This window comes from Salmo salar, chromosome 09 (genome assembly GCF_965601325.2).
Source record: "Salmo salar chromosome 09, fSalSal1, whole genome shotgun sequence".
Classification (NCBI taxonomy): Eukaryota; Metazoa; Chordata; class Actinopteri; order Salmoniformes; family Salmonidae; genus Salmo; species Salmo salar.
The window spans coordinates 22,287,523-22,358,651 of NC_138299.1; the positions used below are offsets into that span (position 1 = coordinate 22,287,523).

The 71,129-nt window shown below is 43.4% G+C and overlaps 4 protein-coding genes and 1 pseudogene across 7 annotated transcripts; 4 read left to right on the top strand and 1 right to left on the bottom strand.

Moving 5' to 3' along the window:
* Positions 1-819: 819 nt before the first annotated feature.
* On the top strand, positions 820-3,374 carry LOC106611098 (olfactomedin-4). The gene is made up of 4 exons (XM_082955663.1): positions 820-926; positions 1,013-1,783; positions 1,929-2,073; positions 2,410-3,374. The coding sequence occupies exons 2-4, from the start codon at positions 1,643-1,645 to the stop codon at positions 3,234-3,236; spliced, it is 1,113 nt and encodes a 370-aa protein (XP_082811789.1). The 5' UTR covers positions 820-926; positions 1,013-1,642; the 3' UTR covers positions 3,237-3,374.
* A 3,005-nt stretch (positions 3,375-6,379) lies between these two features.
* Positions 6,380-8,000, top strand: LOC106610926 (olfactomedin-4-like; annotated as a pseudogene).
* Positions 8,001-8,419: 419 nt separating this feature from the next.
* Positions 8,420-17,590, top strand: LOC106611054 (ribosomal protein S6 kinase-like 1). Of its 3 annotated transcripts, XM_014210895.3 has the most exons (12): positions 8,421-8,839; positions 10,970-11,093; positions 11,626-11,808; positions 12,223-12,347; positions 12,912-13,004; positions 13,279-13,326; positions 14,345-14,477; positions 14,741-16,189; positions 16,300-16,389; positions 16,539-16,621; positions 16,822-16,917; positions 17,044-17,590. In XM_014210895.3, the coding sequence occupies exons 3-12, from the start codon at positions 11,673-11,675 to the stop codon at positions 17,152-17,154; spliced, it is 2,364 nt and encodes a 787-aa protein (XP_014066370.3). In that variant the 5' UTR covers positions 8,421-8,839; positions 10,970-11,093; positions 11,626-11,672; the 3' UTR covers positions 17,155-17,590. The 3 variants fall into 3 exon arrangements, with proteins under 3 accessions (XP_082811790.1, XP_014066370.3, XP_014066374.3); XM_082955664.1 differs by lacking the exon at positions 16,539-16,621 and having other exon boundaries at positions 8,420-8,839; XM_014210899.3 differs by lacking the exons at positions 8,421-8,839; positions 10,970-11,093 and having other exon boundaries at positions 11,197-11,735.
* Positions 17,591-18,081: 491 nt separating this feature from the next.
* On the bottom strand, positions 18,082-30,044 carry LOC106611056 (dihydrolipoyllysine-residue succinyltransferase component of 2-oxoglutarate dehydrogenase complex, mitochondrial). 2 transcript variants are annotated; one of them, XM_014210901.3, is made up of 15 exons: positions 29,890-30,044; positions 28,717-28,750; positions 26,910-26,949; positions 26,733-26,794; positions 26,548-26,622; positions 26,382-26,437; positions 26,119-26,227; positions 25,755-25,922; positions 25,481-25,566; positions 25,162-25,259; positions 22,150-22,280; positions 21,281-21,354; positions 20,579-20,662; positions 20,336-20,503; positions 18,082-18,729 (listed from the first exon to the last, which is right to left on the bottom strand). In XM_014210901.3, the coding sequence occupies exons 1-15, from the start codon at positions 29,950-29,952 to the stop codon at positions 18,595-18,597; spliced, it is 1,383 nt and encodes a 460-aa protein (XP_014066376.1). In that variant the 5' UTR covers positions 29,953-30,044; the 3' UTR covers positions 18,082-18,594. The 2 variants fall into 2 exon arrangements, with proteins under 2 accessions (XP_014066376.1, XP_014066377.1); XM_014210902.3 differs by having other exon boundaries at positions 29,705-29,947.
* Positions 30,045-30,706: 662 nt separating this feature from the next.
* Positions 30,707-47,162, top strand: LOC106611053 (prospero homeobox protein 1). The gene is made up of 5 exons (XM_045723470.2): positions 30,707-30,764; positions 34,272-35,927; positions 37,622-37,731; positions 39,230-39,424; positions 46,228-47,162. Exons 2-5 carry the CDS (start codon positions 34,367-34,369, stop codon positions 46,393-46,395), a joined length of 2,034 nt encoding a protein of 677 aa, XP_045579426.1. The 5' UTR covers positions 30,707-30,764; positions 34,272-34,366; the 3' UTR covers positions 46,396-47,162.
* The last annotated feature ends 23,967 nt before the right edge of the window (positions 47,163-71,129 follow it).

The following is a 71,129-nucleotide window of genomic DNA, read 5'->3' on the forward strand; positions in this document are numbered from 1 at the left end:
AGAGCAAGCGCATCCTGAAGCCCTTCCAGAGTACCGTGAAGGCCAACACCCCCCACAGCTCATGGTCATGTCCCCGGGGGGCACCAAGGAGGACTCCAGTGGCCCCCAGCACTTCTCTGCCACCCCACTGAACTCCTGGCACCACATCATCATGTCCAACAGCAGCAGCTACTCCGTCACCAACCTGAGCAGAGAGCGCATCCACCTTCCTATGCTCGGGGGCAGGACCCACCACAGGCCCACAAGCTCCCCCACCATGTGCTCCTACTCCCAGCACAAGCTGAAGGAAGACTCTCCACGCTAGCCCCAATCTAAGCCCTGTTATGTAATTTTACAGAGAAATCACTGGCTTCTACATACAGTCCATGTATTACACATATAACCATAAAAATATATATTCTTCCAGTATACATAGCCACATTTCATGCCAAATGTATTTTCACCCAGTTAAATTAGATGGGATGATGATATTTAAATGAATGTGCCTTAGCTCAATAGCATGACCTCTGTTATTTAAGATATACAGTATCATTTAGGGCCAGGCTTGGCAAAGATCCTGCTCAGACCATAGCTCTTTTCATAATGTCTGGGAAAGTTCCCAGATGTAGATGCACACCCATGAGTCAACTGGGGAAATGATAATACCACACCATTATGACATCCCTGCACTAAAAATATCCTAGCAGTTAGAATCTGCTTCTCAAAGATAACTGACGTCTCACAGTTGTAAAAGGTGTCTAGATACTCTGTGACGTGTATCTTTAATGGTGTGGGTGTGAAGGACACAGGTGCTGATTTCCTCTGAGATATGACAGGCTTTATAAGTCTGCGGACCAACAAGTCTGAACCATAACCACCTCGACCACTCCAGAATGATTTCCACTCTGTTTGTCTTAGCTCTCCTGAGAACCACCTTGGCCTTTGGGGTACGTGTGATGTGATTATGGTGCATCTCTCTCATTATACTAACTGATGCCTATAGAAGTGACTTGTTTATTTTCCTTGTTCTCAGCCTGTAGGCCTGTGGAGTGAGAGGAATGGGACGGAGGATGGAGGGGGGAAGTGCTCCTGTGAGGCCTTCCTGCCCGGCTCCACCTTCCCAGTGGGAGAGCTGGTCCTCCTGGAAGAGACGGCTGTGCAGATCAACCACAAGCTGGAGATGGAAATGAGCAAGATACACCAGTATGGAGTCACATAGATGGTTATAATGGCCTATCACTCTCTGACACACTATACACCATACATCCTATCATCAAATCACATTTTATTTGTCACATGCACGGAATACAACAGGTAGACTTTACCGTGAAATGCTTACTTATGAGCCCTTTCCCAACAATGCAGTTTTAAAAAGTAAGAACAATTTGCAAAAAAGGAAATGGTAACACAATAAAAGAACAATAAGGAGATTATATACAAGGACTACATTCATTGAACTATAGCTAAGCTATAAAGATTGAGCAATAAGCACGGGTTCTGATGACCTACTCTTTCCTTAACAGTAGCTCAGTTTGCCTACTATAATATGACTTCTACGGTAATTTGTATATAAAATATCGCTCCCGTCCAGTTCGAGACATATGAGAGCAAGCTGACAGTGTATGCAGAGAGGATAGTGAACCTGACAGTACTGGTGGAGCTGATGGAGAAGAACCCGAATGCGTACAGTGAGGCCTACATGCAGGAGGTGAAGGTGCAGATCAAACAGTTGGAGGCTCTGGTACAGGAGCTCCTGGGCTCCATACAAACCTCCACTACCGTCTTTGAGTCTCTGCACCAGCAGGTAACTACCCGAAGACTGTCCCCAACAACTCATCTGGCCACGATACAGCTATAAACAATGACCATGTCTACTTTTCACTTCAGACATGTATCTTTTGAAGGACTTAAACTTCTGGTCTTATGGTTGTTTATCTGTGTTCTCACAGATCTCCTCCATGGTGGTGGTCGTGACCAAGCTGGAGAGATATGATAAGAACCTGGTGTTGGTGACCCGTCGTGAGTACATCAACATACAGCTCAAACTGGAGGAGTGTGAGAAGCGCCACAATGAGATCTTCAACCCCAACATCGGTAAGTCTAAGACTACTTTTATGGTCTCCTTTATGGTCTATCTATGCACAGTCACTTCACCCCTACCTACATGTACAAACTACCTCAACTAACCTGTACCCCCGCACACTGACTCGGTACCGGTACCCCCTGTATATAGCCTTGTTATTGTTATGTTATTGTGTTACTTTCTATCATTTGCATTTCACGGTAAGGTCTACACTTGTTGTATTCGGCGCATGTGACAAATAAAGTTTGATTCGATTTTGAATTGATGGTGATACAAACCCGCCTCATGCCAAAACATTTGTAGACCATTGCATCTTTGATGTCACTGACTTTACCCTCTTTTCTCAGGGTCCTGTGAGCACGGAGGTATAACCAGAATCAGCAAGCCCATTGTCAGTCAACTGAATGCCCACTTGAATGCTGGCTTCAAATGGGGAGGCTGGGGGAAAGATTCTAAGCCTGTGCATGGTTCTGAATCTCAATACTGGTACTCTGGGTATAGTGGTGCCTCAATTGTTGACATGAGATTTTACAGTAGCTACAAAAATCTTATTTTGAGAACTCCATTTAAACACCAAAGCTTGACAAGTAGCTGGTATGGAACTGGTAACAACTTCATTGTTCGTGATAACACCCTGTATTATCAATTCAACAACCCATTTAGCATGGCCAAACTGAATTTTACTACTATGAAATATGAGTACAGGGTCATTGCAAAAGCTAGCACCAGATTCTCGTACAGTCACTCACCCAATCAGAACCTAGACTTTGCTGCTGATGAGAATGGGCTGTGGGTGACCTATGCCACAGAGGAATCCAAGGGTAAAATGGTCATTGCTAAAATTCATGAGCCATCATTTGGTATAGAGGAGTTGTGGGAAACCAGTGTGTACAAACCATCTGTGAGCAATGCCTTCATGGTGTGTGGGGTCTTCTATGCTGTCAGAACAGTTGACATTCACTATGAGGAAATATTTTATACTTATGACACCAAGATAAAACAAGAGAGCTACATGAGTATTCCATTTGAGCGTTTCCAGGACAAGTATGTCAACCTGGACTACAACCCCACGGATCAGAAACTCTACATGTACAACGATGGCTACTATGTCAATTATCATCTCTGGTTTGACAACCATGCCACTGTAAACACAACACACCCCTTGGTCAGATAAAAGGCTTATTGTGGCATCTCTCATATTGAAATTCGTTATACTCAAATCAGATTGAATCTCTTTTGTAGTTGCTCTGATTATATAGAATATCCGGTTTCATGCTCATCGTGTTGATTTTAAATAAATATCTTAAGCATTCTCGTTGTATTCAAGTGTTTACTTTTGAAATTCCATCTGAAATAGTACTGTCTTCATTGTATTAAAGTATTATGATTCCTTCAGTCTACATCAGCATCTGTATAATGAGGTGTATACTAGACCCTAGAGTCAGCCAAATGAAGTTCAGTTGTGGCTAATAAGCATGATACAGTGTATCTCATATAAAATACTTTAAATGAGTCCCTTATGCTGATAACAAATTCGGTGCCAAACATAAAGTCAGATGCCAATACATTTTCTGTCTCTACACTGTCTTGTTAATCTTCATGTAGGCCTACTGTAGGTACTAAACAGTCTCACTCACCAACATCACAGAGGGGTTTGTGATGCTGTTTTAGAGGAGAATCTCTCTCAATATGCAGCACATTGTTAGGAATTAATGAACAGTAACACACTTCATTCCTGAGAATACTTAGTCTGCTCATTATTGATATCTAAACATATAGAAAATAAAACTTGTACAATATAATGTGACATTTTTCAAGGATTCGCTACTGTAAAATCTTGAAAGAGCAACATTTGTCTGTTCCTTGTCTTATCTAAAAAATACTATGGTAAAACCATGTTGAACACAGACCCAATCCTCTTTTGGCCTCTTTGGCCATTTATTTTGTTAGCAATACAGTATGAATTCGAACTATGGAAAGTGGCTTAAGTGTTAACTATTTAAACGTAGTTCGCGTACAGGCGCGCGATTCAGTCTGTATCGCCGAAGCATCGCGGATGATCCGCATTCCGATTGAGCCGATATATGCAGCCCGTGAATGCATTCTCCGCGACAGCAGAAACATTGCCTTTATTAATTGTCAATCACATTATAACGCAGATCTTCAGACATTTACATTTACATTTAAGTCATTTAGCAGACGCTCTTATCCAGAGCGACTTACAAATTGGTGCATTCACCTTATAATATCCAGTGGAACAACCACTTTACAATAGTGCATCTAAATATTTTAAGGGGGGGGTTAGAAGGATTACTTTATCCTATCCCAGGTATTCCTTGAAGAGGTGGGGTTTCAGGTGTCTCCGGAAGGTGGTGATTGACTCCGCTGTCCTGGCGTCGTGAGGGAGCTTGTTCCACCATTGGGGTGCCAGAGCAGCGAACAGTTTTGACTGGGCTGAGCGGGAACTGTGCTTCCTCAGAGGTAGGGAGGCGAGCAGGCCAGAGGTGGATGAACGGAGTGCCCTTGTTTGGGTGTAGGGCCTGATCAGAGCCTGAAGGTACGGAGGTGCCGTTCCCCTCACAGCTCCGTAGGCAAGCACCATGGTCTTGTAGCGGATGCGAGCTTCGACTGGAAGCCAGTGGAGAGAGCGGAGGAGCGGGGTGACGTGAGAGAACTTGGGAAGGTTGAACACCAGACGGGCTGCGGCGTTCTGGATGAGTTGTAGGGGTTTAATGGCACAGGCAGGGAGCCCAGCCAGCAGCGAGTTGCAATAATCCAGACGGGAGATGACAAGTGCCTGGATTAGGACCTGCGCCGCTTCCTGTGTGAGGCAGGGTCGTACTCTGCGAATGTTGTAGAGCATGAACCTACAGGATCGGGTCACCGCCTTGATGTTGGTGGAGAACGACAGGGTGTTGTCCAGGGTCACGCCAAGGCTCTTAGCACTCTGGGAGGAGGACACAAGGGAGTTGTCAACCGTGATGGCGAGATCATGGAACGGGCAGTCCTTCCCCGGGAGGAAGAGCAGCTCCGTCTTGCCGAGGTTCAGCTTGAGGTGGTGATCCGTCATCCACACTGATATGTCTGCCAGACATGCAGAGATGCGATTCGCCACCTGGTTGTCAGAAGGGGGAAAGGAGAAGATTAATTGTGTGTCATCTGCATAGCAATGATATGAGAGACCATGTGAGGATATGACAGAGCCAAGTGACTTGGTGTATAGCGAGAATAGGAGTGGGCCAAGAACAGAGCCCTGGGGGACACCAGTGGTGAGAGCACGTGGTGCGCAGACAGATTCTCGCCACGCCACCTGGTAGGAGCGACCTGTCAGGTAGGACGCAATCCAAGCGTGGGCGGCGCCGGAGATGCCCAGCTCGGAGAGGGTGGAGAGGAGGATCTGATGGTTCACGGTATCAAAGGCAGCAGATAGGTCTAGAAGGATGAGAGCAGAGGAGAGAGAGTTAGCTTTAGCAGTGCGGAGAGCCTCCGTGACACAGAGAAGAGCAGTCTCAGTTGAATGCCCAGTCTTGAAACCTGACTGATTAGGATCAAGAAGGTCAGTAGTAGCCTAAGGTTCAGCACCTATACTTCTTACCAGCATAATCTAAAGTCTCAGGTGGAGAAAAAAAGTTAGCATAGTACTTGTGGAATTATGTGATGGAACTTGCTAGGCTATATCATTGGAATAAGGATGAAAATACTTTATTATACTATGCTTATCTCAACATATAATATTCTGCCACATTGTTGATGACTAATAGTAAGATGACTAATAGTAAGATCCAGTTATGTAGTTGATAATATCAGGTGCCATCTACCATATGCCATCAATAACATGTCTTCATAACTGAAAAAACTGTCCATATGCCCTGTTTCTCATGCACTCCATGTCCACCAAATTATTGTGATCAATAAAATGATGAGACAGATTTCAAAAAGTGTACTTGAGAATTTTATTACAAGCAAACAAGGATATCTGCATATAATTCCTCAAGAATTGAAGGTAGTCTCTTAAGAAACAGCAGTAATTATGGGAAGAAGCATGATGTTTCTTATTAGCTGATAGGAGCAGGTCTTTAAAAACCCAGAACAGACGGACAAGGAGCCACACCAGAACAACACTGGATACAATATGGTTCCATTTCTAGTGCTCCTGCCTCTCCTTTGCCCTGGAGGGGCTTGGCTGTTAAGGGCCTCTCATTTTCTCCTTCCACTAAACCTTGACAGTTAGAGATACTTCCAAAAAGAGCGCTAGTTTACTACTTGTGTGAGCTACCACTGTGAAGTTCAGTCCAAACTTGTATTTTCCTCCAGCCAATGGAGGACTGGGACTCTGGAAATGTGACTGCGTCTGTAGGTGAGTTGGGGCAATGTCTTTGTCATGTGTTTCTACCTGACATCACCTTCCCTGCCGACCATGTGGAACACATGCAGCAAGTCACCAAGGATCTAATGCTGGAAGTGGGAATCCAGATAAAATAATGTACTGTTGTATTGTAATGAACACCATGAGGTTTGAGCCCCCTGAACAGGATTGAATCCATATTGCATTTGCACGCCAGGTGATGTTAATAGTAGCCTACTCCAGTTTATGGAACACGTCTTGTAAACCTTGGAGGAGATGCTTGTGTATATTTAACTGAGACCTCATTCACAGTATACCCTACTAGATATCTTACACCAGGACAACTACCTGTGTCTCTCTTGCAGCTGGACAGTTACAAGGGCAGGCTTGTGATCTATTCGGCTGAGTTAAGCAACCTGACTATCCGAGAGGAGATTTTGGAGAGCGGCCCTGATAAGTACATCCGACTGGATTTCGAGCTTCTCAGGATCGAGCTGAGAGAGTTTGAATCGTTGGTGACACAGCTGAAGGAATCCCTCAACTCCTCCTCACCTATGTTCGACAGCCTGTACACTGAGGTAAATGGGTGATAGGTAGACAGACATAGCAGAATGACTATTAATGACTGGCATTGGCATTATAAATAAGTGACAGCTAATATCATGCGGAAGAAAGAGGAATGTTGCTATATGGAACAAATGACCTATTTGTCCTTTGTACACATGCATCCATAGATTCACAACATGAGCCTGATTGTGAACCAGCTGGAGAGCTATGACAAGAGTAACCTGGAAGTGATCCGTATTGAGTTTGAAAAACTGCAGAAGAAGCTGGAGGAGTGCCAGAAGAACCAAGAGAAGGGGACAAACCCAGATATTGGTAAGAAGCCTCTGTGATGGTAGCATTGTTAACATATTGTATCATTATTTCAAAGCCAGTAGTTTGTGGATTTGTTTGTCTTATATATTATTAATAGCTATTTATGTTTTCCCCCGGGCTCCTGCAACCATAAAGGCATTGCCAGTGTAGGGAAGCCAGTGAACAGCCAACTGAATGCGAACTTGAATGCGGGCTACAGATTTGGGGGGTGATGGAAAAGGCTCAAAACCCAATCGTGGCTTTGAATCAATGTATTGGTATGGTGCCTATAGCAGTGCCTCAGTGCATGACTTTGATCTTTACTCCGACTATCAAAATCTGGTTTTAAGGAATTAATTTAAACAACATAACTTGCCAAATGGATTGCAGGGTACCGGCAACAATTATATTGTTCATGGTAACACCCTGTATTACCAGAAAAACAGCAGTATCCCACCCCTTATTTTTCAGTAGAATATAAGTCACTCCGTATAACTAGTACCACAATATGACTCATCCCCAGCATGATATCAGACCCCTCCCACCCTAGCTTTGGGCTGGGCTGTGGTTTACTCTCTCACACGTCTCCTCTCATTTCCCCCTCCCCTTCCCAGCTCTCCTCCTTGGGCTCAGGCTGGGGCTTCCGCCTTGCTCCTCTGTAAGCAAGCCCTCCCCTGGGGTTGTTCTTTGTGCTCCAGCGAGAGTCTGGGTCCAACTGAGAGCAGATTAGACTAAGCAGGCAGGGTGAGGCCACATAGCATCCATTCACTGCATGTACAACAACGAACCATGCACATTGTTTTATTCTTACGGTTTCAGGTCATTGTTGTACAAACTCCATTGACTAATTCAAATGTGGATACAACATTATACTGTAATAAATTGCCAAATCTATCTGAAATAGAAAAACGGTCTGGAGACAACAGCAAGACAAAAACAGAACCGAATATTTTTTATAACTAAACCAAGATAGACCACAGCCTGTCGTTTTCAAGGGGAACAAATGAGCCATAGTGGGCAGAACACGCAGGGAGGGGGCAGAGCCAAGCACGAGTTAGCGAGATCCCATTGGTGCGTTTCAGCATCATCTGCATATTTCCGTTAAGGAACGCCTACTCTCTAAAGTGCGCGTGTGCAATAACTCAAAAGTGTACAAACCTTAGTCCACTCTGTTCATAACATATTGTAGTTTTGCGAAAGAAAACTGTATTGATATCAAATGTTTCATCGATGAGAAAATGAGCAGAATGTCGGCCAAAATCCATCTCGTTCCATCTTCTCCCACTGCGCGCCAGTGGGTTTCCCCTCAGTGGAAACGCCAAGCGGATGCTTCACATTTATACATCCAGTAAAATATCTGTCTCATTGTTCTATCTGACAGCTCCGTCTCTTTAAATATTACATCTGTCAGGATGAGACGGGGGAAGTTAAGGCATCGTGGCTAATGGTACCACCGTACATCATTTCAAGCCAATAGGCAGCCTCGCTGAACTCTCCTCCTTTTTCTGATATCTGTGCAGACGGAGGCTGCTGAGGACGAAGGCTGATGCTGGGGCATGCTCTGATCATTTCAGGTAGGATATATGTGTGCATGTGCTGTCTGTCTGTCGTGTGGCGACCAAGATGTATGTATGATGCAAGCATGTCTATCCATTGCAGACAAAGAAATGGGATTATTATATTGTTAATCTTGTGTATTCTAGTTTGTCTCTACGCTGACATAATGTTTGTCGTTAGTATCAAGGATATTGGTGCATGTAACATGGAAATACTGCAGGAGGCTGACTGATTCTCAACAACAGACACACTATGACTTCCCCTCATTAGACTGTATGAGAAATGATAAAGGGTGTATGTGAGTGGGATACAAAACTAACCCCATGTCACATTGATACTGTAGTAAGGCATCAGCACATTTTCATTGTGCACTTTTGTGGTATGCTAAGAGCTACTATGATTGCAATACATTAGCATTTATAAAACCTCTGACAGGGATCTGCCCACAGCTTTCGTACAGTAATATGTACCCACAGGGCAAAGACGGCGTCATTTCAACGTCTAGTTTTGATTTACATTTGGTTCAGTAGTCAACTAACGTAAATTCAATGTGAAATCAACAACAAAAACAGATTTTCTTTTAGATTAAAGAAAAAAATGTAATTTTTTGCAAATGTATTAAAAAACAGAAATACCTTATTTACATAAGTATTCAGACCCTTTGCTATGAGACTCAAAATTGAGCTCAGGTCCATCCTGTTTCCATTGATCATCCTTGAGGTGTTTCGACAACTTGATTTGAGTCCACCTGTGGTGAATTCAATTGATTGGTCATGATTTGGAAAGACACACACCTGTCTATATAAGGTCCCACAGTTGACAGTTTATGTCAGAGCAAAAACCAAGCCATGAGGCTGAAGGAATTATCTGTAGAGTTCTGAGACAGGATTGTGTTGAGGCACAGATCTGGGGAAGGGTTTCAAAACATTTCTGCAGCATTGAAGGTCCCCAAGAACACAGTTGCCTCCATCATTTTTAAATAGAAAAAGTTTGGAACCACCAAGACTCTTGCTAGGGCTGGCCACCCGGCCAAACTGAGCAATCAGGGGATAAAGGCTTTGGTCAGGGAGGTGACCAAGAACCCGATGGTCACTCTGACAGAGCTCCAGAATCTTCCAGAAGGACAACCATCTCTGCAGCACTCCACCAATCAAGCCTTATGGTAGAGTGGCCAGACGGAAGCCACTCCTCAGTAAAAGGCACATGACAGCCCGCTTGGAGTTTGCCAAAAGGCGCGTAAAGACTCTCAGACCATGTTAAACAAGATTGGCTTGAATGCCAAGCATCACGTCTGGAGGAAACCTGGCACCATCCCTACAATGAAGCATGGTGGTGGCAGCATCATGCTGTGGGTATGTTTTTCAGTGGCAGGGACTGGGAGACTAGTCAGGATCGAGGCAAAGATGAACGGAGCAAAGTACAGAGAGATCCTTGATGAAAACTTGCTCCAGAGTGCTCAGGACCTCACTCTGGGGCGAAGGTTCACCTTCCAACAGGACAACGACCCTAAGCACACAGTCAAGACAACACAGGAGTGGCTTTGGGACAAGTCTCTGAATGTCCTTAAGTGGCCCAGCCAGAGCCTGGACATGAACCCGATCTAATGTCTCTGGAGAGACCTGAAAATAGCTGTGCAGCAATGCTCCCCATCCAACCTGACAGAGCTTAAGAGGATCTGCAGAGAAGAATGAGAGAAACTCCTCAAATACAGGTGTACCAAGCTTGTAGCATCATACCCAAGAAGACTCAATGCTGTAATCGCTGCCAAAGGTGCTTCAACAAAGTACTCAGTAAAGGGCCTGAATACTTATGTAAATGCTATTTTGTTTCTTTTATTTGTATAAATTAGCAAACATTTCTTAAATCCTGTTTTTGCTTTTGTCATTATAGGGTGTTGTGTGTAAATTGATGAGAAAAAAAACAATTTAATACATTTTCGAATAAGGCTGCAAAGTAACAAAATGTGGAAAAAGTCAAGGGGTCTGAATACTTTCCGAAGGCAGTGTAAGTACTTTGAGTCATCCTTCCTCCTCACCGCCCCTGCAGCACTGACAGTGTTTATTCATCAGCAATGGTACTGGAGCTGCACACTCATACTCACTTCCTGTGCTCTACTGAAGTAAAAACTGAACTCTCTGATGACCCAGGTTCGTATCATCATGCTTGAAAACAAAGACTTTAACCTTCAAGTGGAGGAGGATAACCCCCCCAGTGAGCCGACTAACTGCTACCAGAGATGAGTCCCACTGCTGATCGGACCAGGGAGTAAAGGTGAGACACTCCACATGCTTATGATCTGACGAGGAGGCTGGTGTAAATGTTATGGCTCATAATAGTGGCTGGAATGGGGCGACTGGAATGGTATCAAACACATGGTTAACAATGTTTGACCCCATTCCATTTTTTCCTTTCCAGCCATTACTATGAGCCTGACTAGCTTTCCCCCTTTCTCTTCCTTCCTCCCCAATGACGGTGCCACCAGCTGCCTGTAAGGGGAGAGGAACAGAAACAGTCTATTATTGGTCACATTACTTTCACTTTACTCTCAGTTTCATGCTTTGCCGTCATGTTTTTCTCAGACAAGTGACTAGTTAAGGGATTTACTGTAGCCCTGGGGAAATCTTGGCTTTTGGTAGTTAACCATCTCTGGAAGATTTGATCAATTATTCACTGCCATCATAAGGATTATTCTTAGGAACTTCCCTTAAAGAGAGCGGTAGCTGGTCGTGTTATGACTCCTCCTAGGACATACAGGTCAGTGTGATTACATATAGTACGGTACACTCTGTTGTGTGGTTGCTAGGCCCGTCTGGACCTCCACAGTGCCGAGCCAGGACAGCCAGGACAGCCATGGCCAAGAGAGACTACCTGGTGGAGGCAGCCAAGCAGATCCACATGGCTCTGGACAGGGAGGTCAGTGAAGACTATGAAGCTGCCTTCAGCTACTACAAGAATGGGGTTGACCTGCTGCTCAATGGAGTTCAAGGTACAGTGGTAAATCTACTGTACTCTAGAGTATTCTGTCAACATGCAGGGTTCTGGTTAGGGTGATATTGAATAGAGCAGGTTAAGGCGCTACAGACTTTAGCTACTCAACACAGTGAGAACAAGTCATGCGGCATGAAACAGGGACATGTGGATTCATCTGCTCATGACTCATCCATTGTAAAGCAGAATTAAATAATTCCTATGAAAAACAGGAAGTCAGAAAGCCAGGGTCAGAGAAAGATTTCCATACTGGTAAAGCATGCCGGATATTCTCTCTCTGCTGTGCTAGTGAAGTATGTCAGCTATATTCAAACAGAAGCGTTTGAATGAGGATGTTATTTCAGTTTAGTGGAGTGAGGTTTCTCCATTGTGTGAGAGAACTGAGGTCTGATGTAGTTGGTCTGCCTTCCAGTGGATCCTAACAAGGAGCGCCGGGAGGCAGTGAAGAGGAAGACTACTCAGTATCTGAAGAGGGCCGAGGAAATCTTTATCTCCCACCTGCAGGACAACCTGGGGAAGGGGAACTCTCACTTAGGGGTAAGAAGATGACCTTTGAACCCTCATTTTGACAAGATGAACATTCCATAATACTGTGCAAATCTTATTGATGGAAATCAACCCACTCTGATCATCCATGTTACTCAGGGAAACTGGACACTCATTTTCCAGCTTTTCACTCCTGTGTTGATTTATATGTCTAGTCTGTTATTGAAGAGGTGGTTAAGTGCTATTCATGTTAGCACCTCTCTGAATCATTTCCTTCTGGGAAAGCCTGAGTCACATCCTCAAAGCAACCAGCATGTGCTGCTTACAGCCTCTCTCTGGAGATGGGCTACAGAACAGCACAACAACCCCATCTCCCTCTGTTACACTACACCCGACCCGGGCGAGAAGATCGCATTATATCTGCCAGGATGCCTCGCACTGGCCGGCTGGGCGCTCTCTCTCCCCCTCTCTTATGCAACATGCTAATATCTGTTCTAAGATTGTAACTAATCCTTGAGTAGAAGCAACATTTCAGATCTGAATCAAACACAAAGACACGTGTCCACATCGCTGTTATCTGTCCTGTACTGATCTGTAATCTCTTTTTATCACCAGGGTTACAGTAGTCTGAGATTCCGGCCAATCAGACACCTGAGCTGCCCAGTGGAGGATCTGGAGATGTGTAAAGTGGTGGGGATCATCGATAAGGTAAGGACGTTTTTACACTCACTGCTCTCAACCAGACATGGGTACTATAACGTTTTGTTAGACTGATGATAATCTCTTGAACAGACATCCTGGCTGTAGTTAACCCTTTGTTAACCAAATCAAATCACATTTAATTGGTCACATACACCATGTGTTATAGATCCAGTGACAACCACGGTGCTTACCTATGCAAATAGTACCTTGTCCTAAAATGTCACAACCATCTAATAACATACTATTTAAAATCAACTAAAATGTATGTCTTCTCCCCAAGGTCCTGATTGTCCAAAGCCTGATTACAAAGGAGAAATGTGTTGTTAAAGTAAGTACTTACGTCTGAACTGAACACTACCAATACAGTATGTCAGAGGAGAGAGTGGCAGACATGTAGTAGAAACATGTAGTAGAAACAGTGCAGCTGTCTATCTGTGTAGATGCATATCCAGGGCACAGATGGCTGTTGTACTGTCTGGACCCCTGCCAGCCATTCTGTGGCAGCCCAGTCAATGGGAATACTCTCAGTCTCCCTGAGTATCCTTCACCATTGATTTGGCTAAAAGCCCTCCACTCTGACCCTCTTAGTGGAAATGCACCTCTGATTTCCGTAACCAGAGAGTTGTTATTGGAAAATACTGTAGGAGGGTCTCTAAGGCGCAGGTCTCAGTAGTCTCGTTTACACCTGGCACTATCATGCATCATATGTCTTGATCTTGTCCACATTCTGATTGTGCCCAGATCTTGAGAAATGTGTCTACATATGGTATTAAAATGTATCTTTTTATACGACCACTGTGTCCACGTTGTGACCAGATTTCCTGGTCTCTCCCTGTATATAAATGATTTGATGGATATTCTTTCAAAATAATATTTATTTATTTTAAGACACATATTGATGCCATAAGTCAGTAGTGCCACCTGTCAATGATTTTACAGGACAGGATAATGAGGATTTAAATGGTTTCACTATCCAGACCTGTTTACACTAACGATATCTAGACACAATGCATGCCTGACTACCTCCGTAAGTGGTCAGGAAGATCTGATCACAATCGGATCACAATGTGTCTTTTAATCGTCTACACCTGTCTTAACAATCAGAATGTGGACAAGATCAGGACAAAGGACGCGTGTTAGAACCAGGTATATAAACAGTGCTAGAGAAGAGCCAGCTTTTGTAGAGATGAGATTTTAGATTTCTGTTTTTATCAATTAACTATAGACACAGACTAAGACTAGACAAGAGAACAATGTGTATTACAGTAGAGAAGTTGCATTTTGACCAAGGTAATAGTAACAGCATATTAATAAATGTATTGTTCTATTGCGCTGTGTCCTCTCAGAGCCTGCCCAAGTCGAGCTGGGCGAGCCGGGACCAGCCCACTATCATCCCCCAGGGTGTCCCCTATATGGTGAAGCTGCTGAGGTACTATGTCAGTGAGGACGCTGTGTACCTGCATCTGGAGCATGTTCAAGGTGAGCTGAACACCGGCTCTGCCTGCCAGCCCTGCAGTATGGGAGATGTAGCTGATGCTCTTACCTAGCCTATCGCCATGCAAAGGGAGATTTATGTCCATGGCATATCAGTGGACCTACAGTTTACATTTTTTGTTGTTGATGGTTGCACTCTTCAGCCATTTTGGGTCAAGGATGCCAAGGAGATTAGAAAAGATAGCTGAATTAAAATGAAGAAAAACGACTATTGTTTTATGATGTATTGACTTTTCTATGCTCTGTAGGTGGGAAGCTTTTCTCCAAACTGTCCAAGGTGAGGAACGACCGAGCCAAGGAGCACCCAGAATGCTACATTCCCAGCCAGCACAGGATCAAACTGAAGAACAGCTACACCTCCTCTACCATCAGCTCAGACTACCATCAGAATGACAGAGGGACAACCCCTCTCCTGGAGAGGGAGAACGAGGAGAGCCCAGACACAGACTCCCCTGCATCTTGGCATGAGGCTCAGCATCGTCTGGAAGGCTGTAGGACCCACTCCTACTGCGAGGAGACAGGCTGCCTGCAGAACTCCAGATCTACAGCGCCACAGCCCACTTTATCTGGGCCAATGAGGACAGACATCAGTCCCCATATCCATCCAGCAGGCCACAGTCAGTGTTTGCACTCTGAAACTCAGGACAAGCCTGCTCTTCCTAGTCATCTGTGCATCGATCAGGTTCCTGATGTCACCTCTGAGCCTTCTGGGAAGGCCACTGGAACAGCAAAAATAGAATCCAGTTTGGATTTTGACGTGGTGTGGAAGGCTGCTGATCCGACACAGAATTGTGAGAGTAACTCCGATATAGCTGCAGGTAAACCTGTACTTCGAACAACTCAGACCTCTTCTGGTGGGACAGGGTCAACACTGAACTTGAAGAATCATTCTATCAGTTTGTATTCACAGAAAAGTTATGTTCCCAATACATTGAAATTACCCCTCCATAATCAAAGCCAAGCTAGTGAGATGGCAACTTTGACCTCCTATGGCTCTCACCAAGGCAGTGTTTCAGGTGGAGACCTTGAGAACACTGTGGGTGTGGAGATATCCACACACCAGGAGAGAGGGCAGGAAGAGCAGGTAAACCACCACACTACTGAAAAGAGCATTGTAAACTTAGTAAGCAGGGACACAGAGACTTCCCAGCCTGGCAGAGCTGTTTATCCATCTACAGTAGACAAGCTGAAGGTCATGAGGACATCCTCAGGGATCTCTCACCGCCCTTCCGTCCCTCGCTGTCTCAGTGCTGGGACACAGCAGGGGAACCAGGCAGGCATCTCCCTGGCCATCACAGGGGCAAAGTATCATGTGGGGTCTCCTTGCAGAGAGCCAGGGGAGGAGGGCTGGGAGCTGAGCCCTGTGAGTAAGGACATCCCCCAAGGGAAAGGATCACTGTGTGACCCCAACACCCCTGGCCCCACAGGGGCCTCCCCACAGTGTCAGAAGGAGGACATGAATGCTTTCCTGAAGTCAAATGGATCAGATGGACAGGGTCAGGATCAGATCATTGAGGTGGAGTTCCCAGCCAAGGCCTCCAGAGGGAGAGACGGGGTCAGGCAGGGCTGTTGGGGGCTGCCTGAGGCAGAGGTGTGTCTGTTGGGAGCTCAGATCCTCCTGGCCCTGGAGAGTCTTCACCAGCAAGGTGTCATGTGCCGTGACCTCAACCCAAAGAACATCCTGCTTACCAGCATTGGTTAGTCACCGAAATCACTTTAACTCCGTAAGGTCTCAGTTTTTGGCATGAGTTGAGTCTTGAAAACTCAACAAACTTTGATTGTGACATATTGTCATGTTTCTCAACAGGAAAGGTCTGCCTGACATTCTTTGGCCAGTGGAGTGAAGTTCAGTCAGAAACCAACTCTGAAGCTATGGACCAGATGTACTGTGCCCCAGGTGAAAACATTGTTTATTCAATAAACCTGTCACAACAGTTCCACATATGGCTGTTACCCTAAAGTGCCTTCCAGTGGTGAGAATCAGACATTTAGTTTGATCCAACAAGAAACCTGTGAATAACAGTTCTGTTTGTTGTTGGCCAATAGAGATTGGAGGTGTGTCTAAAATCACAGAGGCTTGTGATTGGTGGAGTCTGGGGGCATTGCTATTTGAACTTCTTACAGGAATGGTAAATAACATTTGTATTGAATAATCCTTTGAAAAAAAAGAGGTCAGAATCTTGCCCGCTGCCATAGTAAAGTTTATTCAATCCAAACATGTGTATGTATATTGATTAGAGTGCTGCCAAGTGATCTGTTGGTAGTGTATCTGTGTTGGTACTGTTATCAAGGCCTTGTTGAAAGTGTAAGCCTGTTCCTGTGCCTCCAGCCCCTGTGGCAGTTCCACCCAGCCGGGGTACATTCTCACACCCAGCTTCTGATCCCAGACCAGCTGAGTACTGCAGCTGCCTCCCTGCTCACTGAGGTAAGGCCTGAGTCCCATTACACACATGACTGGTAGTATAAATACCGTAGACATATACACACACAGCCACACACATTGTACAAACTCAAATTGGCTTTCTGAATGAGTGACTATTGTGTTCCACAGCTTCTGCAGTTTGACGCTGGTTATCGTTTGGGCTCTGGAGGCGGTGGAGTGAGTGACATCAAGTGTCACCCCTTCTTTAATGGTGTCTCCTGGAAGGCACTGAGCAGTTAGCAGGTCAACACTGTCTGTCGCCTGAAGTTGGGCAGCCACTGCCCCCTTGTGGCTAAAATAATTGAAGTCCCAGCTCTGGAGTTACTTACTGAGTATCTTGTTCTTCCCAAAGAATGATAGATTAGAAGGGTAATTCAGAGCAGCAGGCACACAACCAAACTCTGCCTGCAGTGTTCTCTTTGTAACCTCCATGTTTGAATAATAGACGCTAGTGTAAACATAGAGTAGGGCAAAATGTACTCCTGGGTGACTTTTGGGGTATTTCTTTTATACAAATGACATGCAATGCTACTGTTAACATATCCATGCATATCATCACCAAGTATGGAAACGGAAGTTTTTCATTGTCAAACACTTACTACACAAATACTTTTTGGTCAGCTAATGGCTGTGATAAACAGCGTTGACAATAAGGTTAGTAAAATGAAGCAATGCATCTGTGCTGTGTGTCTTTAATACACACTCATGGTCAGCCTTTTTTCTGGTCATCTGTACAAAGCCTATATCAGGGTTTCTCAAACTCGGTCCTGGGGCCCTACCTGGGTGCACGTTTTGGTTTCTGCCCTAGCACTACACAGCTGGTTCAAATAATCAAAGCTTGATCAGTTGGTTATTTGAATCAGTTGTGTAGTGCTAGGGCAGAAACCAAAATGTGCACCCAGGTAGGGCCCCAGGACCGAGTTTGTTTAACCCTGGTCTATGACTATATTTCTACCACAGCTCAGACAGTCACTTCCTGACTTGTAAGTGATGTGGCGTCTTCTCAGTCTCTTAAATGTCTCCATTTCTTTTAAAGCCTGGCAATATCTATTTTACACTACACACCAGCCACTTGGTTTCTGAATTGTTCTTATCATCAGTCATTGAGAGCATTCTGTAAAAAAGGGAAGTGTCTGTGTAAACAGAAAACAAAAAGCATAGTTAAGATTAAGGTTTAAAAACTGTCTTTAAATAGTTGTTTTTTTACACAGCATAAACAGATTTTAAGAGTGTGCGTGAATGAGATGTCAGGACCCAGTCAGTTCATCAGTGTAACAAAGCATCAATAACCTGTACATCTTAGGATATAGTGTTTTCACAGTCCATCTTGTGATAGGTTACAATTGTTATCTCAGAAAAGGCCAGTGAAAATACTTAATGCAACTTTTTGCCATTTATATTCCAATTATTTGACAAATATTTATTGTAGTTAGAAAATAGCAAATGGTGCTTTGAGATGTACAACACCCTCTCCCTGCCCCAGACACACAACATTTAGCATCAATTATTTCAACATTTCAGCCCATGCAATAAGTCCAATGCACCTTTTGGTCTATTCAAGTATCCCTTTGCCTAGTTAACCAACACAAAACGTCTGCAGTTTAGGTTAATCAGGCAGGTATAGCTGCTGCGTGTGAAGGGCAGTAGGTTGGTTTGTTTAGCCATTCTGGGGAGGCTGGCTCACATGTCCAGTAGCAGCACTCTGGGATCTTCTACCACAGTCTTGATCTTACGCAGGAAGGTGACCGCCTCTCTGCCGTCGATGAGGCGATGGTCGTACGTCAGAGCCACGTACATCATGGGGCGGCTCTCCACCTGCAGCAGAGGAAGAGGAGCTTCAGAGAGACAAATACTGCTTCCTGTCTCTATTCCACATAAACTCAGCAAAAAAAGAAACGTCCTCTCACGGTCAACTGCATTTATTTTCAGCAAACTTAACGTGTAAATATTTGTATGAACAAAAGATTCAACAACTGAGACAAACTGAACAAGTTCCACAGACATGTGACTAACAGAAATGGAATAATGTGTCCCTGAACAAAGGGGGGGGGGGGGGGGGGGGTCAAAATCAAAACTTACAGTCAGTATCTGGTGTGGCCACCAGCTGCATTAAATACTGCAGTGCATCTCCTCATGGACTGCACCAGATTTGCCAGTTCTTGCTGTGAGATGTTACCCCACTGTTCCACCAAGGCACCTGCAAGTTCCCGCACATTTCTGGGGGGGCGGAATGGCCCTAGGCCTCACCCTCCGATCCAACAGGTCTCAGACGTGCTCACTGGGATTGAGATCCGGGCTCTTCCCTGGCTATGACAGAACACTGACATCCCTGTCTTGCAGGAAATCACACACAGAACGAGCAGTATAGCTGGTGGCATTGTCATGCTGGAGGGTCATGTCAGGATGAGCCTGCAGGAAGGGTACCACATGAGAGAGGAGAATGTCTTCCCTGTAATGCACAGCGTTGAGATTGCCTGCAATGACAACAAGCTCAGTCCAATGACGGACCCTCCACCTCCAAATCGATCCCGCTGCAGAGTACAGGCCTCGGTGTAACGCTTATTCCTTCGACAATAAACGTGAATCAGACCATCACCCCTGGTGAGACAAAACAGCGACTTATCAGTGAATAGCACTTTTTGCCAGTCCTGTCTGGTCCAGCGACGGTGATTTGTGCCCATAGGCGACGTTGTTGCCGGTGATGTCTGGTGAGGACCTGCCTTACAACAGACCTACAAGCCCTCAGTCCAGCCTCTCTCAGCCTATTGCGGACAGTCTGAGCACTGATGGAGGGATTGTGTGTTCCTGGTGTAACTCGGGCCGTTGTTGTTGCTATCCTGTACCTATCCCGCAGGTGTGATGTTCGGATGTTCCGATTCTGTGCAGGTGTTGTTACACGTGGTCTGCCACTGCGAGGACGATCAGCTGTCCATCCTGTAGCGCTGTCTTAGGCGTCTCACAGTACGGACATTGCAATTTATTTCCCTGGCCACATCTGCAGTCCTCATGCCTCCTTGCAGCATGCCTAAGGCTCGTTCACGCAGATGAGAAGGGACCCTGGGCATCTTTCTTTTGGTGTTTTTCAGAGTCAGTAGAAAGGCCTCTGTAGTGTCCTTAAGTTTTCATACCTGTGACCTTAATTGCCTACCGTCTGTAAGCTGTTAGTGTCTTAACGACCGTTCCACAGGTGCATGTTCATTAATTGTTTATGGTTCATTGAAAAAGCATGGGAAACAGTGTTTAAACCCTTTACAATGAAGATCTGTGAAATTATTTGGATTTTTATGAATTATCATCTTTGAAAGACAGGGTCCTGAAAAAGGGACGTTTCTTTTTTTGCTGAGTTTATGATAAGGGGTTCTCCTGAGATATGAATCTACAATATATGGAGTAAAATCAAAGTCTACAGAACAGAGCCAACCTTGCCCCCGATGGCCACTGGTCTCTCGAAGATACCGTGCATTCCCAGGATGGCAGACTGCGGAGGGTTGATGATGGGCGTGCCAAACATGGATCCAAACACGCCACCGTTGCTGATGGTGAAGGTTCCTCCATCCATGTCCTCCACAGCCAGCTCATTCTTACGGGCCTGCAATCAACATCATCAACTTAGAGAATGCACAAAGTCCAAACATAAAGTACAGCGAAATCCATGTTATCCTACCTTCTCCCCCAGCTCGTTGATGGTCTTCTCAATGTCAGCGAAGTTCATTCTCTCCACTCCACGGATAACAGGCACCACCAAGCCCTGGGAGACAGGACACATTAGATATTCAGAGTTTTGGTTCATGTACAGTACCAGTCAAATTTGGACACACCTACTCATTCAAGGGTTTTTCTTAATTTTTACAATTTTCTACATTGTAGAATAATAGTGAAGACATCAACACTATGAAATAACACATATGGAATCATGTAGTAAACAAAAACAGGTGTTAAACAAATTAAAATATATTTTATATTTGAGATTCTTCAATGTAGCCACCTTTAGCCTTGATGACAGCTTTGCACATTCTTAGCATTCTCTCAACCACCTTCATGAGAAATGCTTTTTCAACAGTATTGAAGGAGGTCCCACATATGCTGAGCACTTGTTGGCTGGGTTGAGGTCGGGGGATTGTGGAGGTCAGGTCATCTGATGCAGCATTCCATATTTTGATTTGTTTAACAGTTTTATGGTTACTACATGATTCCAAATGTGTTATTTCATAGTTTTGATGTCTTCACTATAATTCAACAATGTAGAAAATAGTCAAAATAAAGAAAAACCCTTGAATGAGTAGGTGGTGTCCAAACTTTTGACTGGTACTGTATATTAGCCCTGTTGTAAAAGTGTTCAATGTGAGTAGCCAACCATCGGCATTACCTTTGGTGTTGCAACAGCCACACTGATGTCCACGTAGTCCCTGTACACAATCTCTTTGGTGGTGTCTTCAATGACTAAAAAGAGAAACGGTATGAAAGGGATTTGAACATTTTAAATACTGTATTAACTAATAAACTTTAAATCAAATCTAATTTTATTTGTCACATGCGTCGAATACAACAGGTGAAATGCTTATTTACAAGCCCTTGACCAACAATGAGGTTCAAGAAATAGAGTTAAGAAAATATTTACGAAATAAACTAAAGTCATTTTTAAAAATAAAAAGTAACACAATAAAACAACAATGAGGCTATATACAGGGGATACCGGTACCGAGTCAATGTGCGGGGCTACAGGTTAGTCGAGGTAATTTGTACATGTGGGTAGAGGTAAAGTGACTATGCATAGATAATAAAACAGTGAGTAGGAGCAGTGTAAAAACAAAGGGGGGGGGGGGCATTTGATTAACTGTTCAGCAGTCTTATGGCTTGGGGGTCGAAGCTGTTAAGGAGGCTATTGGACCTAGACCTGGCTCTCCGGTATCACTTGCCGGGTGGCCATTTGAGAGAACAGTCTGCTTTGGCTTCTATGATTCACTTCCTTGAAGCATACAGCGTTTTTGTGTCTGTGGGGAGGGGGCCCACAGACAATTTTATGAGTGAAGATGAACCACTTCTTGACTGTGGCTAGTTTAAAAATTGGCCAGAGAGGCATTAGTGGAGTACACACTAAGTACGGTTGTCTATGTAAATCTCGTTCTTGTTCTTAACCAACTTAACCACATACGCCTGATACCAGTGGATACAAAATGTGTGTTGCCTTATTCAGACTGATATGACAAGTAAAGCAGCTTCTGGGAAAGAGCCCACCTCCGTTGACGGCAGGCTGTTCCATCAGAGCGTATGCTGAAGCCTTCACAAAGGCAGACATGAAGCCCAGCTTGATGTTGTGTTTCTTCAGGAAAGCGTCTTTGTAGGCCTTTCTCATCTCACTGATGTTGCTGTGGAGAGAATTAGGCTCTCATATTGATCGCAAACATGCATTACACTCAATCTTTTCAACCAAACTTAAAAAAAAAACGATACTAATTTTTTCAGTAAAAGTTCAGCTTCTCCAGGTCATGGTGATTGAGTGCTATTGACACTGGGTTAATGTTTCACCATCGCTCACTTCTCTGTATGATGAAGGAAAAAGGAAACCGCACACTGCTCTTGATATTATCACTGATATTTAATAAGCTTACGTATCGTCAGAGCTTTTGTGAATTTTTTTCAATCAGCACCTCTATGTAGACCTAGCCCCACCCACATCCGTTCCACGCATGGAAAGGGGTTGGAGGCAAAGGAAAAAGAAATAAGTGCTACCAAACATAACAATATGCATTTCACAAACACTACAAAAGTGTATAAATAAGACGCATTAAACACGTCCATAAAACCACAATGAGGACCTGCAAAAAGATTGCTCAGATGTGCGAGTGCCTTTTGAATTTCCTCTGTATGATGAAAAAGGCCTCTTGTATCTCTTTTTATTTGTTTGTTTTCCTGTCTCTAACCTGGTTTAAACACTAACGTTTCTTCGCTAACGGCATTAGCCTCTCCCAAGACACTGAGAAAGGAGGGAAGAAGCGATAAAAATCTTCACTTTCAAAAACCCTCTAAATCTTATTGGCCTGTCATAAAAACCCATATCAGTTGAAGCAGCTCGTCCACTCAGAGCGCAGGTCTCTGTGGGCCCCAGTAGACGCTCTGGTCTCGTCCACTCAGAGCGCAGGTCTCTGTGGGCCACAGTAGACGCTCTGGTCTCGTCCACTCAGAGCGCAGGTCTCTGTGGGCCCCAGGAAACGCTCTGGTCTCCTGGTCTGACTGCTCCTTCGGCTATAGATGAGCCCAGGCCTGGAGGTTTTCCTCCAGACCATCAATGCCAATTCAATCAGGATGCAGAGAAACCCCTGAATAGCTGAAAGCTGACACCCCACATTTGCACGGAAAATAAATCTTCAAAGTGTAATCTTTAGCACAGGGGTCATTTCCTTGTAAATTAATAAAGCCCCTGTTTTAAGAAATCTTATCTTTGTTTTCACCAATATTAGGACCAAATATTTACATTCCATCGTTTAAGAGGAGATCTGGCTTCAAAAAGCATTTCCTATTGAGCAGATTCCAATCTATAACCATCGTCTGTATGGCCTCAGCTTGAATAGCATTTCTTTACTTCTGACCTTACTTTATCTAGACACCTTCATTTTAGACAGGACACATAATCCCTAATATAAATGTATACATTTATATGAGTGAATCTGTTGTACTGAAAGTGTAGTGGTAATGTTTAATATGTTCTGGATGAGTAATCAGCTCCCTTAACTTAACCTGTTAGGGCTAGGGGGCAGCATTTGCACGTCTGGATAAAAAAAATGTACCCGATTTAATCTGGTTACTAATCCTACCCAGTAACTAGAATATGCATATACTTATTATATATGGATAGAAAACACTCTAAAGTTTCTAAAACTGTTTGAATGGTGTCTGTGAGTATAACAGAACTCATTTGGCAGGCAAAACCCTGAGACATTTTCAGACAGGAAGTGGATACCTGATGTGTTGTATTACCTTTAAACCTATCCCATTGAAAAACACAGGGGCTGAGGAATATTTTGGCACTTCCTATTGCTTCCACTAGATGTCACCAGCCTTTACAAAGTGTTTTGAGTCTTCTGGAGGGAGATCTGACCGAACAAGAGCCATGGAACGATGATGTCCCATTAGACACCTGGCGCGCGAGTTCATGTTGGGTACCCTCGTTCCAATACGTTATAAAAGAGTATGCATTCGTCCACCTTGAATATTATTCATGTTCTGGTTAAAAAAGGCCCTAATGATTTATGCTATACAACGTTTGACATGTTTGAACGAACGTAAATATATTTTTTCCCCTCGTTCATGACGAGAAGTCCGGCTGGCTTAGATCATGTGCTAACAAGACGGAGATTTTTGGACATAAATGATGAGCTTTTTTGAACAAAACTACATTCGTTATGGACCTGTGATACCTGGAAGTGACATCTGATGAAGAGAATCAAAGGTAATGGATTATTTACATAGTATTTTCGATTTTAGATCTCCCCAACATGACGTCTAGTCTGTATCGCAACGCGTATTTTTCTGGGCGCAGTGCTCAGATTATTGCAAAGTGTGATTTCCCAGTAAGGTTATTTTTAAATCTGGCAAGTTGATTGCGTTCAAGAGATGTAAATCTATAATTCTTTAAATGACAATATAATATTTTACCAATGTTTTCTAATTTTAATTATTTAATTTGTGACGCTGACTTGACTGCCGGTTATTGGAGGGAAACGATTTCCTCAACATCAATGCCATAGTAAAACGCTGTTTTTGGATATAAATATGAACTTGATAGAACTAAAAATGCATGCATTGTCTAACATAATGTCCTAGGAGTGTCATCTGATGGAGATTGTAAAAGGTTAGTGCATCATTTTAGCTGGTTTTATGGTTTTGGTGACCCTGTCTTTGACTTGACAAAACATTACACACAACTCTTATAAATGTACTGTCCTAACATACTCTAAATTTATGCTTTCGCCGTAAAACCTTTTTGAAATCGTAAAACGTGGTTAGATTAAGGAGATGTTTATCTTTCAAAGGGTGTAAAATAGTTGTATGTTTGAAAAATTTGAATTTTGACATTTATTTGGATTCAAATTTGCCGCTCTTGAAATGCACCTGCTGTTGATGGAGTGCACCACGGGTGGCACGCTAGCGTCCCACCTAGCCCATAGAGGTTAAGACCCATTTCCTATCTAATAATGTTACTAGAGATAGGGCTTGATAATGTAGGACAACTATTCTGTTATTGCCTACCTCATGTCGACCTCATTAAATGTTGTCAACATAGCGCAGGTGTTCTGGGCTTCCTTCAGTCTCTGGGAGATTCTCAGACGCATACGGTTCATCTTCACCTGAGACAGAAAATAGGAGAAACAAAACAACAACCCAAAAAAAAACACTATTTTAAGAATTTTCACAGAAATATTTGACCTTAAGAGAAAATATCACAACAGCTATGCATTCTATCAGACAGCGTTTTTGTATACTCTACCAACACTATGGTCTGAGCCATTGTGAATATTAAGAATAATGTGGTTCCTTTACTGCAGTATTCCTGATTATGATGCCTCACCCTGTGCTCTGTCCTGACTGGTTTACCCTCTCCATCTGTGACAGCGGCTGGGGCAGCAGGAGCAGCAGTGGGTTTGATGGCTGAAACTGTACCGGACAGACAGGTGTACAGGAGTTGTTAGTGCCACGCCACCTCTTCTTAGCCATTACCAAGTGTCACTGTCAACAGGCAAGGGCCAAGTCATTTATCCTATTTCCATAATCAACAGTGCACACTGGACTGGCTAAATACTTCTCACTTGACATTGAGTTCATTGAGTGGCTGACAGACTAACCTGGTGTGGCAGAGATCGCAGCTCCTGGGATGGGTGGCACTGGGGGCATAGTGGTAGGGATGGGGCCCACTGCAGAGGGAGCAGGAGAGGAAGTTGTGGCAGCAGCATGGGGGGGTGGAGGAGCTGCTACTGCTGCTGCTGGGGCCTCTGCAGCTTGGGCAGCAACAGCTGAGGAGAGAAAGGTATAAGAATACATTAGGCAAAATGAATACTAGACAATAGCAATGTGTTTACTTTGTAAGTAAGTATAATGTGCAAGTATAATCTAATAGCTCGGTAAACACAACATCTCCCATGCGTCTTGAATTTAGAAGATTTTCTTATGTGGTCCTACCATAGACATGGTAAACTCAGTGGTACTGACCTCCTTTCCGGAGTTTGAAGAGAGCCTGTCCTCCCTCGACCTTCTCCCCATCAGGGACCAGCAGCTCCTCAATCACCCCAGCAGCAGGAGACGGCACCTGCACAGATGTCTGTGGAGCGAGACAAAACATCAAGGACCATGCATGATACATCAAACTTTCCGCGGGTCTGTTATTCTAACCATCTACAGTCAACTGTTAGTTTACTAGATAAAGCTGTTGTGAAAATGGCAGTTCAAAAGGTGATTCAGCGACCATTAAATACCTTGTCCGTCTCAATTTCGCAAACCACCTCATCCTCTTTGACAGAATCACCAACCGCTGTAAAGAGAGAGTTGCATTAAGCGGGGCAAACAGAAATATCTACCTGGCTGCAACCAACATCTGAATGAGCGCAAGAAACACAGAGACAAACATGTAAGTTGCTGTACCTTTCTCCCACCTCACATCCCCCTCTGTGACAGACTCTGCAAATGCAGGTGTCTTTACTGTGATGACTTCATTCCCTAAAAGACAGAGAAAGGTTAATACAACTCTTGTAGTGTTACACAGAATCACATTACTGCTTAGATCACAAAGGTCGAATAAACGGATGGGAGTCCAGGCTAATACATACTGCAAGCTACAGATGTCTTGAAGTATCTGATTTGGAAGACACTGGACCTGGCTTCACATTTCCTACAAATAAAAAACAGTCAATAGAGAAAGTAGAACTGCATAATACAAGGCTAAAACACAGCTAAAGCAATGTTCCAATGAGAAGACAGGTCAATGGTGTAGCTATAATACTTACGTAGGGTTGTTGACAGTGACACTACAGCTAGCTGACGATCCTGCAGGACAGATGACAACAGTACTCAGTTCTAGTGCAGAATCTCAAATGTCACTGAACAAAAATATAAAAAGGCAACATGCAACAATTTCAAATGTTTTACTGAGCTACAGTTCATATAGGACTCCCGAGTGGTGCGGCAGTCTAAGGCACTGCATCTCAGTGCAAGAGGCGTCACTAGACACCCTGGTTCGAATCCAGGCTGTATCACAACCGGCCCTGATTGGGAGTCCCGTAGGGCGGCGCACAATTGGCCCAGCATCGTTCAGGTTTGGCCGGTGTAGACCATCATTGTAAATAAGAATTGAGCATGTTGTTCTTAACTGGACTTGCCTAGTTAAATTAAAGGTTACATTTAAAAATACAAATTAATTTAAATAAGGAAATCAGTCAAATTCATTTGGCTATGGATTTCACATGACTGGTGATACAGATATGCATCAGTTGGTCAAAGATACCTTAAAAAAGGTAGGGGCGTGGATCAGAAAACCAGTCAGTATCTGGTGTGACCACCATTTGCCTCACACACTGTGACACATCTGCATTACATAGAGTTGATCAAGCTGTTGATTGTGGCCTGTGGAATGTTGTCCCAATCTTCTTCAATGGCTGTGCAAAGTTGCTGGATATTGGCGGAAACTGGAAAACGCTGTTGTACATGTCGATCCAGAGCATCCCAAACATGCTCAACGGGTGACATGTTTGGTGAGTATGCAGGCCATGGAAGAACTGGGAAATTTTCAGCTTCCAAGAAGTTTTGTACAGATCTTTGTGACATGGATCTGTGCAGGTAAGGTGATGACGGCAGATGAATGGCACGATAATAGGCCTCTGAACCTCGTCATGTATTTCTGTGCATCCAAACTGACATCGATAAAATGCAATTGTGTTCATTGTCCGTAGCTTATGCCTGCCCATACCTTAACCCCACCGCCACCATGGCACAACTTTGAAATCAGCAAACCACTCGTCCACACGATGTCATACGTCTGCCCTGTACAGTTGAAACTGGGATTCATCAGTGAAGAGCACACTTCTCCAGCGTGCCAGCGGCCATCGAAGGTGAGTATTTACAACACCGAACTGCAGTCTGGTCAAGACCCTGGTGAGGATGACGAGCATGCAGATGAGCTTCCCTGTGACGGTTTCTGACAGTTGTTTTATTGTGCAAACCCACATTTTCATCAGCTGTCCGGGTGGCTGGTCTCAGATGATCCCGCAGGTGAAAAAGCCGGATGTGGAGGTCCTGGGCTGGCGTGGTTACATGTGGTCTGCTGTTGTGAGGCCGATTGGACGTACTGCCAAATTCGCTAAAACGACGTATAGTAACAAAAAAAAAAGAACATTACATGATCTGACAAAAGCTCTGCTGGACATTCCTATTGTCAGCATGCCTATTGTGCTCTCCCTCAAAATATGAGACATCTGTGGCATTGTGTTGTATGACAAAACTACACATTTTAGAGTGGCCTTTTATTCTCCAGCACAAGGTGCACCTGTGTAACGATCATGCTGTTTATTCAGCTTCTTGATATGCCACACCTGTAAGGTGGATGGTGCATCTTGGAAAAGGAGAAATGCTAACTGACAGGGATGTAAACAAATTTGTGCACAAAATTCTAAAGAAATAAGCTTTCTGTGCATATGGAACATTTCTGGTATATTTTATTTCAGCTCATGGGACCAACACTTTACATGTTGCATTTATATTTTTGTTCAGTATAAAGAGTTGGGTACTGTAATTAACATGCAGTTTCAAAACACTCACCTGGCACAGCCCGCCGTGCAGACACATTGATTCCCTGTCAAAGAGAACAGTAACCTGTTTGCTATCAATATAAAGTGGTCATTAAACAACTCAAAATATATATCATATGCATATGTTATATCCCCCCTTCTAAAACGAGGGAGTGAAAATGCATAAAATCAACAACAGGTGTTTGTTACCAAGGACCATGTTTACAATGTTCACATAAACAGTCTGACAGACAGACTTTGACATACTGTACCTCACCAGTCAAAGGTCAGTACTGGTGGTCGGGGAGGGCTACTGCCACGTTGAAAAAAACTGGGGAACTCGGAACTCTCCGACTTCCGAGCGTTCAAGTCAACTGGGAACTAGGAGAAAAACTCGGAAAAATTGTTTTGATTGGTCATCCAACTCGGAATTCCATGTCGGAAACTTGGGCATCTTTCTAGAACTCAGACCTGAGACCTGAAAATCCCCGAGGTCATGATTTGACCTCGTTTTCTTTCTTTTTTTTTACCGAGTTCACAGTTGTCTTGAAAGCGCCATTAATGTATGCGTGTTGTACCAATCGGTGACTTCAACACATGGAAACAATGTAGGCATACACTATTATACAAACAGACTGCTAGGGGATAACTAGCTACTATGACTAAATATATAACCAAGTGAAAATAGATTGATAGAGAGCTGTCTTATCTGTGTATTTGAGAGTTCGACTGGTTTGTTTAATCCAGTTATGCAAAGATTGGACAGTCAATATGATGTCAAATCTGAATAAAAAAAGAACATAGCTTGTTCAAAATATAGCTAGCTAACTAGGCAAAATACAACAGTCTATCATCACAAAAATAGCTGTGTACTAGCCAAAACTCTCAAATGACCTCAACATATCGTAGCTTGATAGCGAAATAAACCACTGGTTGACTAACTAGCCAACTTCGTGAAACCAAATATAATGTTAGCTATAATGAAATGATATGGGAGATACTGCTTTAGAATTCAATACCGGGTTGAACCAATGTCTTGCCGGGGAATCGGGTGTCATGCTGTCCTTGGCTTGCAATGTGAAGGCCTACCGCGGCCTACTGCTCAACGGGCGGCGCTTCTACACCTCTCGCTAACCTAGACCTCAACGTTGGCCGCAGCATGATGAGGCTCCGCGTGAAAGTTTTCCATTTATCTAATGCCTACCTGACGAATGACAGAGAGAGAACGACCGAAATTCCGGGTGAGACACCGGGAGTAGGATAACATGGTATCTGTAGTGACAGCAACCTGTTGTCGGCGGGAGGGAATCTCCTCTCCTGTAGTAAGCCAAAAGCTGCTAAAGGCGGAAGCAGTGTGGGAGGAACCAAGAGCCCCAACTGAAGAGGGGATTGATCAAAGGGCTGTCCCAAAAAGGATTCACTGTGGAAAAGCTAGTGGCCCAGAGAGTGAAAATTACTTACAATATATTTGCATAATGCATGTTTGATTTTTCCTCATCTGTCCCTAAATAGGATTGGATAATTACATAATAAGAATATTCATTTGTATTTTATGTCAGTTTATTAATGTGTAATATAGCTTTAAAAAATGGTAGGGCCATTAAATCACTGATAATGTGATATCTAGTCCACATTCAATAAAGTGAGTGCCTACCGGTAAACAAACTATCAGTTCAACACAAATTGTAGCATACATTTTCTTCTCATTCCATAATCAGTTTTCTTGCAAATTGTCCACAAACTCACCACTCTGAAATATTGCCCTATTATGCCAATACATAGATTTGTTGAAAATGACAAAATAATATCTATTAAACAACTAATATGAGCTCAACTAATTTGTTCTATTGAGGATTTGTTTTGAATGATGGTGTAGGCCGTAATTGTAAATAATATTTTGCTCTTAACTGACTTGCCTAGTTAAATAACGTTGAAATTAAATAAAAAATCATCCTTGGCCTCAGAGTTGAGTCAACTCCGAGGCCACGCCTCTGTTTCTTTTTGATGCATTGACAGTAGCTCCAGCTCTCATCACATTCATTTTCAGTGTATCAACCCCGACTCTACTCACCGCAACAGGTAAGGTGCGCATTCTGTGTGCTCGTTTACTTTGGGACATTCTCAGGATGACAACTAAGCCAACATTTCTCAGCTACATCCTTAGTTTCACAACTAAAGGCTATGATTGTTGACCTTATTGTTAGTTGATGTCAGTATTGTCCACATGCAAATTCATTGGTTGCTTATGATTTCAGCTATGTTGAATTCTTGACGTTTTTTTGTGTGTATCATTAATTCAGTAAATAAAGGCACGTTTGTTTTGTGTTTTTAGGCAAATCTTAGGCACATTTTAGGCTTATTGATTAAACATTTGACATACAAAACTCTCAATGAGCACTTATAGACTGCTTTTCACTACAGATTACAAGCTGCACTGTAACATTGTGTAATGTTTGTCTTGTTTAAAAATATATTAATAACTCTATAATTGATGAACTATAGTTTTATGGATAGTTCTGTCATTTCCATGCAGATGGACGTAGGCTATAGGCTACATTTGCTATTATGTTAGAATATCATGCCTCGTTTTGGATTGATCCAAATAAATGTACTTGATAATCATTAATTGCCTAAAGAATAAGACTCTCCTATTAGATAACCTTACTAAAAAAAGTTGTAAGGATGATTCAACAAACGACAGAAAGAGCTTCCATCCAATAAAGGGCAAATAATCCATCCTCAAATTGTAAATCAAGTATGGAGATGACCAGTTCTTCAGTCACTGCCATACACCAGGTAGCCTACACAATGTGCAATGTGTTGTAAATTATACATTAAAGACGTGCTGTAAGTGGAATATGAATGACTTCACTGTATTTATTGAGGATGTCTATTTTTCCAACTTTCTGTAGTCATAGTGGTCAGTAATGTATTTGTATTTTTATTTTGATGTGTTTCTCCCTCCAAAAAAAGTTGTTGGAAAGAAAATGTTCGTATTGGTTATAAGGCTATTTACTCACTTATGTAAAACAAAATATTTATCACATGAGGGCTTGGTGAAATATACATTCATTGTGTGTTGTTTTTATAGAATGCAAGTCCGTCATTTGTAATGTGTAATTAATAGTGATTGTGGTAAATTTGATCGATGTTTTTACCAGGAGACATTTTTACTAGCTGTCTTGACATGCTGTTTTTACAGAGATAAAAAAAATACAAAAACATGATCCACACATTGGAATAAATCAATTTACAAAGAAACTACAATTGAACGCAAATGAGAGATAAAAACATTCATTCATTTATTTTCCTCTTAATAATATACAGTACCAGTCAAAAGTTTGGAGACACCTACGCATTCAAGGGTTTTTCTTTATTTTTACTATTTGCTACATAATAGTGAAGACATCAAAACTATGGAATCACACATATGGAATCATGTAGTAACCAAAAAAGTGTTAATCAAATCAAAATATATGTTATAGTTTAAATTCTTCAAAGTAACCACCCTTTGCCTTGATGACAGCTTTGCAAACTCTTTGCATTCTCTCAACCAGCTTCATGAGGAATGCTTTTCTAGCATTCTTGAAGGAGTTTCCACATATGCTGAGCACTTGTTGGCTGTGTTTCCTTCACTCTGCGGTCCAACTCATCCCAAACCATCTCAATTGGGTTGAGGTTGGGGGATTGTGGAGGCCAGGTCATCTGATGCAGCATTCCATCACTCTCCTTCAAGATCAAATAGCCCTTACACAGCCTGGAGGTGTGTTTTGGGTCATTGTCCTGTTGAAAAACAAACAATAGTCCCACTAAGCGCAAACCAGATGGGATGGTGTATTGCTGCGGAATGCTTTGGTAGCCATGCTGGTTAAGTATGCCTTGAATTCCAAATAAATCCCTGACAGTGTCACCAGCAAAGCATCCCCACACCATCACACCTCCTCTTCCATACTTCACGGTGGGTTGAACCAAAAATCTCTAAATTGGACTCATTAGTCCAAAGGCCAGATTTCCACCGGTCTAATGTCCATTGCTCGTGTTTCTTGGCCCAAGCAAGTCTCTTCTTCTTATTGGTGTCCTTAAGTAGTGGTTTCTTTGCAGCAATTCAACCATGAAGGCCTGATTCACACAGTCTCCTCTGAACAGTTGATGTTGAGATGTGTCTGTTACTTGAACTCTGTGAAACATTTATTTGGGCTGCAATCTGAGGTGCAGTTAACTCTAATGAACTTATCCTCTGCAGCAGAGGTAACTCTGGGTCTTCCTTTCCTGTGGCGCTCCTCATGAGAGCAAGTTTCATCATAGCGCTTGAGGGTTTTTGCGACTGCACTTGAAGAAACTTTCAAAGTTCTTGAATTTACTGACATTTTCCGGATTGACTGACCTTCTTGTCTTGAAGTACTGATGGACTGTCGTTTCTCTTTGCTTATTTGAGCTGCTCTTGCCATAATATGGACTAGGTCTTTTACCAAATCATGTTTTCTTCTGTATACCACCCCTACCTTGTCACAACACAACTGATTGGCTCAAATGCGTTAAGAAGGAAAGAAATTCCACAAATTAACTTTTAACAAGGCTCACCTGTTCATTGAAATGCATTCCAGGTGACTACCTCATGAAGCTGGTTGAGAGAATGCCATGAGTGTGCAATGCTGTCATCAAGGCAAAGGGTGGCTACTTTGAAGAATCTCAAATATAAAATATATTTGTTTAATACTTTTTTGGTTACTACATGATTCCTTATGTGTTATTTCATAGTGTTGATGTATTCACGATTATTCGACAACGTAGAAAATAGTAAAAAAAAAAAAAAAACCTCGAATGAGTAGGTGTGTCAAACTTTTGACTGGTACTGTAGATTGATCCTTTGTGTGTTTTTTCAGAATATTTTCTTGCCTTTCATATTCTGATTAAATAATACCTTTCATGAGTGAAACTGTTATTCTTTTTATCATTCATATTGACTATGTCCAACCCAAGATGAAAGGGAGACACAACTGTGCACTCCCCTGTGCCTTGACTTCTTAGAGATTTCTCTTATACATCTGAGGATCTTCAAATAATGATCTACGGGCCCTTGCCATTCCATGCTATGAATATGTAATAACAAGTTTGTTAACTGAGGTAGTGATTATAAGATCACAGATGAAATTTCAAGTTCTAAATATGAAATAGCAGGATCACATATTGCATTATATTTAAAATTATTTTAAATGACAGTTTGTTTCTGTGCATCACTTCTTTAAGGTGTCATAAGCATAATGGAAGAAGCAGATTATTGTTTCCCAACATGATTATATACATTCAATCAACTCTGTTGAATATCATTTAAGTGGCATGTAATAGAGAAATGAGGGAGCGTTATCTATTGACATTTAGTAACCGAAGTGTTCTGATGCAAGCCCTCTGCTCTATGTTCTGTAGGTTTAACTTGTACTTGTGCTTTCTACTTTCCCCAAAACACAACAATTTGAACCCCAAATATTGTTAAGTGTTGCATACTGTTCACAGATATACCCTGTGCTATAGATGCTGTACTGAATAAGAGATTTATGGTCTATTCAGGTTTTATCCTTTGCTTTTCAGATACCTGCATATCCAGAGCAGTCTGTGGTCCATTCATCTCATTGTGACTCACTCTAAGGTGTCCCGACACAGCAATAAAAAGGTTCACAGTGAGCATGAACCTAAGCCTTCCTGACCAGAACATGCACAACCCCAGTGACGGCGGTGTGGAGGATGACAAGGCTGAGCTCATGATCCCCTGCTTCCGCAGAAACATGTACGATGAGCCTCTAACCTCATACTCCAATGGATCCATCATTTCCCACCTCCTGCGCAAAACCGTCCAAAACAAGAGGGTTCTGGACGAAAGCCACTTCTACCTACCGACCTCGGCTGTGTCCAGCTCCACCATGGCTGACTCCAGTCAGGAGGACCAGAGCAGTGTCTCCTCCAAGGACAGCACGGCGGAATTTGCATCCCCAGGCAGTCACCTCTCAAACGGAGCCAGCCCTGAGGGGGACAGGCCGCTGAGTGATCACCTCCAGGCCAAGCGTGCCCGTGTGGAGAACATCATCCGAGGCATGGCGGGCTCTCCCAACAGCAGGCTCCATGGGGACAGTGAAAGGGCCATGTCAGACACCAGGGAGGCTAGAGAGGCCTACAGGGAGAACAAACGCAAACAGAGGCTCCCCCAGCATCAGGAGCACAGTCTCAATGCTGCTGCACCGGCTAACAGAGGCAGCAGTAGCAGCAGTGGCAGCAGCAGTAAGGATGAAGAGTGCCACAAGCTCAAGGAGCAGCTCCAGAGCATGCAGAGGCTCCTGAGACAGCTCCAGGAGAAGTTCTTGCAGGTTTATAACCAGGAAGACACGGAGCGTGAGGACAGAGATGGCACAGGCACAGCCAGCACCGCAAAACACGACGACGCCACACCAAGCAAAGAGTCTGGGTTCCGTAAAAACATGGATGAAGAGTTAGAGAGGAAGCATGACAGAGCAAAAGGAGACTGTAAGGACAGGGTGAAGAAAGACGGAAGTTTTCTGACACATCAAAAGGAAGGCAAGAACCTACAGGAGACTCTGAAGCATGAGCTCTCCAAAGCGGTGAGTGAGAGTGTAGATATGGTGTTCAAGAAACTCTCCTCCACGGGGCTCAACCAGTCATCTTATCAGCGCATGTGTCACACCCCGGAGAACATCGACGTGGGAGTTGAGAGGAAGGGCCAGGTAGCCTGTAACCAGGAGCAATCACACACTGAGGAGACAGCCAAACCCCAGGCTCTAGAGTACTACGAGAGCACTGAGCCTTGCAGCCCTGAGGATCAGACCGAGGCTCTGTCTCTTGTGGTCCGTAAGCCGCTCCTAAGCCAGCTTAGCTCAGTTACCCCGACGGTGAAGAGGCCCTACCCCTTACACCATTCTCCATTCCAGTTTAACTACAGCACACCTCTCCATGACAGTCAAATCCTGGAACACCTCCTCAAATACGGGTCCCACACTAACTTCGGAGGTCTCCCATGCGTGCCCCCATCCATGGACAGAACCTCCCCAGACTCGGTGGAGCTGCCCTGGGATGCCATCGCCATGAGGTCCAAAGTGACATCCAGCCACCTGACCCACCACCCTCGCACATCAGGCCTGGGACCAGTGACCGTGGACAGTCTGTGTCTACCTCACGTCAAGATGGAGTGTGGGGACATGCAGAGCATGGCAGAGAGAAACTCCTACATGTCTCTGAATATATCCTTTTACTGGCCTAAAAAATCTCGTAGCGTGGTAGTGTTCCAGCTAACATTTGTCAGCATGTAGATTTAGTAATGTAGAATTGCATTTATAAGTATATAATTTATGGATGTATGCATTAAATGCTCCATAGAATATCTATTTTCTTTCACTGACATAATGACATAGAGCATTATGTACACTGTATTAATAATCCTAGATGTGTTTACTAATATTGAGTTATCTGATATTATGTATCTACATTCATTATAAAATTCACTATACAAACTCCCTCTGTTTTGCCTTCCCAATTGAACAATGATTCGTTGCCGTTCAATGCAGCATGCGTAGTTCCATTAATACAGACTTCAAGGATCATTTTTTCTTTGATCTCGCTAACCCAAAATAAAATTATAGCATCTTCTTTAATCTGAGCAGAGTAATGACTTTAAGTCTAGAAAAAGACAAATAAAAAGGAATACAAGGCTTTGATAAGAATTGTCAGGAACAAAAGCCAATTTTCAAAGGCAGAGAAAGCTTCTGTTTCTGTCCAGGAAACAGTGTTTTTTCAGACTTGAAAAGGTGCAGAATATATTTCTCTATCATCAGTGTGATAGGAGTGCATCTGAAAGGTCAGAGCTGAGTGCCTGTGGAAAGCAGAAGTGCCTCCCTACCAGAACACTTGTCTTCTTGAGTATATATAGGATACATACACAGCCATCAAAAGATGTGTTTATACACACGAAAAACATTCCAACAATAAATGTAATCTAGTGAGAGTATATTCAATGACACCACTCTGCATTTTATCATGATTATGATCGCTTTAATCATAAATTAATATAATCACATTGTCAAACGAAACATATTAATAATTATTTCCATAATCATTATGATAGAAACATGCTAATAGTCCCCTGCTGCTGTTGTTTAGCAGTGTTTGATCTTTGGATATGCTACCGGCACATCACAGGTAAACTGTAGTAAGCCAACTCCTGTGCCATATTTCTTTTTCACCTCTACTGAACAACTCTAAGTGATGTGAAGATTGTGCCCGTGGTCAGAAGTGGTCATTGTCCTTAGTTGTAAGGATTTGGAGAAGAATTGTATTAGGCTCTCTGAGGATATGCTTTATCTTTACTGTACAAAGAGCTGTGGTTCTCTTTGAACAATTTCTCATCAATCTTTCATTCCAACTTCCTTATTTCAAAGGTAGGATTCCCTAATAAATGTATAGTGTGCTGTGACCTGCTGATAAGGAAGTATTACCTAAAGCGTGGCCGTGGGCTACAGAAAGAAAGGCCTCTGAAGATCTAGTTGAATAGAATAGGTATGATTTTATTTGTAACATGATGAACCAGATTAATACTAAAAAAATCATACTTCAAGCAACGTTTCTAGCTGGAAGATGTCTTCAAATGATCAAGTAAACTAGTTACTATTCAAATCATTTCCCAAACAATCACCATCACCACCGCTAGGCATTAGGGGTAAGAGCCGCAGTGACTAATTCAAATCCCTAATCTAGTTCATAATGTTGTAGGGTCATTATTGACTTCCTGGTTACCACAGAGCTGTTATTTAGTGTCATTCATTTTAATTGGAGAAAGAGGCAATTCCGTATTCTAATCTATTAACACTTTTTACAGTGTATGTGAACTGTATTTAATTGTGATTGACTGACAGAACTTGTGGCCTTAACACATTGACACATTCAGGAAGGCCTAACCCCCAACCATCTGAAGAAAGCTAAGCTGATGTTCTTTTACACCCGTTATCCCAGCTCCAATGTGCTGAAAACCTTCTTTCCCGATGTCAAGGTAAGCTAACACAATATTAATTAACGTTATGTTATTTAATGTTAATGGGTTTGTTCTCTGTTCACCCTATTTGCCTGCAGAATACTTGTTGATGTATTTTTGGGACAGAATGAGCAGTAGGTCGGAGGAAGGAAACAAAAGAACACATGGCTTAGAAAAACAAAGCTGTTAAGCCAGTAGCATGTCCTGGGGCATAGACTAGGGAGATAGAGGGGCGTTCTTTCTTTAAAAAGCCACTCTAGTCAGCAAATGGAGTGACAAAAGACTGTAATAAAGCCACTGTTGTTCTGCGTCAGTACAGGGCAGGTTTTAGACATGCACGCAGGCAGGCTGTGAGGCGAGCACTGGGCCTAACCACAGCATCATGTATTTCTGTGTGCCCTGTGTGTTTCCTCTCCTGTCCCCTCTCCTTCCACCGTGGCCGGTACATGTCCTGCTAGGGCCAGTCTGTGTCTGGGGCCCAGGCCTGGCCTCCACACTACTCTATCTGACCCTAGGGTCATAAGGGAGGCCTGCAGCCAGCAGCCTACTGCGTCTCCTCCTTGCCCACGACCCTGTGGTGGGAAGTGGCACTGAACAAAAGACAGTTCTAATCCTGGTGTCTGATTCCATCCTATCAGGCAGAGTCACTGAGAGGGAAGCTTCCTTCTGTCCTTGCGCTGCACTGTGGCTTTCTCACCGTCCGATAGCAGCAGAGAAAATAAACGTCTTTGATGCCTGCCCAGCCCTTGGGCGTTTTTTTCTTTCTTTCTGGATGAAGAGATAGAATAACCAGGCTAATGTCAAGACTGAGTTTAGAAACACACGGCTTTGACAGATGTTTTTTTATTCAGTAAGTTGGTGGGAAAAGATCAGAGCAATTAACGTTGAATAAAATGACAGACCAACACAATCCACATTGCTTGCATACAGTACTAGTCAAAATGTGGACACAACTACTCATTCAAGGGTTTTACTTTATTTGTACTATTCTCTACATTGTAGAATAATAGTGAAGACACCAACAACAATGAAATAACACATATGGAATCACGTAGTAACCCAAAAATATATTTTAGATTTTAGATTCTTCAAAGTAGTCACCCTTTGCCTTGATGACAGCTTTGCACACTCTTGGCATTCTCTCAACGAGCTTCATGAGGAATGCTTTTCCAACAGTCTTGAAGGATTTCCCACATATGCTGAGCACTTGTTGGCTGCTTTTCCTTCAGTCTGCGGTCCAATTCGTCCCAAACCATCTCAATTGGGTTGAGGTTGGGTGATTGTCGACTATATAGATTTTATAGATTTTTATTGACTTGTTTTACCCAAAACAACATATTTATATTCCAGCTCAGATTTGTAAGTGGATATGAAAAAGAGAGAAGACACGGTTTTGACACAGAGTAGGTTCTCGATCATCTTGCATCAACTTGATTATTTGGTGGATAAAGACATGTAATCTGAATAAACGATGTCAGTAAATGTTTCTCAACTTGTTGTCCCCTTGTGTCTCTAGTTCAATCGGTGCATCACCTCTCAGCTCATCAAGTGGTTCAGTAACTTCCGGGAGTTCTACTACATCCAGATGGAGAAGTTTGCCCGCCAGGCCATAGTGGACGGGGTCAATGATGTGAAAGACATGTCCATCAGCAGAGACTCTGAGCTGTTCAGAGCCCTCAACATGCACTACAACAAAGCCAATGACTTCCAGGTAAGTCAAAATGTGTTTATCTCCTCCCCTGGTATCCAATGTAACTATATACTGTATGTAAGCTCGTCAATGTTTTTCCATGATTTTAGATTATTACATATTAGATTAGCATCCTCCCTTTCCAAAGTAAATTGCAACACGTATTCAAAGAAAATATGGTCAATGCTGACTGAATTATCTTTATGTATGGGAACAGTGTGTTCATTCTGCTTTCATCAGCACTCCTCGGTTGATGCAGCCAATGCTGTGCTTTTTGCCCTGAAACTAAAATTAGTCATAAAGTGAGGAAAACAATAAAGTTGTTTAGGCAGGAATGTGATAAATTACACATTGATGTAGTATTAGGGTAATACACCTTCATTAGCATATCATAGAATTCTCCTCTCAGTAACCTGTTCCTGATCTGGTCTGGTCAGTAATCTCCTACCTCTGTGGATCTGGTCTGGTCAGTAATCTCCTACCTCTGTGGTTCTGGTCTGGTCAGCTATCTACTACCTCTGTGGTTCTGGTCTGGTCAGCTACCTCCTACCTCTGTGGTTCTGGTCTGGTCAGCTATCTCCTACCTCTGTGGTTCTGGTCTGGTCAGCTATCTCCTACCTCTGTGGTTCTGGTCTGGTCAGCTATCTCCTACCTCTGTGGTTCTGGTCTGGTCAGCTATCTTCTACCTCTGTGGTTCTGGTCTGGTCAGTAATCTCCTACCTCTGTGGTTCTGGTCTGGTCAGTAATCTCCTACCTCTGTGGATCTGGTCTGGTCAGCTATCTTCTACCTCTGTGGTTCTGGTCTGGTCAGCTATCTCCTAGTTGTGGTCACGTATGACTGTGTCCTTGCCCTGACCCATGTGTCACTGCACCTGTGGCTGCACAGCCTTTGCAGCCATTATCTAAACTCTAGAGCAATGCTTTATCAAACTGTGGGAAGAGGAAGCTGCAGAATCCCACTAAAACAACTCGGGATTAGAGGACCAGTACGCCTGAGCGAGGCTCAGATTGCTACTGATGCGGAATGCTGAGAAAGATGCTGTGAATTCCGAGGGAGAAGGCTGATTGGTGGGAAAGAACCAAGACCGTTTTCTTTACCTTGGGACTAAGACATTCCTTTCCCAGGGATGCTTTGTGTCGGGAGATGAGAAAAAAAAAGTTATGCCAACAACTGGACTGTTAGCTGGTGTATGGGAAATAATGGCACCGAATAGATTCTTGTCCCAGCATCCAAGCCTGATCTGTGTTGATCTGTGTTGAGAACAGGGTGAAATTCCTGGGAAGGCTTGGTGCTTTCTCTCTTTCCGAACAGCTAAGTTGAAGGCAACAAGGCTACAAAGTCAAAGCAGAATCCCACTACAGACAGCTAATGATTCTGACATTGTATTTGTTTTATGAGCATAGAGAACAAAGTGTGAAGGAGCTGTCTGTTTTGAAGTGAGTAAGGGTGTTAAAAATGTCCTTGTAGGCAGGGCCGGATTAAGAAATCATAGGCTCCGGGGCTTTGTTTTTTTTATAGGCACCCCAAACTTTGCTTTCCAAACTGTACGTTTTACCCGCGATTATATTTTGAAATCTGCAAGGCAAACCGAAAGCCGCAACCAACCATAGAAAAATAATCCATAGATGGCAGTTCCCATTCAAGTCAGGACTGGTATCCATTGCTACTGTACCCATGACTTTAACAGTCAAATTGCCAGGATAAGAAGTTACTAAACCCTTCTATGGATTATATGTCTATGGCCACAATGCAACAAGCTGTAAATTTAGCGCATGCTGCCAAAACTGCAGTCTTCCCAACAGTAGACATACTGGTAACTGCCAAAATAAAGGAAACACTTTAGTCCATGAGGCATATAAAGTATACAGTGCATTCGGAAATTATTTAGACCCCTTGATTTTTTCCCACATTTTGTTACGTTACGGCCTTATTCTAAAATGGATTAAATTGTTTATTTCCCTCATCAATCTACACACTATACCCCATAATGACAAAGCAAAAACAAGTTATTAAAAAACTTAAATATCACATTTAGATAAGTGTTCAGGCCCTTTACTCAGTACTTTGTTGAAGGACCTTTGGCAGCAATTACAGCCTCGAGTCTTCTTGGGTATGACGCTACCAGCTTGGCACACCTGTATTTGGGGAGTTTCTCTCATTCTTCTCTGCCGATCCTCTCAAGCCCTGTCATGTTGGATGGGGAGCGTTGCTGCACAGCTATTTTCAGATCTCTCCAGAGATGTTCGATCTGGTTCAAGTCCAAGCTCTGTTTGGGAGACTCAAGGACATTCAGGAACTTGTCCCGAAGCCACCTGCATTGTCTTGGATGGGTGCTTAGGGCCGTTGTCCTGTTGGAAGGTGAACCTTCGCCCCAACCCGCTCTGGAGCAGGTTCTCATCAAGGGTCTCTTTGTACTTTGCTCAGTTCATTGTTCCCACCATCCTGACTAGTCTCCCAGTCCCTGCCACTGCAAAACATCCCCACAGCATGATGCTGCCACCACCATGCTTCACTGTAGGGATGGTGCCAAGTTTCCTCCAGACGTGACACTTGGCATTCAGGCCAAAGAGTTCAATCTTGGTTTCATCAGACCAGAGATTCTTGTTTCTCATGGTCTAAGAGTCCTTTAGGTGCCTTTTGGCAAACTCCAAGCGGGCTGTGCCTTTTACTGAGGAGTGGTTTCCGTTTGGCCACTCTACCATAAATGCCTGACTGGTGGAATGCTGCAGAGATGGTTGTCCTTCTGGAAGGTTCTCCTATCTCCACAGAGGATCTCTGGAGTTCTGTCCGAGTGACCATCAGGTTCTTGGTCACCTCCCTGACCAAGGCCTTTCTCCCCCGATTGTTTGGCCGGGCGGACAGCTCTAGGAAGAGTCTTGGTGGTTCCAAACTTCTTCCATTTAAGATTGATGGAGGCCACTGTGTTCTTGGGGACCTTCAAGTGCGGCAGAAATGACACAATCCTGTCTCGGAGCTCTACGGACAATTCCTTTAACCTCATGGCTTGGTTTTTGCTCGGACATGCACTGACAACTGTGGCACCTAATATAGACAGGTGTGTGCCTTTCTAAATCATGTCCAGTGAATATAATTTACCACAGGTGGACTCCAATCAAGTTGTAGAAACAATTCAATGATGATCAATGGAAAAAGGATGCACCTGAGCTCAATTTTTGATTCTCATAGCAAAGGGTCTGAAAACTTATGTAAATAAGGTATTTCTGTTTTTAATATTTAATACATTCGCAAAAATGTCTACAAAACTACTTTCACTTTGACATTATGGGGTATTGTGTGTATTTTTTTATTTATTTAATCCACTTTAGAATAAGGCTGTAACTTAACAAAATGTGGAAAAAGGGTAGGGGTCTGAATACTTTCCTGGCATGGTTTAGGTCCACTGGTAGAGTCTATGCCAAGGTGCACTGAAGCTGTTCTGGCAACATCCTTTTAAGAGACTCTATGTTGGTGTTTCCTTTATATTGGCAGATACCTGTATGTGCTTGTGTTAAGGCTGTCTACACTCATTGAGAACGGGTTCTTCCTGTGGTTGGTGGTTGCAGAAAAAAATATATATATATACCACATATATAATATATACTGTATATATAATATATACAGTATATACAGTACCAGTCAAAAGTTTGGACACACCTACTGTTGAAGTCGGAAGTTTACATACACTTAGGTTGGAGTCATTAAAACTAGTTTTTCAACCACTCTACAAATTTCTTGTTAACAAACTATAGTTTTGGCAAGTCGATTAGGACATCTACTTTGTGCATGACACAAGTCATTTTTCCAACAATTGTTTACAGATAGATTATTTCACTTATAATTCACTGTATCACAATTCCAGTGGGTCAGAAGTTTACATACACTAAGTTGACTGTGCCTTTAAACAGCTTGGAAAATTCCAGAAAATGATGTCATGGCTTTAGAAGCTTCGGATAGGCTAATTAACATCATTTGATTCAATTGGAGGTGTACCTGTTGATGTATTTCAAGGCCTACCTTCAAACTCTGTGCCTCTGCTTGACATCATGTGAAAATCAAAAGAAATCAGCCAAGACCTCAGAAAAAAATTGTAGACCTCCACAGGTCTGGTTCATCCTTGGGAGCAATTTCCAAACGCCTGAAAGTACCACGTTCATCTGTACAAACAATAGTATGCAAGTGTTAACACCATGGGACCACGCAGCCGTCATACCGCTCAGGAAGGAGACGCGTTCTGTCTCCTAGAGATGAAGGTACGTTTGTGCGAAAAGTGCAAATCAATCCCAGAACATCAGCAAAGAACCTTGTGAAGATGCTGGAGGAAACACGTACAAAAGTATCTATCACAGTAAAACGAGTCCTATATCGACATAACCTGAACGGCCGCTCAGCAAGGAAGAAGCCACTGCTCCAAAACCACCATAAAAAAGCCAGACTACGGTTTGCAACTGCACATTGGGACAAAGATTGTACTTTTTGGAGAAATGTCCTCTGGTCTGAGGAAACAAAAATAGAACTGTTTTGCCAGAATGACCATCGTTATGTTTGGAGTAAAAATGGGGATGCTTACAAGCCGAAGAACACCATCCCAACCGTGAAGCACAGGGGTGGCAGCATCATGTTGTGGGGGTGCTTTGCTGCAGGAGGGACTGGTGCACTTCACAAAATAGATGGCATCATGAGAAGGAAAATTATGTGGATCTATTGAAGCAACATCTCAAGACATCAGTCAGGAAGTTAAAGCTTGGTCACAAATGGGTCTTCCAAATGGACATTGACCCCAAGCATAATTCCAAAGTTGTGGCAAAATGGCTTAAGGACAACAAAGTCAAGGTATTGGAGTGGCCATCACAAAGCCCTGACTTCAATCCTATAGAATATTTATGGGCAGAACTGAAAAAGCGTGTGCGAGCAAGGAGGCCTACAAACCTGACTCAGTTACGCCAGCTCTGTCAGGAGGAATGGGCCAAAATTCACCCAACTTATTGTGGGAAGCTTGTGGAAGACTACCCGAAACATTTGACCCAAGTTAAACAATTTAAAGGCAATGCTACCAAATACTAATTGAGTCTATGTAAACTTCTGACCCACTGGGAATGTGATGAAAGAAATAAAAGCTGAAATAAATCACTCTACTACTATTCTGACATTTCACATTCTTAAAATAAAGTGGTGATCCAAACTGAACTAAAACAGGGAATTTTTACTAGGATTAAATGTCAGGAATTGTGAAATACTGAGTTTAAATGTGTATGGTTAAGCTGTATGTGAACTTCCAACTTCAACTGTACACATTCAAGGGTTTTCTTTATTTTTTAAAACTATTTTCTACATTGCATTGTAACTAAGAAATAACATATATGGAATCATGTAATAACCAAAAAAGTGTTAAACAAATCAAAATATATGTTATATTTTAGATTCTTCAAAGTAGCCACCCTTTGCCTTGATGACAGCTTTGCACACTCTTGGCATTTTCTCAACCAGCTTCATGAGAAATGCTTTTACAACGATCTTGTTCCCATATATGCTGAGCACTTTTTGGCTGCTTTTCCTTCACTCTGCGGTCCAACTCATCCCAAACCATCTCTATTGGGTTGAGGTCGGGTGATTGTGAAGGCCAGATCATTTGATGCAGCACTCCATTTTTGTATTTATATTTATTATGGATCCTCATAATAAATACAAAATGGTGGAGTGTGGACCTTCTTCCTGGGGTCCAGCAAAATTAAGGAAATTAATACCATTTTAAAAACATTACCACACATTCAGACTGTGTGCCCTCAGGCCCCTACTCCACCACTACCTCATATATACAGTACAAAATCCATGTGTATGTGTGTGTATATTGCGCATGTTATCGTGTGTGAGTGTATGCGCCTATGTTTGTGTTGTTCCATAAGTTTTTTTTTAATCTGTTTTTTTAAATCTATTTTTACTGCTTGAATGAGTTACTTGATGTGGAATAGAGTTCCATGTAGTCACAGCCTGGAGGTGTGTTTTGGGTCATTGTCCTGTTGAAAAACAAATGATAGTCCCAGTAAGTGCAAACCAGATGGGATGGCGTATCACTGCAGAATGCTGTGGTAGCCATGCTGGTTAAGTGTTCCTTGAATTCGAAATAAATCACCGACAGTGTCACCAGCAAAGCACCCCCACACCATCACACCTCCTAAAAGTTAAAAGTAACTTTTAACAAGGCACACCTGTTAATTTAAATGCATTCCAGGTGACTACCTCATGAAGCTGGTTGAGAGAATGCCAAGAGTGTGCAAAGCTGCCATCAAGGCATTGGGTAGCTACTTTGAAGAATCTGAAATATAAAATATATTTTGATTTGTTTAACACTTTTTTGGTTACTACATGATCCCATATGTGTTATTGCATCGTGTTGATGTCTTCACTATTATTCTACAATTTAGAAAATTGTAAAAAATAAAGACAAATCCTGAAATGAGTAGGTGCGTCCAAACTTTTGACTGGTACTGTATATATACACAGTATTATTATTATTGTTATTATTTTTATTATTATTATCATTATTATTAGTTTTGATTCCCCTTGGGCCCCCCATTAGCCTGGGCCCAGGGGCTTCACTCCTGTTTTAATCCGGCCCTGCATGTAGGTCCAGGTTCCACAGTGTTGGTTCAGAGCACTGTAGAAAAGAGTTATGTAAACAATGAGACAACACACCTCCCATCCACTGTGGTGGTTTGTCACTCACATTAAAGAAGCCGTTGGTTTAGATTTTGCTTGGTTTCAGTGCACGTAATTCATTGAGACTTGGCTTTAAGCACAACATCGTGTTTGATCTCTCTACCAACAGGTTCCTGATAGATTCCTTGAGGTTGCTGAAATTACTCTCCAAGAGTTTTTCAACGCCATTTCAACTGCCAAAGATTCTGACCCCTCTTGGAAGAAGGCAATCTACAAGGTCATCTGTAAACTGGACAGTGATGTCCCAGATGAGTTCAAGTCATCCACCTGCCTATAGACAGAGCAAACAATAGTCATGCTCGAGAAAGGAAGGACATTTTGCAGTCATACAATGACAATAAGTGCTAATGTAACACGTCTTGCCAATAAATTGGATTTTAGTGAGAGAATCAAGGAACAAATGGATTATGTTGTAAATTACATATTATACACTGCAGTATAGGAGCCTACTTACTGCACTTACAGCTTTTTACAGTCTCAGTGAGCTTTATAGCACTGCTCCAGCTCTCTCCTAGGAGTTTTTTAAAACTTAGCTGACAGCAGATCGTAGTGTGTCTGTGCATCTCCATAGGGATTCAATTAAGACAAGATGTAGTTGCATGTTTGTAGATGTAGTGATATTTAAGGGCAGTGGTTTAATACTGTAGTGTACTTGCTAGGTCTGATAGACTTACAAACGTGAACAAAATGGTCGTTTCTATACATATTTGACTTATGGTTCCTAATGGACATGCGGTTTTGGATGATTCTGAGAGAAAGACATACTGTGGTAATAGTTTATTTTTATTTTGTAGCAAGTGTTTTATGTAAATGTGAATACGCTAAATGTATTAACCTAATAGCATGTAAATATTGCAAATGACCACAAAGAACCAATTGTTTGAGAAAAAATTGTATGTACAAAAAAGTACAAAGTTATGTTTAGATGTTTTGTGCCTATTTCTAGGCACAAAACAGTCTATTGCCTATTGTCAACTCAATTCCATAGACACCATATTCTGAGTGGTTATTTGATAGTCCTGCTGATAGAATAAAGCTGCACTTACTTCATCTTGAGACGTCTTGTTTTTATATCACTGATTGTAAGTCACTCTGGATGAGGTTGTCTAATAAAATGACTTATATATAAATAGATGGAAATAATCACAATTTTAATTTATTGAATTATTTCACAATTCATTTCAGGCATCACCAAACATTTAGTAAATATAGTTCATATTTTTACTACTACTGTTTGTAACACCACATTGAAAGTATTCTGCCTCAATTCCGAGCCGCTAAAGTGACACTAATCCATGTCATAAAGACATCTGTTTAAAGTCCTACAGACTACGTTGCTCACATTGCATTAATTGTGTGGGCAGCGTGGATGCGAACAACTGCCATGTCTTAAAAACAGACACAATGCATTCCCTCCTAATGAGTAATGCCCAATGTGACCTCATATCAGAGTTGTGCCACCAAAGCAAAATTCCACAAACCCGTTGACTTTTTCTTCCAGGCACCGGCTTGCTCAAAGCGTGTTAATCACTTCACAAAGACACACACACGCTGACCCACAGATATACACACACGGTGACACCACAACTATGAATGGCGTGATTCCTCTCCCTGCTATCTGATAGAGGGCCTCCTGTGGTTAGCTCAATGGAAGCCTGTCAACTTCAAACCTGACTTGATATTCAGCCATCATTTATTATAAATCTATTAAAAGACTATCAATACGATACCCTTAAATGTATGAAAAAACATGCTGTAAAAATACAGTATGTCTTTGACTTCTTATAAACACAAATGAATAGAAAGAAAAACAAAGGAGTCTACATACACTGTGAGAGTAGAAGCTCTTCATTAAAGTAGACTGTTTCATGTTAATGTATTAAAATCATTTTGGCACCTCACAAAACAAACATTTAATTGGAAAACCTGTTAGGCACCCAAGCACCAATTACATCTGAAATGATAACATTTAAGAAATTAAAACATTGGTTTGATTAGCTTTATGAGAAGGAGTGGAGTATACCAACCTAGGTAATCATTTAATAGACATTTATTTTCAATTAGATCAATCTTCTTCCGTAAATTGATTTAACATTTCAACTCAATTAAAAAGCCACCGGTTGAACTAAAGTACTTTGTTCAAATTAATTTGTTATGACATTTTCAGTATAAGACTTGGTAATGCCTGATATGATGAAAGAAAACAAAGAGAATTGTCTCAAATGTCCAACTGCCCCCAGGGCTTACTGTGCTGAAGCTCCTAGTGTGACAGCAAAGGAATAGAAAATATATAGGGTAGGGGAAAAGCAATAACATTTTAAATGAGAAAAGAAAACAAGTTGAATTTTAGTATAATTGTAAGGTTTATATAATGTAAATATCCCTACTTATTTGAACACCGTTACCCAACATTTTTGAAAGAGATTTTTAGAGAGGAGGAACCATGGGTGGATAGCTAGCTATGCTTGTTTGTTAATTAAGAAACACCCTCTAATCCAGAAGCAATTACGAGAAACAATTGAATAAAAAAATTCCCCTACATTTACATATTGTAAAACTGTCATGGTAGTATCTTCATGGAGACTTGTGAAGATATGTGTATATATCTTTAAAAACAGAGAACGTGAATATAGAGGGAATTTCACAGAGGGACATAATAAAGGATCGTTCAATAGAGAAACAGTGTCATCTAGTGGATCACTGAAGTAACATCGAGAGGTCTCGGCTCAATTAGGGTGCTGACCAAGATCTCTCTTTTATTATTTGATGCATGGCCTTTGATGTGCTAGTTCATAGCATGCATACCGTGTTATTCTCCCAACATGATTTATTTTCTTTTATCATTTAGCAATCAAACAAAACATTCTTTCTTATACAGTGACACAGTCATGTTGTAAAAGTCTCCACACAGGTTTGCCCTGGTTACTGTAACAATACTGTTACAACACTGGTCCTGAGCCTATCCTCCAAACTTTTAGATTTTCACAACAGATACAAATATGAATGTGACTTAAACAGTCGTCCATGTGGATGTTTCATCACCTTTAAATGATTGTAGTAGCAACCATTATTATGGATTCCATAATTCAACACTGTCTTACTGTCGGTAATTTTGTGCCAGGTTCCACAAACGTAAGAAAAGAACCCCCGAAAAATGTTCAGCTACTGTGATGAAGTAACAACAGTTTTATATAAATGTTCAGGTACTGTGATGAAGTAACAACAGTTTTATATAAATGTTCAGGTACTGTGATGAAGTAACAACAGTTTTATATAAATGTTCAGGTACTGTGATGAAGTAACAACAGTTTTATATAAATGTTCAGGTACTGTGATGAAGTAACAACAGTTTTATATAAATGTTCAGGTACTGTGATGAAGTAACAACAGTTTTATATAAATGTTCAGGTACTGTGAGGAAGTAACAACAGTTTTATATAAATGTTCAGGTACTGTGATGAAGTAACAACAGTTTTATATAAATGTTCAGGTACTGTGATGAAGTAACAACAGTTTTATATAAATGTTCAGCTACTGTGATGAAGTAACAACAGTTTTATATAAATGTTCAGGTACTGTGATGAAGTAACAACAGTTTTATATAAATGTTCAGGTACTGTGATGAAGTAACAACAGTTTTATATAAATGTTCAGGTACTGTGATGAAGTAACAACAGTTTTATATAAATGTTCAGGTACTGTGAGGAAGTAACAACAGTTTTATATAAATGTTCAGGTACTGTGATGAAGTAACAACAGTTTTATATAAATGTTCAGCTACTGTGATGAAGTAACAACAGTTTTATATAAATGTTCAGGTACTGTGATGAAGTAACAACAGTTTTATATAAATGTTCAGGTACTGTGATGAAGTAACAACAGTTTTATATAAATGTTCAGGTACTGTGATGAAGTAACAACAGTTTTATATAAATGTTCAGGTACTGTGATGAAGTAACAACAGTTTTATATAAATGTTCAGCTACTGTGATGAAGTAACAACAGTTTTATATAAATGTTCAGCTACTGTGATGAAGTAACAACAGTTTTATATAAATGTTCAGGTACTGTGATGAAGTAACAACAGTTTTATATAAATGTTCAGGTACTGTGATGAAGTAACAACAGTTTTATATAAATGTTCAGGTACTGTGATGAAGTAACAACAGTTTTATATAAATGTTCAGCTACTGTGATGAAGTAACAACAGTTTTATATAAATGTTCAGCTACTGTGATGAAGTAACAACAGTTTTATATAAATGTTCAGGTACTGTGATGAAGTAACAACAGTTTTATATAAATGTTCAGGTACTGTGATGAAGTAACAACAGTTTTATATAAATGTTCAGGTACTGTGATGAAGTAACAACAGTTTTATATAAATGTTCAGGTACTGTGATGAAGTAACAACAGTTTTATATAAATGTTCAGCTACTGTGATGAAGTAACAACAGTTTTATATAAATGTTCAGGTACTGTGATGAAGTAACAACAGTTTTATATAAATGTTCAGGTACTGTGATGAAGTAACAACAGTTTTATATAAATGTTCAGGTACTGTGATGAAGTAACAACAGTTTTATATAAATGTTCAGGTACTGTGATGAAGTAACAACAGTTTTATATAAATGTTCAGGTACTGTGATGAAGTAACAACAGTTTTATATAAATGTTCAGGTACTGTGATGAAGTAACAACAGTTTTATATTAATGCATTGATGTATGTGCGGTGCAACGTCCTTTTGATATTACAGTAAACACTACAAGCACATCTAGCCTCAGCTGGGTCTGGTAGACAAAGCCGGGAGCAAACAGCAAAGAGCTGAACACAATAGGAGCAAAGTGGTGGCACTGGGATGGTTATTATGCTTAATCTTCCATTTCTTACTCCAAGATATGGGCTCTTTGGCACGCTCACGCTGGGACGGCGTTGGGAGCACAGGAAGGGAAACTTGAGAATGGAAGAGGCTGACTTTAGGCTGCCCTTCAGACAGCCACTCCTTGGCATAGTTTTGTGTGATCACCGGTAAATCTTTATTAATTTTAATTGGAGCCCCCATTTAAAAGAGCAATTAACGCGGATTAATCGAGCCCATCCCGTATAATGTCTTCTGTTAATTAGTTTGTCAGCACTGTTTTAATATCGTCTAATGACTTCATATTTCAGGGATGACATTAAAGAGATGCTGAAGGAAAAGAAATGGCCTTATCAGAATGCCGAGCTTTAATGGTTGATGTACCCCGTCGCCAGGCAAGGTCAGGGCTCTGTGGCCACTGGGGAGGGAGGGCAGCCTGCAGGGTGGCACCAGGGACAATGCACTGCCTCACTCACTCTCTCCCTCACTCTCTCCCTCACTCTCTCCCTCACAAACGCATACAGCCCTGAGAGAACTGGACTCCACTTTGATTAGCATGACAGCTGGATTAGTTACTGAGGGAAATGTACCATTCTGACAAAAGAATAGCAAACTGCTCTCTGGTTTGGTGTTCTGAAATGTTGACAGTTGTTGTAGTAACTGCTGATATGGAAGAACATTACCCCCTACATGGTGTGATGGTGTCCTACTTGACCTCCCACCTCTCATCCTGTGAGAAAGGCTAGCAGACAATAGGGGTTGGAGGTCATGTCCTCTGGCCCACCTGTTTTAGGGTAAACAAACCAAGGCTCAGGATCAGAGAGGGAGGGAGATACTGTAGCCCTATCTCTCTCTTCATCTGTTTATCCATCTGAGAAAACACCATATGTCAGTGTTCTCTGTTCCTCACCCCCTCTACAGCCGAGAGCCACTGCTTGTGAGTTGTGAGTAATGCCTTCACGGACAATTCAATGGATTCATTATGAGTGGAATAAGTATTGGGCTCTTCTCTGTTTGTCACTATGGCCAGGATGATCGCCATACATCTGTATAGGATACCAAAGGCCTGCAGTGGGACATGGTAATAACAGAGGTTTCAAATGGTTATATGACAATCCACCTCAAGAAGGAAGGATATCAATTAATTGTAGACACTTTCCATTTGAAGTGGTTTGTCATATAACCATGGTTATTTTATGTTAATTAACACATTTAACTTGGTCCCACCAGCATGAGGTTTCACAAACTAGACACAGAGAGATTGACAGACCGAGTGAAGTTGATAAAAAAAAACAACACTGCAAAAAGCTCACCCAGTTTATTGCGGCTCTGGCGTGCATCCCTGCTAATTTGAGTGTGCCCTCGCACCTCCACTCTCCTCGGCAGATTCATAAATCTCATTCCCATTATCCCGCTAATTAGCCGGGATTACAGGAGCATGTAATGCCCCCGCTTCCCAATAGATGGATTGGAGGACGGTCTCTTTGTTTTGAAATCACTTCCTGATTGATGTACAGAGTCCTAGTTTGCAATTGTAATGGCCCAGATGTTAACAATCAAATGTGTTTCCGCTCCAGGAAGTAACAGTCTGTCATGGAAGAGGAGCCAGCCAGGCGTGTAACGACACATCACAGGAGTGTGGGGAAGAAGGGACTGGGAAGAGAGGGGGGAGCGCGGTGGGGCTAGCGCATGCCCCTGCCCGTCATTGAGTGCTCTGTTCTTCCCACCATAATACCACGCAGGCCCTGGTGTTGATTGGGCCATCAGGCTACAATGATGTGGCCAACTGGGAGGATTCCTCAGTCAAATATTGATCTCTGAAGCGCTTGTGAGAAACGCAGAGAGACCATTTTTCATTATGATTTTGCATAACCGCTCATGTCTCTTTCTCAAATCTGTCTGGAGCCTATATCCAAGACGATGGTTGTTCAGTGAGAGGGAAGTTACTCTTTTGGGTTGGTTCCTTTCAGTAATAGAACATTATGGGGTGAGAAACAGCTTGTATTTATACAGAAATGAGAGGTTTCAATTAACTTTTACAGACACAAATTGAGATACTATCGTTTCCGACTGCTGTGTATCCCCATGTAAGAAGTGATGTTAACATTACTAACCAGTAGAGGGCACTGTTGTCTTTCTGAATCCACTGTTTCTCTCCCTCTTCTCCATCTCTTTTTTCTTCCCCTTCGCCAATAAATCACTTCCCAGGATAGTTAATGGATCTAGAAGCAGATCATGAGTGAGCTATCTACGGGCCGATAATTCAAGTGAAGATCCCCACACTGATTGTACTAAAAGGTTATTTATTTCAACAATATTGCAGGACACAAAGGAGGAATCTGGGGGAGATTCCTGGTGGGGGAATAGTGGAGCGTTCATCTGAAATGGAGCAGCGTGTAAATTGGGTTCGCTTTCCCCCAATGAAGATATGGACTGCAGTTTATTTCTACTCTAAGCACATGGGAGACTTTTGCTGTCCTCTCGGGGGTGAGTGAGAGAGGTGACTGCGTGTGGGGCGAGGGTGGGTTTAGTCCTTGAAAAATGCCCCATTCATCCCCGGGTTGATTGTCTGTAGAGTGGGGAGCACCCCAGGGCACAGTGGTTGGCTCGGCACAGATACTCCAGCTCTCTCACCATGCAGAAAAATGCATGATTAGGACCCAGCTGACATGTCTGAACAGGGCTGGGGAGAGTGGAGGAGATAGCTCCATATGGCTTCCCATTTGGCCACCGCATCCCCTGAGTATGGCACTGTTGACTGGCTATGCATTACTTACAGTGGACTGTTGACCTAAGACTTTCAAAATACACTACATGACCAAAAGTATGTGGACACCTGCTCGTCGAACGTCTCATTCCAAAATCATGGGCATTAATATGGAGTTGGTCCCTCCTTTGCTGCTATAACAGCCTCCACTCTTCTGGGAAGGCTTTCCACTAGATGTTGGAACATTGGTGCGGGGACTTGCTTCCATTCAGCCACAAGAGCATTAGTGAGGTTGGTCACTGATGTTGGGTGATTAGGCCTGGCTCACAGTTTGCGTTCCAATTCATCCCAAAGGTGTTTGATGGGGTTGAGGTCAGGGCAGGCCAGTCAAGGGCTGAAAAACAGCCCAGACCATTATTCCTCCTTCACTAAACATTACAGTTGGCACTACACATTCGGACAGGTAGCGTTCTCCTTGCATCCGCGAAACCCAGATTTGTCCGTCGGACTGCCAGATGGTGAAGCGTGATTCATCACTCCAGAGAACATGTTTCCACTGCTCCAGAGTCCAATGGCGGCGAGCTTTACACCACTACAGCCGACGCTTGAAATTTTGCATGGTGATCTTAGGCTTGTGTGCGGCTGCTTGGTCATGGAAACCCATTTCGTGAAGCTCCCGACTAACAGTTCTTGTGCTGACGTTGCTTCCAGAGGCAGTTTGGAACTCGGTAGTGAGTGTTGCAACCAAGGACAGATGATTTTTACGTGCTACGCGCTTCAGCACTCGTTCCGTGAGCCGTTGTTGCTCCGAGACGTTTTCACTTCATAACAACAGCACTTACAGTTGACCAGGGCAGCTCTAGCAGGGCAGAAATTTGATGAACTGACTTGTTGGATAGGTGGCATCCTATGACGGTGCCACGTTGAAAGTCACTGAGCTCTTTAGTAAGGCCATTATACTGTCAATGTTTGTCTATGGAGATTGCATGGCTGTGTGCTCGATTTTATACACCTGTCAGAAACGGGTGTGGCTGAAATAGCCGAATCCACTAATTTGAAAGGGTGTCCACATACTTTTGTATATATAGTGTATTATTGAAGCGGTGAATAATGGAGTGAAGGACAATGGAAAGACATACAGTACCTGAACACATATGGGACATGACATGTATACTTGAACATGTGTTGTGTAGCATGTTGCAGACCTTCAATAGGCCTGTCAACTTAAGCCTTAAATACAGAAGATAAGTATAAGACATGAATCGGCTGTGAGATATGTCTAATGGGTATTCTACAGTATGAGAGCCCGTATGTTGTGTGATAAGCAGTGTGATTTAGAGATATTATGCATGTATCTATGCTAAAGCAATGCTAAATGACCATACTGATTCTACAGGGGCTGGGAATTGTATTCCCTGCAGTGGAGCTCACCACCTCACCAAGAAGGACCAGATTATGAGCCCAGGTACCATGGGAGTTCTCTTTGTGAACATGCTAGGGTGAGGAGGTGTATGCTTGAGGAGCACAGTGGAACATCCTTCCTGGGGAACTCTGTTCAGGGACTCTTGGGACCCCCAGATGGGCCTGCTGATCAGCCCCCTTCCATGGGGTGGGAGAGACCTTTTTTCCAGATGGGTGGAACACAGGTCAGTCCGTCCCAGATGCCTCACAGGGTACATCCTGGTCGCTGGTCCCAGGAGACAAGGGACCTGGTTGGGATTGGCAGCTGTACCCCTCCATCAGCTCCCTGGCCCACACACCCCAGGGTATACCTGCTGCTCGGCTTGTGCCCCAGTGGCATGTGACAAATGGTGACATGTTTCTGCTCTCCTGCTTGGTTAGATCAGAGGTCTTGATGGATATTGAAACAGCAGGCGACATTCAGATCCTTGTGTCTCAGATAGAAAGGAAGAGGAAGAGAGAGAGGGAGAGAGATAGAGGGAGAGGGGGAGAGAGAGAGAGAGAGAGAGAGAGAGAGAGAGAGAGAGAGAGACAGAGAGAGAGAGGGAGATAAACAGATAGAGATAGAGAGAGCAAGAGAGGGGGAGAGAGAGAGCGAGAGAGATAGAGAGAGAGGAGAGACAGAGAGACAGAGAGAGAGAGAGACAGAGAGAGAGAGGGAGGGGGAGTGGAGAAAAGAGGGCAAAAGTGCTGCCTAGAGCTGTGGTGAAGATTGCTTTATTTATAAAAAATGATGTATGTTGTTGCAAAACCAAGTTTCAACTAATTAATATGAGATGGTGAAGATGAGCATACACAGTAGTTATGTTCGCCAAAGTCTTCCAAAAATGTTACGCACACTGCTGTTTTAATATTACAATATGCAGGTTATAGGTTTACCTTGGAAGAAAGACCATATTTCATAGCAGAATGTAGATTCTTAGAATTCTGATAAAAATTTAACAAGAAAGAAAGCAACAAAGAGCAGCCTCTCCTTTCAAGTTTCACCAGCCGTTATTAAAAGTGTGACGTGATTGATAACATGTCAGTCACGGGAATAATCAGGACCAATCCTGTCCCATACAGCCGTCTCTGCCCCCCGCCCTAATCCTTTATACCCCTATCACATTCAACACATCCACTTGCCATTGAAAACCTGTAATTGAATGAGTTTTTGTCATTATTTTGATTAATCATATTAATTTGTACTAATTAAGCGATGGTTTGAAGTGATGACAATTAGATTAATGAAATTAGTTTTAACTTTCTTTATACCCACCTTAATAACCCCCCCCAAAAAAAAGGATTCCGACCAGGACTGTTCTGAAACAGTCGGCAATCTGGATTTCGGGACTAATTGAATGTCTGATTTTATTAATGATGAAATTTATAAAAGTCCTTGGGGGGGGGGATTAACGCAGATTCAGCTGCTAAGAGTGAAAAATTAATTAAAATTCCTGGAGATATTCTTCAAGTTAAAGGCACAGGCCCCTCGTTAACCCTGGGCATGAGAATGGCTGCACTGTACCGCCAGGCATTAGCTGCTGTGTTGAGAAATATGGGGTTTTAAGTGGTGACAAATAAAGGCTGGTGAGGTTCCTTAGATTAATGGTGCTATCGCAAAGGGTTGAATAACTGTGATGATTGGCTGACCACTACACCAATCAGCTAGGAGCAAATTATCCCCCATTCTCTAAACTTATCCCTTGTCAACAGCTGTCCCAGCGGTCCCAGACACTAGGAGGACTGCTGTCCCAGACACTAGGAGGACTGCTGTTCCAGACTCTAGGAGGACTGATGTCCCAGACACTAGGAGGACTGCTGTTCCAGACTCTAGGAAGACTGATGTCCCAGACACTAGGAGGACTGCGGTCCTAGACACTAGGAGGACTGTGGTCCTAGACACTAGGAGGACTGATGTCCCAGACACTAGGAGGACTGATGTCCCAGACACTAGGAGGAATGCGGTCCTAGACACTAGGAGGACTGCTGTCCCAGACACTAGGAGGACTGATGTCCCAGACACTAGGAGGACTGATGTCCCAGACACTAGGAGGACTGATGTCCCAGACACTAGGAGGACTGCGGTCCCAGACACTAGGAAGACTGATGTCCCAGACACTAGGAGGACTGATGTCCCAGACACTAGGAGGACTGATGTCCCAGACACTAGGAGGACTGCGGTCCTAGACACTAGGAGGACTGATGTCCCAGACACTAGGAGGACTGATGTCCCAGACACTAGGAGGACTGCTGTCCCATATACTAGGAGGACTGATGTCCCAGACACCAGAAGGACTGCTGTCCCAGACACTAGGAGGACTGATGTCCCAGACACTAGGAGAACTGATGTCCCGGACACTAGGAGGACTGCGGTCCCAGACACTAGGAGGACTGCGGGCCCAGACACCAGGAGGACTGCTGTCCCAGATACTAGGAGGACTGCGGTCCCAGACACTAGCAGGACTGTTGTCCCAGACACTAGGAGGACTGATGTCCCCGACACTAGGAGGACTGCGGTCCCAGACACTAGGAGGACTGCGGTCCCAGACACTAGGAGGACTGCTGTCCCAGACACTAGGAGGACTGCTGTCCCAGATACTAGGAGGACTGCGGTCCTAGACACTAGCAGGACTGATGTCCCAGACACTAGGAGGACTGCTGTCCCAGACATTAGGAGGACTGCTGTCCCAAACACTAGGAGGACTGATGTCCCAGACACTAGGAGGACTGCGGTTCCAGACACTAGGAGGACTGCTGTCCCAGACACTAGGAGGACTGATGTCCCAGACACTAGGAGGACTGATGTCCCAGACACTAGGAGGACTGCTGTCTGTCTTCACCATATCATCTAGATCTGTCCTAAGGACTCCGCACTTCAACATTTGCCAGATAGAAATCAAAGGTTGCCAGATAAAAATACCGTTGTCTGTTTAGATATACTTTTTCCATAAATATGGACCAAGAGGAAATTAGAAAAGGTAATTTAAATGCTACCCTGAGTGTATTTTTCTGGGTCCAGTCCAAGCTGTCCCTGGTGGCTGGGCCAGGTCCGGTGATTGACACACAGGGCAGCCCCTGCCACTCTGGGTGCAGTGGGGGTCTGACACTTGTGTACTGTGGGTTCTGCCCGCTCCTTCAGCTCTGCATATTCACCAGCCTGTCTCCCTCTCCACAGGCCAATTCATAATTAACAGCTGTTGGCTTGTCAAGAGTGGCCCTGGCCGTGGCACACACACATACATTTAGATTCACTGAGAACACCCCAGTGCCATGGACGGATTTCAGAGGCCATGAACCCATCCTCTCTCACTGAATGATGGACGCTCACCTGAAAGCTGAAACACAGACACTCTCAGCCCAGTCAAACTCCCCCTTCCTCCCTCCTTTCCTCTTCCTCCCTCTCTCCCTGGTCAGCTCCTTCTGCCACTGGCCCTGGAACTTTATGCATAAACTCTATATTCTGTCTGGCCTACAGAGCCGGAATGAAAACGAAGTCTTGCCGAGACCGGCCTCTGCTATGTGTGTTTGTCATGCCTGTTTAGCTGAAGTTGAAATGTAAATATAGACCGCGGGAGATCAGTGCTGCGATATGCTGCTTGAAATTCTAATAAACAAGGAGCTGTCCACTTGTAATAAATGATACCCATAAAAAGGGATGATTCCTTTAACTGATAAAGATGAAAAGTAATTGTTTGTGCTCACACTAAATTAATCAGATCAAAACAGGGGCAATCATTTTAAACAGACACCGGACCCATAAAAAAAGAACAAATGTGATAAAGTATTGGCTATGAGGCATGAAGTCTGGAGGTTAGCATTACAATAATATGGAGGCCTGGTATTCAAGAGACTAGAGATAGTATTATTGCATATATTCAAAGAGGAGGAAATGTTTATGGTATATATGCACGAGGAGGCCGTCAAAGGCTCCTCAGATCTACAAGGTCATGAACAATGCGGTCTCATTTTATGGAGACATGATTATCAGGGCCGAGTCTGTATGTTCAAAAGTTAGAACTACACCAAATCTCAACACACTGAACTTTATTTAACTGTCCATCCCAAAAATGGATCCCAAGTCCTTGCATGAACATTAAAGCATGAGATGGCTAAACTAAATGAAGTTTTTAGTCTGAATAAAAAAACACTATCGGTTGAAGAGGGATTATGTCTTAATTGTTTATTTTTCTGGACTGTGGTCAGTTGTGTCAGTAGCCCACACACAGTCATGTTGCCAGGGGTGCTCCCTGCTCTCAGATGCCATAGTGATCAACACAAACAGAGTGAATACCTTCCAGCATCAGGCTCCAAATATGATAGAACACCTGGACAGACTGGATGCACAGCAAACACGTTTATTTTCACAGCTTTCAAATGCTAAACCAACACACTCTGAAAGTAGGGCCAATTTCCACTGCTAGCCCAGTACAGGGCCAGGCAATCTAAACAGCCCAGGGTCCCTAGCACTCATACACGGGCCTGCTTGGCATGGTCCTAGCCAGCCTGTTTACCAGAGCACATGACAGACAACCTGATCCGGACAAACAAGGCATGGAGCTCACTGGCCAGTGACACACCTTGGAGGCCATCCATACTCCAGTAATGTTTCACAGTCTTATTTCAGAAAGTTGTGAAATTCTCATGTACTTGCAATGTGGTGGAGAGTGGTACTGAATGGACAGCTCCTTTCCTCCATCTCCAGCCTGGGCAAACAGAGGCTGATGAGTTGAGGATGGGTAGAAATCTCTCCTGTGGCTATTCCTCACTGTTATCTCTTTGGCTTGGCTCTCTCAATTAACTTACCCAAAGGTTCTATGGATATTTTCCTTCGAGCCATAATACCTAAAGACATTTTATTGTATCATAATAATCTAAGTTAATATAATACTTTATTGTATTGTAAAATGATATACATGTATTTGTTCTACTTTTCTTTACAGAATGACACTATGAAATATGTCTTGAAAATGCATTTCGAACAAACCTGAACTAAAGTCCAATGAACTCTAAAAGTGTCAGGTGAAACAATCAACAAGTCAGTTCCATTTAGCAGCTGTCCTAATTGACTGGATGATGGGCTGGGCCTTCTCTGGAGAGGACTGTGTGCTTTGGCAAGTGTCTCGTCTGGTTAAAAGGAAAAGATTGCATTTGAAAGGGAGGGAAAGCCACCAGCCAAAGGCACCACTTCTGTGAAACTCTCAAGGCAGACCAAATTCCCTGCTCTCTTTATTCTTGTCTGCCAGGTTGTAATGGAGTTAATTGTACAATAAAAGCTATTCTCTAAATCATTTCCTCTCTGTCCATACAAGATTGATCACGGAAACAATCCTTTCTACTGCTGTAATTTTCATATTTAATGAGCGTGACTCCAAAACTATTACACTAATTAGTCAAATCTCACATATCGTTAATGATGCTCGCAGTAATTAATATTGTATTTAATTAAAAAATGACCCGTTTTAGTGGCTTGCAGGCAGGCGTCGCTGGCTGCTTTGCCTGGGGGAAGGAGGGAATGTTTTAGAGGAGGGGAATATGGAGAGAGGATGGGGTTTGGGCAGTTGGACAACATGGTTGAGATGGATAGAAAGGGGGAGGATGTGGACAGAGGGGTGGGTAGGGTGTGTGTGAGACAGGTGTAGGTGCTGTGAGTGGCCCTTCTCTCACTGTGCCTGTGCAGATTCTGCTTTTCTACAGCATATGTTTGTGTGGCTAGCATGTGCTCAGAACCCCCTCCAAGTGGAGGCAGCACACGACAGAGCGGCGGAGCTGGGTGATTTATGGAGTAGCCCCTGTTCCACAGTGCATACACTGGAAAATCTCCAGTTTACACAAGAATTGGCTGAAAAATTAGATCTGTGACTACATTCTTTTCATTAGCAGTTTATGCTAGTGTGGAGGCAGGGATGGAGGCGCTGAGCTCCTAATGACGCGAGCAGAGCGGAACGCGGGCCCACAGCCTCGGCAGGCAGCTGCTCTCCTCTTAGACTCCCTCATTACCACCAATACTCATGTCACAAACACTCATTTAATTTCGACAATAATAAAGGTGGAAAGCAAAGTTGGTTAACTTGTCCTGCTTGATGGGGGTTGGGTTTTGAAGGCCTACACACACATGCATGTGCACCCCACAAATAAAATGATTGAAATAAAATGACATTACTAGGTGAATCCTTTCATTTGGTCTACATTTCTCAAATCTAACTCTAATTAGTAAATACAATGATAGATATGCTTTGCATGTGATCGGAATAGGTCCCTCTCTCTCTCTCTCTCTCTCTCTCTCTCTCACACACACGCACGCTCGCACGCACGCATGCACGCACGCACACACACACACACACACACACACACACACAGGTAATTCAATCACATTTGGTAAATAAAGCAAATGAACTCCAGCCACTGCCCCCAGAACCGCCCTGCCATCTGTAACAAACAATGATGCTTGAGTCTCGGCTGGGCAGCAGTTCAGTTCTCTTATCTAAATAAGATTTAGACTTAATTTAAACCGGGCCTCCATCAGTTTGGAGAGATGGCAGAGGAATAGTCAGCAGGATGAGAGTCTTAGGGCACCTCATTTTATCTTTATTTATGTCTCTCCCTCACTCTTCCCAGCAGCAGGACTGGGTGTGCACGTGCTGCTGCCGAGACGCACTCAACAATGTAATTGGGGTGATGAAAAATTATCGTGATTGGGGCATTGATTCTCTCCCCTCCGCCCCCAGTCACACTCCTCCCACCCCCCCAGACCTGTAATAACATCTCCAGGCCCATCTGTCACCATCTAATGTGACAAAGTTTTTATCGCATGTATTAAGGAGGCCAGATTAAAAAGTAAATACAGCAATCTCACCAGGCCCCCGCGCTGGCAGGTTATGGCGCATTTCACGGTGGCCTGAGCACCTCATCAGTGTTCCGCCGCCTGTGCCCCTGGCAGGGAAACAAACAGGCCCCCGGGGAGAAGCCCCTAGGCGGGTGGGGTGGATGGCAGCGGGGTGGAGAGGGGTAGGGCTACGGGCTAGGGGGATTGGGGTTAAGCAGATGTTAAAGGATACCATTAATGTTTTCTTTCCCCGGAGGTAGACGGCCTGCAGCCGAACCTGTTTCTCTCCCTTTCCTCCCCCTGGTTAGTGAGGGTGGGATAGAGCTAGGAGATAGCAGTGGTAGCGGGAGAGAAGAGCATGAGAGGGGCCAGGAGGTTTACCGATGTATCTCTGTGGTGGACGTGTTACCACCATCTGCTTACAATACCAAGAATGGAGGTTGGAGTCATCCACAGCCAAGTGAATCAAATCAATAATATTAGGGTTAGTGTTGAGCGAATCTGTTAAAAGCTTGACCTTACCTGACCTTTCTCCAGTTGGTGTTGGCTGCTCTCTTCTTGTATCATCTCACTGCATCTCCACAGTCCTCTTCCCTCTCCATTCCATCTATCTATGATCAGTGGATGAGTCCCTGTAGGGCAGTGCTGTGTTCAGGAGAAACCTAGCAAGCGGCACCTAGAGACAGGGCTGGCAGATGGGGTGCTGAATGGATTGTGCCTCTCAGATTCTGGCTCATATGGGCTCCTATGAGGAGATATTAGCACGTGTTCCGTACGTCTGTGTTCAGAATCCTTCATATACATACAGTCTGTAGGATCTTAATTTGATCACCCATGCAGGACATTATCAATTTGTAGCGTATTTGAGGCAAAAAAGGCTTCTGAAATTTGTAATTACCACTTTGACATTTTGACTTGATTTCCCTAACGAAAAATGTTTCAAACCCTCCAAAAATATCCATTAATTATAATCCACATAATAATTCACATTTCCTGTTTCTTCAGGATTATTTTCCTGCAGTAGCAAACTGCCTTAAATTAAGATCCTACATCTGTACTCCACTGAGGTGCAAGAATACTGAATAGACACACATCATTGAGCCCATGTGCTTTCAGTTCACAATTATTATTTATCATCTGTAACCCACAAGGTTCCATGGTTCCTTAAGATGTGTATAGGCTGTGGGCTCCTCCGACCCAGCTCACTCAGTAGCCACACAATAGTCACTTCCTGGGTTGAGTGAAATAGGTGGCGGGTGTGTCAGGAAGTGCAGAAGCCATCTTTATGTTGTGGTCAGAAGTGTTTGGTAACTAGGAAACTGTTTTAAAAGCATAGCTTTCTCACTCCAAACAAGTAAGAACTTTTTCAAAGGGATATTGTGTTGATCACCAGCAGAAGTTACCGTTGGGTGGACTATTGACTTCCAAGAACCAAAGTGTGAAAGGCTATTTCTAAGGCCTATAATACATGTGGAAGTTTTTTCTGTGGACTATTCAACTTTGGATTAGTATACAGACTAACAACTGAACTGGTCAAATCAATCCTTTGTTAATGTCTTGTGGCTGGGGGGATTGCTGGATTTCCTGAATCTATTCATGTGAGTTGATTTTAGGGGAATGTTGGTATGATTCTTGATTTGACTCTGATTCAATTGTGATTCTGATTCAATTGTGAATACACATTCTTTTTTACATGAACGTTCATGCCCTCCCTTATTTTCCCATTAGCAGCATTGGGTTTAGTTTTAACAATTACAGTCATGAAGTATGTAGCCTATGTTGTTTATCTGTGTCCCATGTCTCTTTGGTGTGTTGATAATGAACTGGCCACAGTGAGGCATTAGAATGAAGTGTTAATGAATCCTTGCAGAAGGCTTGGCAGAGCAGGAGACAGAGCAAAGCAGGGTGGAGGTAATGGGAGGGAGAGAGGGATTGACACCGGTGCACCTGGGATAGGGCCCACTTGCTGGGCCTGGGCTGTGTTGTTGCCTGACAGGCTGTCTGCTGACAGGTTTGTCACAGTGTCTGCCCGGCCTGCTATCTGTGGCCTCATCCAGAGGGAGAGGGGAGAACATGTGTAGCTGTCTCTCTGCCTGTCATTAGGGGCTGCTTACCGAGAGGGGCCTGGCCAGCGCAGTCTAATTCGAAATGAACTGTGCAGGATGCTGGGTGTGACAGACAGTTGAGAGTGCAGGGTGGTGTTGGACCAATGGTGAAGACAGGGCGGCCGCTGAGCTGCTCCCGGCTGCAGCAGATGCCAGTTCAGATGCCCAGGACCCGGGTGGCACTGACCAGCCCTCTCTCTCACCATGCTCCAGAAATTAGAGAATTTTAAAAAGATAGAAAGTAAATTACATTTAATTCCACAGAGTCAATAATTTTACAAATCAATGTGACAAATTGTCACAGGAATATACAGTAATTGTACGGACTTTATAAACATGGTATAAGATCTTAAACATATTACGGTCAAAAGCAATGTTTCATGCAGTGTTTCTGTGAATTTCTGTATCTCCGTGTTGTGAGAAGCCTCTCTATGGTAAGCTAGAGTATTTGTACTGTATCGTGTGGATCTCTAGTCCAGCAGTGCTGTGTCTATGTGAGATGTGCTGACAGGCTGCTGATGTCTGCCAGGCAGGCCACACTGCAGATGGAGGACAGCATGGTGCTGAAAAGGCCAGGGCCAAACACTTAGGAGTCAATTCCACAGAAAGGAGCCCGCAAAGAAAGGTCAAGTGGACACATTACGGCATTCAGGGAAGAAGACATCGGCTTTATAGGGCGGAAGAAATCAATTCATAAATTCCTAACTGAAGGTTTTTCTTTTTGTGTGTACTGGTGTGTGTATGCTGTGTCTATCGACTGTGTATATGTGTGTGTGTGTGTGTGTGTGTGTGTGTGTGTGTGTGTGTGTGTGTGTGTGTGTGTGTGTGTGTGTGTGTGTGTGTGTGTGTGTGTGTGTGTGTGTGTGTGTGTGTGTGTGATGAAAGTATTACTGAATGACCTATCACGTGTTTATAGAATTTACGTTACACACACAGGCACACTATCTCAGTCATTGGGTTCACCTTACCTCTCCAACTCAGTCAGCCCTGACTGCTGAGTACTGTACATGGAATCCAAATGCTATAGATTCGCACTCATGCTATGTTCATATAAAATATAACTTTCTGCATACTATTATACAGTAAGCAGAGGATATCAATCCAGTTTTTTTAGCACCCCCGTAGTATTTCTGCTAATTGTTCATCCATTATTGATTAATGTAACCACTGTGACCAGGTATGTAAATTACCTCTCATTAAGTCAAATGCAGAAGATGAATCAAGACCAAGGGGGTTCTTCAGGGGCAGAGTGGGAGAGGTAGAGACATAAATACTGTAGAATGACTTGAGATGAGGAGGAGAGGGATGGAAGGGCTTATCTTCCTGAGGTAGTGGAGAATATGTATGATTTCAACCATACCAGATGAGGACACAAACCTATTGACATGGGGAGAAAACAACATCAGTTATTACCCTGGCCTATGTGAGAAAATCTCTTTGAGCGAGGACTGACCCATCTTAATCATCCACTACTTTCCTGTTCCTTGTATTCTGCATCCTGTCTATCCTGTCTGTATTATCCTGTCTGGACTACTGCTGGCTGGGCTCCCTGCTTGTGCCATCAAACCCCTGCAACTCATCCAGAACGCTGCAGCCCGCCTGGTGTTCAACCTTCCCAGGTTCTCCCACTAAATGACAAATGGAAAATGTACATTTAGAACCATTCTGTCTGACTGCTGACTGGTCCATATTTTTCTCCTTCCTGTATCCTGTATTCCTCTGGTTGTGTGTAGACCGTCACCTGAGATCCCTCTCATTCAGCACTGCGGGGCTATTAACGAGTGAGACAAGGTCAAGAGCCACTGGCCCTCCCACCTCTCCCGCCTCTCCTGCATGGCAATTAACGCTGAAGCAGTGGGAGGGAGAGAGCTGATTCCAGTAGCCAGTCAAAGGGCCAATCAGCTGTGATTGGTTTGAGTCCCCCTGGTGTGGATGCTAGGGTGGCGGCTAGGTGAAGGGTAGCTGGTCTGTACACTGTGATGAGGTTAAAGGGAGACGAGGGTGACTGGGCGGTTCGAGTGGTTCTTATGTACACAGAACTCCTTGCACTTGTGTTGTTCACATTTTTGTTTAGCAAAATAGTATTTCTGATTTAATTAACACGTCAATTAACCATAATCTGCTAATAAGTGAAGAAAGCCAGTTGTAAGCAGCCAAACATTTGAAGGAGTTTTTCTCATTATGGCAATGAGAGCAATCTTGATACACAAATGATAATTAAGGTGTCATTAGCAGCACATACACACTGGGTTAATTAGAGAGCAGACACACAAACACTTTAGGAGGACTGATCAAAGTTCAGGTCTACCATCATTAAGGGTAATCCAACCTAACACAAACACATTGCTGTAATCAGTTCAATCAGCAACTGTACAGTAAATGTTACCAAAACATAATCTATTTATGAATACACAGAGAATCATCCATTATGGAATGTGTTTTTATCACGCTATCAGGTTTGTTCTTATCGTGTCAGATATTTTCCCCCCGGCCCTCTTTATAAATGAAATATTCCTGTGGTAATCTGTAGCTGCTCAGAGCATCCCTGGCTGCTCCATCAACACACCTGAACTTTGATACTTTTTAGAATAATTGCATATCGGCACACAGCATCACCGCGGCTCGCACCAAACAAGCTCTTATGCACATGGCAAAAACCTCACTGTTTGCATAAGCCTATTTATTATGAGTGATAGCGCTGCCTCCCCTGACATTTCATAAACTGGAAGCGCCTAATCTTGTTTAGGCTTGATACTTATTCAAATACGAGAATAGTGAGGGAACAGATGCCCAAAGCAGCACTGCCCATGTCCTGATAGCCGTTGTGTTTTTGGTTTAAAGTAAATATATTTGTCTTGTGGCTGGCAGCGTTGCCGTCCGCCCGCCATTGTGTCTGTGATGAGATGGGCTCAGTGGCTGCATGCCTGCCTCAGTCACATGATTTATGATCCCAGTTGTACTGACTCTGTCTCTGAGACGTGGCTGGATATGAAAGAGTTCCTGAGGCAGGGCAGGATGCTATTGCCTGGCTACCCAAACTCCTTGCACTGGCCAAACTCTACGCCACGCCCACAGACGTTTCTTCTCCGCAATGAGTCTGGATCTGAGTACCTCCCCGACGAGTTCTAGAATGGAAATTCTAGACCGTCTGATTGGTGCCAGAAACTGATGGGCTGGGCCAAAGCCATAACACACGTGGGTATAGCAGCGGTTAGAACATTTGTCATTGGCTTTGATACTCTAATTGGTTAGAGAAGATCCAATGTTGTTTTGTTTTGTACAACACCCCTCATTTTGACATCACCACACAAACGACTCCAACGATGATAGCGAACGTAGAGCGGCAGGAAGAATTCTGTTTCAGTCGTCAGGCAAAAGGTGCTAGGCAGAGAGCAGAGAGAAGGCTGTCCACCGTCCACACAACCACAGCAGTCTGACTGTTCTGGACCTGAGATGCTGTCAATATCACATGAGGATGATTACATGTGGGAGGCAGAGGATAAAGACCAGTGGAGGTGTGGGGTGGGGGTGGGGGTGGGGGGGGGGGGGGGGGGTGCTGGAGACAGATGGGGGTAGTGTTGGCAAAATAATTGAATTCTACAATGGCTGGCAGATATCTGAATGTGACTTTGTGAGCTCCAATCCTTTATCCCTTCCTGGTCCGAGTATTGACAGCTAAAAACAACAGCCATTATCTGTTAATTACATTAACATTTTATCAGCGTTGGGTTGCTGGGGTGCGTGTCCCGCAGCTGGAAGATAGCTGTCAGTTAGCAGCAGTGAGGTAGGGAGTGAGGCGGGAGGAGCAGACCCTGGAGGCCCAGCGCTCCAGGACCAAGGGTCTTCTCAGTGAGCAGGCCCTGCCCCGCAGGCCTGGCCCTTCTCCCCTGCCCCCTGCCCCCTCAGGGGCTAACAGGGACAGGGGACAGGCCTGACAGAAGGGTGCATGCCACCGCTTCAGCTGTCCTGTTCAAAGTGTAAAGGCTAAGATAAGTAATGACACCTGCCAAACTCTAGCACCCTGGGGTCAAGAACCACACTGAATCACAAAGCCGCGCCTGGACAACAGACTTGAGACACATGCAGACACACACTGGACTGGCTGTATGGTCAATGTCGCAGTGTAGCTCTCAGTGAGAACTAAAGGTGGAGCCATTGGATCTGGAGAGCCTGCAGCTCTCTGGCTGTGTTGGCCCTGCAGTGGACCCTGCACCTGTCTGTGGTTGTGCCTGCTGCTCTCTGGCTGTGTTGGCCCTGCAGTGGACCCTGCACCTGTCTGTGGTTGTGCCTGCAGCTCTCTGGCTGTGTTGACCCTGCACCTGTCTGTGGTTGTGCCTGCAGCTCTCTGGCTGTGTTGGCCTGGCAGCTCTGTCCTCATTACGGTTCTCATATGTTTTATTTATGCTGTCTGTAGAGTGTCCAGCTCTGCCAGCAATAGACTGGGCCTGGGCATGGTTGGCAATGCCAGGGAGAGGACAGTAGGAGCAGGTGCCAGCATACTACAGAGAATTGGCCATGGACAGAGTGTGATGGTTCCAGTCAGTGAAGGGGGGCTCTGCCTGCAGGTCTTTGGGGGTGATCCACAGTCCTCAATCGCATTACCCCGGGCCACTGGAGCTGTTGCTGTGGGACCTGGCCTTGCCGCTCCCGGTCCCAGCCTTGTTTATTGATTGGAAGCTGCCTTATAACTTAATATTTCACCTGCTTATTTCCCCTGCCGAAGCTGCTTCCTGTCAGAGGGCCGATGGGGGGATCAATGGGAACCTTGTCTGAGCAGGGAAAGGTCCTGACAGGGGTCGCCCAGTGACTGACAGGACCCCAGCCGCCAGCTGGCAGCAGGACAGGACAGCCCACGGTCAATGAGGGAAGCCATGTTGCTTAATTCTCATGTTGGACCGCTTCACAATTAACAGAATTACTGCTTTTAAAAATGGCATGGGGGGAAAAGCTAATTAAACACACAGCAGCTTCCAGACAGAGAAGGGTTGAGAACCAGCCCTGAACTGCGCACAGAGCTACTGAAACACATTGCCTCAATACACAAAAAATGCAAAGGACCACTGCTGACAAAGAAAGAGTAAGAAAGAAAGAGATATCAAGTGTAGTAATCAAAATGAAAAATGGGTCTCTGGCTACTTTAAACAAGAGCTAATTTATCACCAGAAAGTACGGATAAGTAGCCGAGTTGTTGCCGTTCAGTAAGTACCCGTTCTGCACCAAATTATTCCACCCCTGCTTGCGTGCAACCATAAATCATACACTTCCACACATCTTTTCCTATTAGCTGCTGTGCTAGGCATGGGAGCGTGCTCAGCTACCAAACACAGACTAATAGGCTACAACTTTTAATTTTGAGAATGGCCCCCTCCCCCAATCCTTAATTTTCTACCCCAACACAATATTCACATATCACATAGGAGCCTTACTCAATTATGTTTATCACAAACCAGCATCCATTCAGCTCTGTGAAGAAGCGTTATTCCTACCCTGTTGTTCTCTGCTACGGTATGGCTAGGAGGCTACACCCTACAGAGGGGATCTCACCCTCTATACTGATAGAGCTGATCTCTTACCTTGGGACACTGAGGGGTCAGTCAGCTATCACAATGGTCCCCCAGATGGATTGTCCACAAGTCAAGTCAAATCATTGGATGCACTGTATGTGACACGTATTCTTACAGTTCTTACTAAAGTTAAAAATGCAATAAAATAACATTATTGTGTTTGGAAACATTTTATGTAATTAAACAATTGATTCAAGATAGTTATCCTATTTTTTGTCCCCACAATGAAATCGGGGAGGGGACTGTGGATTTGTCTCCGTCCGTTAGTACATTAGTCACATGATATCTCAGACATCCCTGGCCCGATTTTGACTAAACTTGGGTGAATGATGCGTCTTGCCAAAAAGATCTGGCATTTACAGAATTACACTGACTGGCCCAAGGCGGGAGCTATATTAATTAACTGAAATTTGTTAGTCACATGAGATATGTCAATTGGCCCAAGGGGGACGACGTTTACTGTTGCCTTGTTTGTTTGAGAACTTCTGGATGAATGAGGAATAGATTGGCCAGAGCTAGTCTGAATATGAGGCAGGCAAAGCAGCCGTGTTCTGCATGATTTGTCTGAATTAGAGAAACAGATATGATCTCAGTACTGGAAGAGGGACTCTGATGAGAGCAGCTTAAACCATCACAACTAAATCTATCCAGATGTGTTTTGTTTCAGACCACAGCCAGCTATACACATACAGTACATTACACCCAGCAGTCCTCTCCCCCCTGCCTGCCTTCAACCTCAATGGAATACCAACAACTGCGAAACAATGGCCACACAAATGAATTAATCACAGAGGCTCTGGAGCTCTGGGAAATCCCAGGAAAGCCAGACAGACAGTGTGGTGAGGAGTGGAGAGGCGAGTCCAAGAAGTCAGATGTTGAGGACATGCAGTGTGATGGATGGAGTCTTTGACTTCCAGTAGAAGTGGCATGATGGCCTGGTATCTTTCTGAAGTGCTCCGCTCGCATTGTGACCAAATCCTGTTATGTCCCTGTTTCATTGTGATGACAGCATGAGGAATGCTTGGTTTTGTTCTCCCCACTGTTGCTATCCATCATCAGAGGAGAGCACAGTCGCGCTCTCTTCACTCCCTCCCTCCCTCCCTCCCTCCCTCCCTCCCTCCCTCCCTCCCTCCCTCCCTCCCTCCCTCCCTCCCTCCCTCCCTCCCTCCTCCCTCCCATTCCTCTCTCTCTCTCTCTCTCTCTCTCTCTCTCTCTCTTCTCTCTCTCTCTCTCTTTCTCTCTCTCTCTCGCTCTCTCTCTCTCTCTCCCTCCCATTCCTCTCTCTCTCTCTCTCTCTCTCTCTCTCTCTCTCTCTCTCTCTCTCTCTCTCTCTCTCTCTCTCTCTCTCTCTCTCTCTCTCTCTCTCTCTCTCTTTCTCTCTCTCTCTCTCTCTCGCTCTCTCTCTCTCTCTCTCTCTCTCTCTCAGCACTATTCTGTTCTAGAAACCTTGTGTTTGCCACTGTAGCCCCTCCTGCTCATCTGCTGCACTGTTTTTCACATACTCCACACTC

Bases quoted from the DNA above. Each gene is read 5' to 3' on its own strand.
- LOC106611098 (XM_082955663.1), top strand. From the start codon at position 1,643: ATGGAGAAGAACCCGAATGCGTACAGTGAGGCCTACATGCAGGAGGTG. The intron at 1,784-1,928 runs GTAACTACCCGA...GTGTTCTCACAG, and splicing joins TTGAGTCTCTGCACCAGCAG to ATCTCCTCCATGGTGGTGGT. The intron at 2,074-2,409 runs GTAAGTCTAAGA...CTCTTTTCTCAG, and splicing joins GATCTTCAACCCCAACATCG to GGTCCTGTGAGCACGGAGGT.
- LOC106611056 (XM_014210901.3), bottom strand. From the start codon at position 29,952: ATGTTATCCTACTCCCGGTGTCTCACCCGGAATTTCGGTCGTTCTCTC. The intron at 25,567-25,754 runs GTTAGTCTGTCA...TGTCCGGTACAG, and splicing joins TGCGATCTCTGCCACACCAG to TTTCAGCCATCAAACCCACT. The intron at 22,281-25,161 runs GTAGGCAATAAC...TTCTCTCCACAG, and splicing joins TTTAATGAGGTCGACATGAG to CAACATCAGTGAGATGAGAA.
- LOC106611053 (XM_045723470.2), top strand. From the start codon at position 34,367: ATGAACCTAAGCCTTCCTGACCAGAACATGCACAACCCCAGTGACGGC. The intron at 35,928-37,621 runs ATATATCCTTTT...TAACACATTGAC, and splicing joins AAACTCCTACATGTCTCTGA to ACATTCAGGAAGGCCTAACC. The intron at 37,732-39,229 runs GTAAGCTAACAC...TTGTGTCTCTAG, and splicing joins CCTTCTTTCCCGATGTCAAG to TTCAATCGGTGCATCACCTC.
- LOC106611054 (XM_014210895.3), top strand. From the start codon at position 11,673: ATGGCCAAGAGAGACTACCTGGTGGAGGCAGCCAAGCAGATCCACATG. The intron at 16,390-16,538 runs GTGAAAACATTG...GTTGGCCAATAG, and splicing joins CCAGATGTACTGTGCCCCAG to AGATTGGAGGTGTGTCTAAA. The intron at 16,622-16,821 runs GTAAATAACATT...CTGTGCCTCCAG, and splicing joins TTGAACTTCTTACAGGAATG to CCCCTGTGGCAGTTCCACCC.